The sequence below is a fragment of the Coloeus monedula genome (assembly GCF_965178545.1).
Source record: "Coloeus monedula genome assembly, chromosome: 3".
NCBI classification, from domain to species: Eukaryota; Metazoa; Chordata; class Aves; order Passeriformes; family Corvidae; genus Coloeus; species Coloeus monedula.
In genome coordinates, this window is record NC_138783.1 from 30,755,769 (window position 1) to 30,827,857 (window position 72,089).

At 41.9% G+C, this 72,089-nt stretch overlaps 2 protein-coding genes across 2 annotated transcripts; both read right to left on the minus strand.

Moving 5' to 3' along the window:
- Window positions 1–459: 459 nt before the first annotated feature.
- Window positions 460–29,598, minus strand: LOC309570782 (ovostatin-like; the record flags this gene model as incomplete). The annotated part of the gene is made up of 35 exons (XM_082277795.1): window positions 460–512; window positions 1,287–1,389; window positions 2,167–2,238; window positions 4,676–4,766; window positions 4,962–5,086; window positions 5,226–5,441; window positions 6,533–6,753; window positions 7,300–7,465; window positions 8,739–8,813; window positions 9,289–9,445; window positions 10,334–10,415; window positions 10,901–11,077; window positions 12,060–12,143; window positions 12,458–12,509; window positions 13,147–13,268; window positions 14,100–14,226; window positions 14,440–14,668; window positions 15,348–15,438; window positions 16,504–16,624; window positions 17,213–17,383; window positions 17,991–18,134; window positions 18,504–18,649; window positions 19,697–19,754; window positions 19,964–20,188; window positions 20,934–21,092; window positions 21,971–22,080; window positions 22,289–22,409; window positions 23,040–23,157; window positions 23,824–23,908; window positions 24,577–24,745; window positions 25,490–25,510; window positions 25,988–26,040; window positions 26,981–27,137; window positions 27,793–27,976; window positions 29,534–29,598. 35 exons carry the CDS (start codon window positions 29,596–29,598, stop codon window positions 460–462), a joined length of 4,350 nt encoding a protein of 1,449 aa, XP_082133921.1.
- A 33,346-nt stretch (window positions 29,599–62,944) lies between these two features.
- Window positions 62,945–69,562, minus strand: LRRC32 (leucine rich repeat containing 32; the record flags this gene model as incomplete). Its single annotated transcript, XM_082278545.1, has 2 exons — window positions 62,945–64,876; window positions 69,476–69,562. 2 exons carry the CDS (start codon window positions 69,560–69,562, stop codon window positions 62,945–62,947), a joined length of 2,019 nt encoding a protein of 672 aa, XP_082134671.1.
- Window positions 69,563–72,089: the final 2,527 nt, after the last annotated feature.

Here is a 72,089-nt window from a genome sequence, read left to right on the forward strand (position 1 = left end):
TTCAGGATTTTCCTTCTGGGTAATGGAAAGACAAAACCAAGTAAAACCTACAGAAGCAGAAGGAGCACATTATTCTATGAGATTGGGATTTCTTAAGAGGAATCTATGGCCAAGAACACACATTTCAAGTGTTTACCTTTACACAAATCTCCCACTGGAATATGTCATAAGTTTCAAAACAAGATGGATGGTCAGAGTCAACAATTGCACAGTTGTCTCCCTTGTCAGGAAAAGCACTTTATCTGCAGTTTCTAATCCACATTGACACAAAGTTCTTTTTGAAGTGTGGGCCAGAATGGGTCATTCTGATCTATGGCAATATGGGGTTTGCTTATTCCTCATTATTCTACATGGTTTTCATTGTGCTCCCAGAAACAACCAAGTCTCTTATCCTTTTTGCTCTACAATTGGTCGCCTGGTACTCTCTGAATCATTACCTCTTCTGGCACACATCTGGTTTCATTTGGAAGGTGGGGAGCAGGGTGTGTTGTACTCTGAAAGGGCATATTCGTCTGGAAAGAAGAAAGGAAGAAGACATTTGTATGAGAGTAAGAAATCATTCTGACCCCTGTCTATCTGCACCTGTCACTAACACGCTATAAAACAGAAGACATTTGGTAAATTTTGTGGTAGACTCCCAATTGTCAAGGCCCCCAGTTGCAAGGGTGCATAGTCAGAGACCAGTGCACTCCTCTGGCTATGTTTGTCAGGACACATCATTGCTGTCACCATGCAAGATGTGGATCAGGTGGCAGAAAATGCACTCCAGGGTCAATTCTCTGACTGCTGCTGCTACTAATCTGTGAGGATGTTCCAGAAAGGTAGTCAGGCACTTAATTTTATAGTTTTGTTTACTTAAACTCCTCTTTTGTTAAGTGGGACTGTCATTCCTACTTAAGCATTTGAATTCCACTAAGGAAGGTCTTTTTGCTGCAGTCTACTATGGCAATATTAAGTAAAAAAATTAGATAATGCAGTTCAGGGAAGTCAGGAACACTGCTGCCTTTGAGTTATTGATTTTAACCATCATGACCAAACTGTGGAAAGAAAGTAGAACCACACTTCTTTTTGTATGTGCTTTGTAAGAAAGAAACTCCTCACATATCACTTTCTTAACTGCTTAATGTTGAAATGAAGCAAGAAATGAAAACACTGGAGGACAGGAACTGCCTGTGCTCTGCAAAACCTTTGCGGTCTAGTAATCAAAACCAGCAGAATTGCTAAGTGGGTCTCCCCTTGTCTCTCCTTTGATATCACAGGTTTTATTGACTGCTGGGATCACCTACCTGTTTCATAATAATCATATATATGTACAGGCACAGGTTTGATGTCTGAGACAGGCAGGCTTTGCTCCACACCAAAGGAGAAGCTGATTTCCTTCTGGGACACCTGGAAATGACACAACAAGAAAATGCATCAGAATTTTCGTAACTATGCCTGAGGCTAAGGCTGAGCAAATTAATTTCTGAATCAGACAGTGTGAAAATGTGCCATTCTACTGGTCCCTCCAGTTTGTAAACTTGATGTCAAATCAGATAATTGTTTAAAAGCTGTTGTTAAATACATTTTATTGCTAAAACTGTGTGCTCTTTTCTTTCTTCCTCTTCCTATTTCCATTGCCAATTATCCCAACCTAATTCCCTGCTAGTGTGGTTTTCAGCACATCAGCATTCATCCTGTAATTGAAAATTACTGTATTGAAAATAGTTTGTTTCCTTGCCTTTTCCCAGCTAAAATCACCTTCAGTACCCCTAAGAATCTCCTCCATACTTTTCTCTCTCTAATTACTTTGATCTCAATAGTCCCATTCTTCCCTGTGATTCTGATCCTCATTCCATACTCTTGCAGCCAAATATCTTGAACTACTTTCCTCCTTGCTCATCTTCCTCTGCTTTTCAAGCTTCCTCTGGAGTGAGAAGACTACAGATCGACCGATCTATCTATCTATCTATCTATCTATCTATCTATCTATCTATCTATCATCTCTCTCTCTCTCTCTCTCTCTCTATCTATCTATAACTATTTAATTTTGGATTCAGTGAAGTACCTTTACATCTTTAAGGCATGTGTATTGCTAATATGCCATTAATAAGATTTTTCTTTTATCTGGGAGCATGTTTTAAACTTCCAGTTTAATAAAACCGAAAGGAAACCTCCCAGACTTACCTTCTGAAGGTAGAAGAGTATGTGGTTGTTCTTGATGTCTACACGATCCACAACAGAATTCTCATACCGAAGCTTTAAACAAGGCAAAATACAGCAATGTTAGCCCGGGAGGCTTGTCAAGGAGACTTACAGATTCTGCAGCCAAACGCATTTAAAGCGGCTGTCGCGCTCCTTTTGTGCCACCCCGCCATCTAGTCGCCAAAAAAAGAAATGCAATTTGGGTGTTTTTATAACCTGATGCATCCAGACTAGTCACAGTGGTGAACAATTTTACCACTCGGCTTTGATACTTGTGACTTTTATCATCAACCTAAACATGCTCTCATTTCAAAGAAAATTTACAATTAATTTCTGCAGCTCAAGCTCATTTGCTAGTCCATTGTATGTTTCAAATAACAAAAGTTTAAAAACATTTAGAAAAGAATGTGAACAAAATTATTTTACTATCAAAACATACAAAGCTAAAATATTCCAAACTTTGAAAACCAGCTATTTTTCCCCCAAGTGTTTATGAAGAGGAGTAGGATGCCAAACAGAATAGCATCTCAATAGAAAAATCTTCCAAAGAGAATTTATTAATTTCATACAGTTCTAGCCAAAAAACAAACTCAGGCCTGAATGCTGAATGATTATAAGTGCACAAAGGTATGAGCAGACTCTACAAAGAATTTCATTCTTCTTTTATCTACTTGAAAATTCAGCTCATGGCTTGAAGCTAACTCATCTATAGTGAATCTAAATTGCATTAGGAACAGAAATGAGGTGCTTATCAGTGCTGTCCCAAGCATTTTCATCATCATAACCAAGTTTCTGGATAATAAAGGAGGAAGATCAATAGCCACTTTCTTTTGTTGTTTATGAAACTGTACTGGAGAGGAAGAAATAACCTTTGTCAAAGGGATAATAATGCAAAATGCCAATTAAAGCAATTAAACAATGGCGGAAGTATTTCTCACATGGATTCTGTATGCTGTGTGACTACAGACTCATACACACAAACACTAAGGAGCACAGGGAAACCCCAGCAATCTGAGCTGAGCCTCTAGAGCACTCTGACCTGGTTCCCATTGGGGCTCCCACAGGACAGCGGCCAGTCCATTGTCAGCAAGTGAGACCCACTAGGTGAGTCAACAGCAGAATATCCCCAGATCAGCTTGCAGACTGAAGGGGAATGCTGCCTACAGACCACAGGGCTGACTATGAGATGCTGGGACTCAAGAAACAGGTGTTTAGGGGAAGAACCAGGAGTAAAAAAGAGAGGGATAAAATCCAATTGGATGGAAAAAGGGTGGAAAATCAGATAAAAGAGGCCAGTTGCACATTAACAGGTTGGTGGTTAGCACATTTGTCTGCCCTGCACCTGGTCACCACAGCCTTTCCTGCCTTCTTATTAATCTCTGCTCCTGACAGTTTTCCAGGGTGAAAGGCTCTCTATTCTGTGTGAACGTGTGGGTGGGGAGTGACAGTCACTGAAGAGAGGATCAGAGATCACAGGGACCATGTGCCTGGAGTTCCAGCATCCTGAGACACCAGACTTCAGGGTTCTTGTTGGGGTATGTATGTCAGTGTGTGGTCACTAGTGATAAACTGGCCTAGCAGCCAGCTACTGAGTCAGGCATAAACCTGACCCGGGTATTGAAGACACCAGAGGATCCAAGACAGCTACCAAAGAGACCAGTATGTCCGAGCCTTTTTCTGGAGAAATCGTATGGTCTTGGAGGCGGACACTGGTCTGGCTATTGGTCTGGAGCAGCTGGTGGACACTCACTTGCCTATGTCTCTGTATGTGTCTGTGTGACATCACTGTGAGACCAGGGAACCCCAGCCCATCTGCTGCATGTCTAAGACAGCTTAGAGAGGTCCCACCACGCATACATGTGGGTGATGTGGACCTCAGTTCCAGGCACTGAAGTGGGGCTCAGGCCTTGAGCAGGCACATGTCCATATGCCACCAACTCAACAGAAGAAGGGTTCAGGGGCAGCTACTGGGCAGACTGAGTGCCTGAGGTCAGCTACCATAAGGACCCACATTGTGTATTTGCATGTATATATGTGCATGTGTATATTTATGTATTTATTTATTTACCTTTTCCACAAAGTAGATTTTAAGCTGATCAGGCAGAAAAGGGAACAGGATAAGGCCATTTGTGCTATCTGTGTTTGTGGAAGTGCTGTCTTTCCTGTCTACTACTCTGTGTGGCCAGCATGTATATTATGGATATATGGATATATATGTGTAGTGTGCATGTCTGCTTATTGGGAATGCACACTGAACCTTGCTGTTGGTTGGACGTGGGGATACGAATTCTTAGCTCTCCTGGGCTACTGGATTTGGCAACTCCCAACAGATTTGTCTTCAACACATAAACAGCTACAAATTTGAAACACAGGGTATGTGAGAGAAGGACTTAGTAGTGCTCCCATGGGCTCAAATTTGCTAATCAGAGACTATTTTTATCAACTGCCTATGTTTTTAGGCTTTCTTATTCACATTGGTCCCATTTTTTACCTTTTTCAGGGAAGATTCTTCAGGAACAAAACCTGAGAGCATTTTCACATCAATAATAGCCATGTTGGAGACATTGCGGTTTCCTGCGTAACTAAAATGAGAAAAATTCTGTTAGTCTGTTTTGAAAATGAAAAGGAGAGCAGTGAATGACATTTTTAGCTCTCAATAATCCTGTTTTTTCTTCCTATAGCTTCAGGGAAGCTATTAACTGCATATACTTAGATGCTTTCTCAGATGCTTTATCAAACTGTGAATGCAAGGGGGTATGTCAGTGAAAGGAAGTTACCTGGCAGAGAGAACAAGGTCAAACTTTGGTGGATAGTTGCCTGTGCAAGACACATTTGCCATCCTTATGGACAGAGAAAATCCAGCAACTTTTTTTGGCAAATGGATGTTGTATCTCAGGGTGGTCTAAAAGAGAGAGAAAGTGTGAGATGGTCACAGACTTAAAGGGTTTTATGTCTCCAGCACGGCATGTGGAGAGGAATAAAGCATGGGGAGCCCCCTGCTGAGTTCCCAGAGGGTGGTGCTGAGTTCCCAGCTTACTTACCTGCAGATAGACACAGTCAGTGCCTTCCACCTCCACACTGTAACTCCCTGGAATGGTGGGTAAGGAAGCCTGCTGCAGTAAGAAGCGGTTCTCATCATTCACCTGGAAAATCTTACTGGGGGACTCCATGAAGTGGACTTTGACCATATTAAGACTTTTTTTGGAGAAGGTGAGGTATCCATACTGGGCTAAAGCTTGGAGAGCAACCACAGTGTCCTGAAAAGAATAACATGATCCAAATTAGATATCCAGGTGTAAGATGGTCGGTGAGATTAGCACAGCTCTTATTTCCCTGATGCTTTGTCAGTACTCATAAATGCAGGCGGGCTCTGCAAAGAGCCAAGGAGACAAGACACAAGTTCTTGTAGAACTCGTCCTGGTGGACAAAAAGCTGCCCCTGAGCCACAAGTGTGCTCTGGTGATCAGTAAGGCCATCTGTGGTGCATTAGGAAGGGCTTTGGCAGCAGGTTGAGGGAGTTGATCCTGCCCCTCTACTTAGCCCTAGGGAGGTGTATCTGGATTGTTGTGTCCAGTCTGGGCTCCTCAGTACACAAGAGACATGGAGCTCCTGGAGCATGTCCAGAGGAGAGTGACAAAAATGATTAAGGGACTGGATCATCTCTTACAAGGAAAGGCTGACAGAACTGGGCCTGTTCAGCCTTGAGAAGAGACAGCTGAGAGGGGATCTCACAAATATCTGAAGGGAGGGTGTCCAGAAGATGGATCCAGGCTATTCTTGGTGGCGCTGAGCAATAGGACATGAGGCAATGGGCAGAAACTGATGCACAGGAAGTTCCACCTGAATATGAGGAATAACTTCTTTGCTGTGCTGGTGACCGAGCACTGGAACAGATTGCCCATAGAGGTTGTGGAGTCTCCGTCACTGGAGATTTTTGAGAACTGTCTGGACACAGTCCTGTGCCATGTGCTCTGGGAAGACCCTGCTTGAGCAGGGAGGTTGGACCAGATGACCCGCTGTGGTCCCTTCCAGCCTGACCCATTCTGCATTCTGTAATTCTGGAGCAACAGATTTTAATTATCCCAGAAGACCTGAGATAATGTTGTATCAGCAGTGACTGCTGTCCATGGCTAACTTCAAGTTCAGGTAAATTCTCATTGCTTAAAACCAAATTGTGTGTGAAGCTATGAAGAGCATGGTGTGCCCTGAAAAGGCAACCAATGCAAGCACCAATTATCCAGTATTATTCAAATCCATATGCAGTCAGAAAGATTTGTCATACGCCAAGATTCAGCTTGCAGAATGGACTGCTCCCAGAAGCTTTCTTTTTCCCACACTCAATTGTTACCTGGCTGGAGGAAAAGCCTCCATATGGGTTCTGTTGTTTGATAAGCCAGTACACAATGCGGGAAACGTAAGATAAGTCTTCTGGAGTGAGTTTGGTTCTGCTGAGCAGAGCCAGGAGCACATAGCTGGTCATTTCAATCTCAGCAGAAGGGGCACGGGAATAGAAGTCAGAGAAACGTTCTGCTGGTGGCTTGTTTTCTCTCTGCCAGTGAAGAGAACCACCTGAAAACAGAAAAGTAGGGTGTAAAAAGCATGGGAAAAAAGTTTTTTCAGATCTTGGTGTCCCAGACTGGGTAAGTTTTACTTCCAGGATGGAAAAGAAAACAGGAAGAGATGGAAAGGGAATTAATGAAAGCAGCCTGTGTAAGTCAAAGAGGGATTGAAGCGAAGACAGTGTAGAAGGATGCTAAGGCAGTCACAAACAGGAGCACATGACATAGCCAAGGGAAGTGGGTTTGTTCAGCATGTAGACGAGAAAGCTAACTGGAAAATTAGGTACAATCTTCCAATACCTTGGACTGAGACATGCAGGGGACTTTCTCTCCACCTAAATTACTTCACAATTTCATAAATCAGACCACAGCTCAAATTTTTGTGAAGCCAGAAGAGACAGACACAAAAACTCCTAGAGATAAATTCAGCAGCATAGCAGGCACGAAATGAGAAGGGAGAACATGCATGACAAAACTGTCCATCAGAGCAGCTTACATGACACAACAGGCCATTCCATCAGCTGCACTGCCCGCACCATGGCCACGCTGCACTTACCAGCCCTGACACCTGCCCCGTCCAGCTTCTCAAGGAAGAACTGGCGTCTTTCCTCTCTGCCAGCTAAGCCATAGACATAGGCAAGGAGGGCCTGGTTATACAGGTTGTGGACCCCATTGCTAAATGCTGTCTCCAAACAGTTCATGCCACTTCGAATGACAGGATGCTGGTAATGCAAAACACAGTAAGGTGTCAGGTACATGGATTTGTGTCTCCACTTCTCTTTAAATACTTCCATCATCGCTTAAGCTGCAATCTCTGACTCTTCATGCTAGAAATATACATGATCCATGGCATGTTTAAGGGCCTACAGAGTGTATCCTGCAAAAAAATGCCCTTCCAGTCATGCTGCCTCCTTTCTGCATTTATTTAGAGGCATCATGGCCAGAATAACAGAGCACAGTTTCTTTTCCTGATTCATGTGATAACCTTATGCAAGTGAATCCTTTGTCCCTCAGTTGCTTTAGCAATAAAATGTGGGCCATTTTTACTGAACTATGTAAAGTGTGTTGAGACCTCATGAATAAACAGGCTCTCTCAAATGGACATTGCTCATTTGCTAGCTATAACTATCAAGGCAACTCTTCAGACCTTTTAGCCTTACCGACTATCTCTGTGAACTCTTCTTCATCTCAGATAACACCAGCACACTACGAACCATGTCTTGTCTCTGCAGCTTCACTTAAACAGGTTTTGGAATTTCATATGAAGGCATTGGAAACTAAATTCATGTTGCTGAATAACTATATGATTATGCATAATGTTTTCATCCTGGTGGTCTCATGTACCTTAATGATGGCCCATACCCCATGTCTGAGTGATGTGCAAAGAATCAGCACATCCAGCACAGATTTGCAACACTTCTCCTCCTCCCCATTATACAAAGAACAAAGTCAGCATAAAAACAAGGTCACAGGGATGTGCAGGAAATATATTAGAGAGAACAGAATTTGGCTCTCATTTCCCAATGCCTAGTACTACAACCAGCAGATCATAGTTTCCTTCCATTATTAAGATTTCCGTAGGGAAATGGAAACACAGCTTGGAACTAAAAGCACAAAGTGAGTTTGTAGACTGAAGATTTGGATAGCTTGAACTTTGTACTGGGCAAATTCAGAGAAAATTCCAAAGTGGACTCTGTATGGAGTGGCCAAATTCAGTCTGGATTTTGATCTACTTAGACTAACATTGTCTAAAAACAGGTGGATTCCTCAGGGATTTTTCAAGTGAATTCATAGGCACTGGATATGTAACTGATTTGTAACACTCATTAAATACTCGCAGGGGACTGCAGGGCTCTGAAAACTGCTGTCTACAATCAGCTACTGTCCTACAATCAGTATTCGAGTTCCTCACTGCAAAAGAACACTGATGTGAGGACTGTGACTTGTGCAGTTTGACAAATGGCTGACTAGGCTAACAGAGTACCAAATACCTACTGCAGCAGAGTGTCCAGCCTCCAGCAATGATGCCACAACATAGGCTGTGAGGGAGTATTCAGCTTCTTCTCCACCCTGATGAAAAACAAGCAAAGAACTGGTTAGGACGAATGTCCTAGAAAGAAACAACATATGAATTAATTCATAGTTCATATATCAGTTAGATTTGAGATCAGCAGTAATTTCTGTCTTCCCGTGTGCACAGGAACAAGAAAGATCAAGTTCACTGAGGATAAACCCAAAATAATTGACTGCATCTTCTTGACTTTTGTATGTGTGTAATAAAGCACACCATAGCCTGTGACTGAGCACACAATGCAGTGGTGGAAAATAAAACCTGAGACTTGTAACTCAGTAAGTTCTGCTTGTTTTCACCTCATCATCAAGAGCACACATAAGAATCATGCCCTGCTTGTATAGGAGAGACATGAGATAGCAGTACTAGAAAGAGTAAGGATATGGTGAAGAGTAAGCTTATGTCTGGCAGAAATTATCCAAATCAATCCAGATGGCAGGACTGGAAGTTTGTGGCTATACTTATCTCAGTTACCTTCAAGGCATTGTTGAAATGTGACCCAGCATTTTCAAAGCAGCCATCTGACTTCTGCTTGCTTGCCAGCCAGATCAACGTTTGAGACTGGACGTTGTCATCAATGTAGATGTAGCGTTTGGCTTGCTCCAGTGACTTGTACACAAAGGCAGTGAGCCTGCAGGTGCCCCAGAAACAGAAAGCAGGTATGGTGTGAACAAGACCAAGGAGATTTACCAGTGCATAGGATGTGCATAGAAAATGACGTAAAATGCACTTCATAATGTTTGAGGTTAAAGAAGAAGGTGTTTTCTAAGTTTTAAATAAGTAACATATGTAAAATCCTGATACTAAAAATTGACCTGCTATTTCTCCATTACTGTGCTGAAACCATTCTTTTAGAGCAGTAGTAAAGTATAGGCACAGCTTGATGATTGATGTTACCAATTTCTGGTCTTGATTAATTAAATTATGAAACAAACCAGGTTGGAAGGGATTCTTGGAATCTCCTGTTCAACCACCTGCTTAAACTAAGACCAAGTTAGAGCTATGTCAGGCTGCTCAGTATTTTGTCCAGTTGTGAAAATCTCTAGGGATAGAGATATCTACATCCTCTCTGGGCATTTGTCTCAGTGCTCCAGCCTTCTGCTGGGGAAGACTTTTATTCCTTCTACCCACTTGGAGTTGTTTCTGTAGCAACTTGAGTAAGGACAAACTCTTGTCCTTACTCTGTGAAGATCTGATAAGAGTTTGACTCTGTTTTTCCACAGTGTCCATCTAGGCAGCAGAGAGGTTTACCCAGGTCTCCCATTAGCTTCCTCTTCTACAGGCTAAACAAACCCAGATCCTTCAGTTTCCCCTTGAATATTATGTACTCCAGCTCCCAGCCATCATACCATCCTTCTGTTGCCCTCTTTCCAGTTATTAATCTCTCCTTTACTGGGGGATTCAAATTAATTGAACTGTATTCATTTAGTCTATTAAAAATAAGAATCACTGAATACTTGGATCATTTTTCAAAGCCTAAAGATCCTGTGCTGGGGAAATAGAAAGTGTCGTCACTTACCATACACTCCCTTCTCTATCTCGTAACCCAAAGGAGCTGTAGGATCCATCCCGGTGTTTGTATGACAGCTGTTTCTGGTAACCTGAAAGCACAATAAAGAAGACACGTTTTCTAATCACAGAAAAGGATTAGTTCTGCTGTTTGTTCAACTGAAGCAGTAAGACTTTTGGATTTAGTATCAAATAATGTATGTCCGGCAAATAATGCCAACCACTATGAATTCCAGCTGCTTTTACTCCTGGAAGAATGACATGCTGCTTTGAGGTGCTCTCATGGCCTGCTCCTGTGCAATAACTGGGGTGCTGGAATTTAGAGAGGAGTGCTTACTATGTAGAGCTGAAGAGTTCAATGCACACAATCACAATATTAGATCACAGAATCCCAGTTTAATCTGAGTTGGAAGGGACCCACAAAGACAATTGAGTCCAACTCTTAACCATGCACAGAATCCCAAAAATCACACCGTATGCCTGACAGCATTGCCCAAACACTTCTTAAACTCTGACAGGCTTGGTCCTGTGACCATTTCCCCGAGGAAGATGATGGAAGAGTCTGAAAACCTCTCACCTGTGGATAAATATCCAGTACCCCTGACTCTAATCTCTTCAGTCAGCTGCCCAGTCTTATTCAGATAATCCAGGGCATAGATGTTGGGTGTGAACAAGGCCATGTTCTGTTCTCCGCAGCCATAAGGCATGTGGAGGAGGTTATCTAAGTTCCGCAGGGCTGTACCCAAAATGTCTCCTGAAGAGTGAAAAATGTAAGAAGTCAGCTCAGTTCAGACATGTTTTTATTACATAGCATTATACATTGCTCTATACCATCTTATTATGAACCCAAGGGCAATGACTAATAAAGAGAAATCATAGTAACCAAAGACACATCGTAGAAGAAAAGTGATGAAATGGCCCCATTTTTCATTTCTTATCAGGATAATGGCCACCTGGGAGAAACTGAGAATTTGAGAGAACAAGATGAGCACCAATACTGGCTGGCATGGCTTCTGAGAAACAGCTATGAATCCTTGGAAGGGTTAGATTCCCCTGCCCTTTACAGCCTGCTTCCTGCTTCTGCATGTACATGTAAAAATGTTGTGTGGGGTCCGATGCTGATGGGCCACAGAGGCTGTAATTGCACAGCATCAGCACATCCCACACAGACATGGGCATGCAAACCAACGGTGTTTGGAAAACAATTTGAGTTCAGAACCTCAAAAAATTTTCACTGAAGAGAATCCTTGAGTCTTGATAATGACTTTCAGATCAGTAGAGCTGATTGGGACCTGAAACTTTTATTCTGTGGGAGCTTACTGACTTACCAATGTTTTTCATTATGTAAAATGATAAATTTGAAATTATGCAGTCAGCAAAGTCCTGAAGATTTCTTTCAAAAAAATTAAGATAATTTTTTTCAAAGAAGTCTGCTTTATGTTACTTTTCAGCAGAATTAGCTGTTTTACTCTACAGAGTTGGATATGCTAATGCAGTATAATCTGAAATGCAATATAAGTGGAAATTATTGGACTATCTTGTCCTCTCTTGCTATGAGAGAATTTTCAGCAACTTTTGCGTCTCACTGCCATTTTGCAAAGGAGAAAACTTACCTTCTAAAATCACGAAGAATTACTTCTTCAACTTAACATAAGGTTTGTATGCATATACATGATGGCAATTGGTGCAGCACAAGAGAAACACAATTTTGCATTTAGTCTAAGTACTAAACTTACCAATGACAGAAAAATAAGCTCTGGCTGATCCCTGCACTACGTTACTTGGCAAGCTGAGAGACACTTGTTCAGAAATCTTTTTGCCTGATGACAAAATATGAAAAACAGAATTGTTAAAATTATGGGGTTTTTTACAGAAGATTCTACTTCATAAGCATAACTACAGTGACTGCTACAGTCTTCAGTATGGGTAAAGAAAATGTTTCAGAGACTTGCCCAATGAGTCAAAGGTATCTGAAAATCCTGAATTTTAGCCTAGCACCCTGGCCCTGAAAATCTCTTTCCTCCCCTGGAAGGATCTCTGGTTTTGTAGGACAAGATCTACAACACAGTGAAGCAGTTCTACTTTACTCCCTGGAATGAATGAAGGAATGAATGAAGGAATGAGCTGGCCTTACCTTTTGCACAGATGAGGGAGCTCTGAGTCAACTCCTTTTTAATACCTTCAGGCTGTTTGATTGCAGTGAAGTGGTCAGGAAGAGAAAGAAAAGTGCAGAACATCACCATTAAACCATGACAATTTAGCAGTGTTAGTATGTGCTTATCCAGGCTGTGCACCTCTTGTACCCAGTCATATCCTAGCTCCACTAGAATATCTCTTGGTCCATGGCTCCCTCTCTTACCCAACATCCCATCCAGAGCAACTTCCTACTTAAAAAGCAGTTAAAAATTAGGTATTTCCAGCCTCTGAGATACTCTGTCCAATTAATCCAATGTAACTGTTGGTTTATGATGCTCAAGATAAACCCTTTTCCTTTTATGTCTTCCCTCCACCCTCCTCCCTAGTATTCGAGTCACAAGCTAAAGGTGCTTAAAAGTAAGGTATGGAATCTCCTCCCTCCTGGCAACATGGGCTGTCAGGACGTGTGCTCATGGTCCCATGAAGGAGACAGTGGGAGGAGGACAGTGGATGCCGTGACCACTGTGATTTTCACTCTTACTTTGATATGGAGAAGCCCACTGTACACAGGTACTGTAGTGCCTCCTCATTGTACTGCCCTCCCTCCCTCCTAACTGCTTCTAACCCACAGCTACAGGAATTCCAGTTTCCATCAGGCAGAAAGCACCTGCAGATTTCCTACCATACCTCAACAAGTAGGGTTTGAAACAAGGTGTCCCTGTAAATGGTCTTCTCTTCTGAAGATGTGCCATTTCCAGTACCTCTGGTGTTCAGTTTGGCCTCAGCAGTAATCACGAATTTCACCTCACCTGGAAAGCCACGCACCAGCCCAAGAAAAGGAAGTTATCCTCAATGTCTACATTTTGACTGCCTGTTCTAGGCTGATGAACTGCTGAGAAATGTATTTTCTCTAAAGACAGCTCAGTAAAACCAAATTTAATGAAGACTCCACATCTGTTCATTAGTGGAAAGGAGTGCTTGCCTGGGGCCCTGATATCAGGAATGAAATAAGGGTGATCCTGACCAAAAAATGGACATTCACTACCAGTTTCCCCATCTTTCTAGCCTTGTACTGAGTTTTCTCTGGCCTAGGGCAGAGTTGCAATAGTTTAATCATAGCTCTTCTGCCTTTATTCGTATTTTAACTTTTGGAGCACTTACACATGCAGGTAATTACAATTGCTTTTAAAAAAAGTGTGGACTTGAAGGCAGTGTGGATTAACACAGCTAGAAAACTGGGAAGGAGCAGTGTCCTTATTGCCCACTGAGGATCCAGTCCAAAATTATTAGCACATTTTATTCTCACTAAATACCTTTGGTTAGATACAAAAATGTCAGCTGAAAGATCATAGGCACATGAAATCCTGATCGTATTTCTTACATCTGGCAAATGAAGAAGAGTTCTTCCTAAAATGAGTAGGAAGTGGACTAACCAAAAACCAGAAGAGGTGAAACACCAGAACAATTCACTGGTCTTTCAGCTCATCTAAGGGAGTTTTAGCAGAGGTCCAATGCTAAGTTTGGAGCAATTAATGGAGTTGTAAGGAAATGCCTGCTTGTGGATTATTGATGCTGCCCTAACGGGTGGGAATAGAAAGATCAGACAGGGATATATCAAGGTGATAAAAAGACAAACTTACCAAGTTTTTGGGGGCTAACAGCCCAAATATAGGTTTTTCTTTCATTGGCACACACTGTTGCTGTGTTGCCCCCCGACGAAAGGATCTCTGCCTCATAGTCACTTGACTGTGCCAGTATGGCACTGATCTGAGACAAAGAAAGAAGGAGCAAGATTACAAATGGAGGAGAACGACCTTAAAGTCAGCATGCAGAGCAAGGGAGGCTGCTGCATTACTCAGTATTTACTGTGTTTTGCACAGCACAGTACCCATACCCTCTGCTGAGGTTCCTCCTTCAAGAGCAAAAAGATCTCTGGGAAACAAGCAAACCACATAGGAAGTGAAAGGGAACTTGATATACCTGGACACACTGGTTGAGGTAGTTGAAGACATTGGCTATTAAATTAAATTTTTCCCCTCGAGTGACAGAGTATGGCAGGGTGAGGTCCACAAAGAATGGTTGGAATGCTGTCAGTGAAACAGGTGAGGAGATGCCAAACCCGGCATCATCCTGCACACAGAAAGCGCTGGCTTTCCATTCTGTGATGCTGTCAGGAATGGTGTAAGAGACATCGACCTCTCCTCTGGAACTGAAGAGAATAAGAAACACAGAATGAGAAATGATCTTTGGAATTTTTCAAGACAAATTATAGAACAGTCTCTCGGCTTGAGTTAGAACTTCTGTTCTAACTTTTTATCTCATTTTCTACAAGATACCTTTCCATATTTAAAAAAAATGTTATAATGCTTGAAGTAAAGATAAAGGTGCTGGTTAATTACATGTTAAAAAGCACTCAAATACTCAACTTTTTGAATTTAGAGATACCAATTGTTGAAAAACCAGAATGTCCAAACATACAGATTAGAAGTAATAAATTTAGATTAATGTTCTAGAACAGCATCTGGAGGCATAGTTGAAATGGAAATATTCTCATTGCAGATGCTGTGATAGCCTGAAAGAAAAGAAAAATAAACTGAGTTTTTTGCTGCTGAATTAAAAATTGGATGAAAAATAACAAGCTCCTTCCCTCTCCTTAAAAAAAACCTTTCACTCTTAGCTCCTATTTATTTCTCCCCACCAGAAAGACAGGGAACAGAGCACAGCACATTTTTGTCTGCAACAGTCATTGATCAAGATGGGAAAAGTAGATCCATGTGTACAAAGCAAACATATGTTCCATGGTTCCTTCCCAGAGTCCATTTTAGCTAAACGAATCAACTCAAAAATCCACACAGGAAAAAAAAGTGAAGATAAACAAACATACTTACTCAGTGTTAACCAGCTCCCAAATCCAGGTCTCGGGGAAGAATTTCCGAACAGTGCTGACACCACCACTCCCACCAATAATCACTGACTCACCTACAAGTGGGGATATCGTTAAAGGATAATATTAGAGACATCATGTGAGAAGGATCTGAAGTTCTGTCACACATGCTTCACATCACCAATGAAACTAAATATCCCATTTGAGCATTTTTTAAATTTTTTTCCCTGCCGTATAATAGGGGAATTTCCAAGAGACATGGGGATGTGCAAAGAAACAATTCTTATCGATTCTCTTTTCCCATGGGAAAATACTGGAAAAATCAGCTATTTTACAAGACGTTTTACTTTGTTTCATACTGAAAGGTCTCATCATTCAGTTAGAAAAATGTGTTCTGCATCCTCTACAACAAGCTCTGCTTGATTTGTAAACGGGCAACAGTAGCCAGTATTGTCATCAAAGATTATAAATGGTTTACAATGACTTAGAATCATATAATTACAGAATCACTGAAAAAAAATCTAGGTTGGGAGCAACCCCTGTAGTTCTCTAGTCCAATCTTGAAGTAAGATTAACTTCAAAGTCAGATTAGGTTGCTTCTTGTGCAGCTCAGTTTTGAAAACCAGCAGTGATGGAAATTCCAAAACCTCCTGGAGAATCCTTTCTAGTGTACCACAATTCTCACAAGGAAGAACTTCCTCCTGATGTTGAATAACACTTTCCCTTGTTGCAACTTATAACTGCTACTTTCGCTCTTTTGCTGAGCAATCTGACTTGATAGAGAGATAATCGTAACTCTTGCTGATCTATAAAGGTTTAGGAGACTTTGTGCTAAGTGTGCTAAGTGCTGTTTGAACTCTTGACTCTTAAATATTTAATTGAATTATGATTTGATGAAAGGTTCTGACCTGAAAACCCAATATCAGTTTATGAAAGAAGCAGCATCACAGTATTCCCTGTCTTTTCTATTTGCACCTGCACCTAAGTGAGAGAAAATTGATTTTGCTGCAAGGACTGCCAGAAAGATTACAGGATGCCAGCTGGGACATATAGACCTATTCCCCCCAACCCCCCAATATACTTGCTGTTATTTTATACAGGCAACAGTTTTGAAGACCCCATAGACTGGGACTGGAGATACAGAGTGAACCTTCTTTTACCTGAGACCTTGAGATCGGCGTTGTAGTAGTGAGAAGGGTAATCTTCTGTATCTGATCTGTCTTCATTGCACAGAACTGGTTTCCGTAGCACAGAGTTGGTGAACACTTTCAGACCCATTTCCTAAATGTGAAAGAACCTATCAAGTCACTCAGGGCATTTACTAACTGCCATGCCACTGGTTATCATTCCTCATTTCTCCCTTCCTTCATCACATTCCATCACATCCCACTCTTTCAGCCCTGAATGTCTCAACTCTACCTGGCCAACCTCTGTGTATTCTTACGGAGCAGTGACATCTTGTGTTCTGCAAAGAGTAGTGATGATGAGTCTGATGTTGGCCTTATGTCTTAGGGCACAGGGCCAGTGGGCAGTGGAGTCCACTGTATTAGGAATTGAGTGACCTGCATCACAGGCACAGATCATTACAAGAAATGCCTGAAGTCATGAGCCAAGGCCGTGGTCCTGCCTAGGAAACATCTACTGCACCATGGGCACCACTCCAGTGATTTTCTAGCAGTGATTTTCAGACCTCCTAAGTAAGTGATGAGGACAAGAAGGCAGAAAGTGGGTGATCAGATGCTTTAGGCAGTTTCAGGCATCAGCTGCCTTCTTTCAGCAGTAAGAACCACCACTTGGGAAAGCTGAATGCTAATGTGCCTGAATTTTTCTGGAAGCCCTCCCACTTAGCCTCCCACAGAGACCACATACCCTGAAAATCCTGTAGACATCTCCATCACGACTGACATTCACAGGTTCAAAGTACAAGCCATCAGAAAAGATGGTTTTGGATGGGGTACACGCCTGTGGCCTGTCATCTTCCAGGTTGAGCCCATTGTAGTAATAGCCATATAAATCACCCCCACCAAGCTGGTAGTACACCTGGAGGTGAGAATGACTAGTGTAAGCACGAGGAGGGTCTCAGGCAGTTGCAAAATCACATATATTCAAAGCTTATGGTGGACCCTGAGCAATCCTGTAGACTTTGGTGGGCTTGCCTAGTGATGCCTACCTAGAGATGAATAAGCAATTTGGACTGGACTGGACTGTATCCTCCTCCTTCTGAGCTGCAATGGCTTTGTGGAGTGAACTTGAGCAGAAAGCATGGAGATGTACTCCTGAGTTTTCCCGAGAGGAGACCAGAGTTTTACAAGACACTAGCTGTCATCTACAGCTTTTGTTCTGGGCTCAAGGCCTACCTGTGCCATAAAAATGCATTTTTGATGTAATCACTCCACAGAGAGGAAATATGCTGTCAAAGATTTACATTAGGCATATTCTTGGGATACGTGTTACACTGCCATGCTTCCCAAAAGCAGTGTTGTGCTATCAATTTCTGTCTTTGAAGGATACAATTGCCTTAGACCTTCCTTTAACCACAGATGTCTGTTTCCAAAGGAAAAAATAAAAATACAGTCAGAAGCAGCATCACCAGCGGGAACTGTGCATTCCTAGCTGAAAAGAACACAGGACTGGGGATGTGACTTACACTCTCGCCAGATAACTCTTGCCCAGACTGAAGAAGGACGCTCTGAATTGCTCGCAGGGCACAGTAGGAGTTGGCGGCAGCGTCCAGGTGGAGTCCAACTTTAGAGCCCGGGAGACCCTGCTTCTCAGAGAACTTGAGCTGGACCTGGTGATTAACAAATCCAAGATGGAACTCAGGTGAATCAGATTGGCACACAGACCTAAATCTCACCTTTCCCTGACACTCGCTCTATTCCCTGTGGGACAAAGTCCCTACCGCTAGATGGCCCTTCTAGATCCGTTTCTAAAAAATCGCGTAATCCCCTAGCCACCCTTCTCTCCCTGCTGTGTGCAGAGTTTTGTCTGAGTCTGACCATATGTACCAATTCCAGGGACAGTTTCTCACGATCCCAGTCACATCTGCACCTTTTCCATCCCTAAATGCCACCCCAATTTAGGGCTCTTGATGAGGTAATTTCCTGACTTTTGCAGCAAACCCTGACATGTCCCTCAATAAGAAAGCAAAGGTTTTCACCTTATTTTTGAAGCATATATCACTGTGTATTCTGGAGCTGTCAGCCACTATCTCTCCATGAGGATGCACCGTGTAGACCAGCAGTCTGGCACTGGGGGCGAGCTTCTCAGTGACAGTCAGTGTGATGGAGAATGTACCTCTGGAAGCTGTGGAAGGAACATGGATCAGGGAAGGACAAGCCAGCAAAAGAGATAAGACAAACCTCAGCTTTGGTGGAAGGACCACATATTTATTCATAACCTATTAGCACCTTAGAAACCCAGGGAGCTGGATATTGGAAGATTCATCTCTCAGTGGCTGAGGAACAGCTCCCATCAGCAAGACAACAGACACAAAATGGAGGATGCTGAGACCAGAGTGCTTTGCAGAGAGCAGTCTAAGCTGGGAAGAAGTTGAACATAGAAATCTGTGCACAATTGTTATGAGAAGAGCACAAAGTTGCCTTTGGGTCTCAAAACTAGAAACTCCTACCTAAACCAGAGGAAATAGAGCAATATCCTGAGTTAAAAGAGAGCTCTCTTAATACTAAGAAATAGGGAATTCTTCTCTACATGGATGAAAAGTGCAAGCATATGGACAGGCAATTAAGCTTAAGACTAAAGATGGTAAATATGAAACAAGTCCTCTATGTGGATAGAGAATTACTTAAGCTACCTCCTGAAGTCTGCAAATAGACCAGATTGTGCAAGAAAAGTTTTTTTAACAACAAAAGGATGAAGATCAGGATCACTGTCATTTGTAGGTATTTGGAGACTTCTGAAGGAGCAATGAATTTCAAGAGTTGACTGCTAAATATCCCTGTAAAATGGGACACCTATTTTTCCAAACTTTAAAAAGTGTTATTATTCTAATTGGTGATGACTAGGATGTCACACAATAACTGTGAGACTATAAATACTCCTTGGCGTAATAAAATAATACAATAAAACAGATGAAGGTTGCATTTCGTGTGTTTGATCTCAACAAAGTATCTTTCTATTAACAAGATAAAATTGGTTTTTAATATGGGGGGTTAGCTAGATGCTGCAGCAAAAGAAAATGAATCTGTGAGTAGTAACAGGTCATGGGATTTACGAACTAGTACCTGATTTAGCCACAGTTCTCTGCTTTCATCACTTCTTGCAAAACTTACTATGCTCTGGTGCTCAGAAGGATGCTCTGAAGTACAAGTAGTAAGATGGTCTGGAACTTACCATCAGAGATGCTGACTTGCTTCTGGCCACTGAGAGTAATTTTTCCTTGTGTCATCACCTGGGCATAGAAACATCTCATGAAAGTGAGTCAAAAGCACCTTCTCCCTTCCACCACGAAATCATTGATTTTGAGTATTGTTCTGAGAAGCCTCGAAGGCCATCAGGTTGAGCCATGATCTGTAACCACTGTCTGATTGTTAGTTTTCTCCCTTATAGGGTGTCCAAGAGAAGGTGAACAAAAGATGTTTTAGGAATGAGGGCACTTACTACATAGTAGAAGTTTGTGTGTGTGGCATTGCTGTAGCCCTCTCTGTTCAGGACATAGTGAACATTGATCGTTTGCTGCTGGCCACAGATGAGATTCTCTGTCACTGGCTCAATTTTCAGAAAGCTATTGGTCCGTGAGTAGAAACGCTGGACAAGGAATGAGGCTTTGGGCTCGTTATGAATCCCCCAGATAAAGTCTTCACATTCTTCTGGTGCCTGTTGGACCTATGAAACAGAAAACCGTAGATGGGAAACCAACAGTGTGGAAAAAAAGAAAATGCAAAGCAGGTGAGAGGCAAAGGCATCTTTCCTGTAAAATATTCTGTTAAGGAGCTCATTTTGTGAGGCTGTAAAAGCCACAAGAAAGAACTGGTGTGAAAAATTTGTGCTTCATCAATGCAGAATGAGCAGCCTTCTGGATATGTTAAAGCATCCAGATGCCTGTGGTGTGTTGCAATAGTGGGGTTATTCCAGTTTCTTTCAGGCTTGGGACTAGTTGCATACACTGCTGGGACTTACTGTGAATTGGAATGTCATTGTTCTGAACTACACACTTTTTCTGAGCTCTTCCCATCCCACCAGAACAAAAGCATGACAGTACAAGAAGACCACGTGATGGTAACAGGCATGAGTTTGTGCCAGCAGAAATGCAGGGAAGCAGGCAGCAGCAGTGAAAGGTGCTGGCATGCACCAAGGCTAGATGGGGAGGGCAGTGCAGACTCTGAGGAAGGTAATCTAACACACAGAATAACGAGAAAGAAGATGAATGCAGAAAGAACTTCTGGGGGGAGGGAAAGGCAGAGAGGGACTAAAGATCACTACAACCCAAAACCACAGCTGGGGTGCAGTCTGCCTCTTCTCTGGTACTGCTGTTTTCTCATGAGTTTCAGAGTTTGCAGGTATTCCTTCTAAATCCTCTCTCCCATGAAGTATTCATTCATTAATTAGACTGTAGCCTGTGTTTACTTACTGTCAGCTTAAAACTGGGATCAAAGAAGTTGGATGTGTCAATGGAAAAAGCAGCAGTGCCATTTTTGTCGGTGGTGTATCTGGCCAGATGATCTCCATTGAGCTCCAGCAGGACAGAGCTGTTGGCAACAGGCTCACCATCTGCATTTGTCACAGTGATCTGAACACAACAAATACCCAAGGGATTTAGAAAAAAAACAAAGAACAACAACAAAAAAGGAAAGCTCTGTTTACTAGAGGATGCTCACTTAAACACTGAGGACAATTGCAGGGAGTAGAAATTGAGAATGAAATGTATTGAAGAGGCAAATGTTCCACAACATTTTGAGGGAGCAGGAGTTCTGTGACAGGAAAATGCCCATCAGTGGGGAATTCCCATCAGTGTATAATGGGAAATTCCCATCTGTGCAGAACAAACTATGTACCACAAAGGGAGGAGGAATGTTTATTGTAGAACATTGATTAGCACACCTAAAACAACCAGATGACTTCGTGGCCACAGGCAATCTGTGGAGCTCAGTAGCACCTCTCAGCTCCTACGCATCTGTGCACACCCACAGTCTCCACTTCGTGTCAGGATGATGCTGTACAGGTCATTGTCCTTTTTGTGCCTGTGTTTACCCAGCATGTGTAGGTTGCTAAGAAGTGGGAATGTGCTCCAATATCTATACTGCTTTAAGTGAACATCCCTGGGATTGTGTGATGCAATGCAGGGTGAATTCTACCTTTAGTTTAGGCACAACAGTTCCTGAAGTATTTTGTTGAAGACTCCTCTTCCCTACTCATATGACCTTCCACTTAGTCACTTTTTAGACGTCCTCTTACTATAGCAGAAAAGAGACCCTGACACTCCAGGTGTAATACAATTTTTTTTTTCTCTAGGAGTATCAAGAGAACTACACAGTCATTGTTATGCAGCATTATCATGGGAAGCTGACAGCTGCTCAGTCAGGGGACAGCCAGAAATGGGGCAATGCGAAGGTCATCATGCTGTACCTCAGGGAGTTTGGGTCTAAATGTATCCTCTCATGTACCTACCTCACCATGGTAAGGAATTCCCCTCTTGTAATAGGAATCCATATTCCTGAACAGCACTTGGTCATTTTCTCGGTTGACTGAAACGTAGTCATAGGCCTTCATCTGGATACCTGTGAGACACACCCAGTACAAAGGAGAGGAAACAGAAGTCAGACACGGGCAGAAAGCTGTTCCTTTTGATAAGCTGTATGGAGTGGTGATGCTCTGGAAGGAGAGCTACGCAATGAAAACCATGACTGCTGCTTGTTTGCCACACAGATGGTGGAAGTTCCATGCATTAACTTTAACCAGCTACTCCCAACCTCCACTTGGTGTTACCTGTTCCATTTTCAGTGACGATGCTTTCTATGCTGAGGCTGGCATACACAATGGCATAGCTGCGGTAAAGCTGGAATTTTTTTATGGAGATGACAGTGTTGAGGCAGCCGTCCTTTCCCAGCTGAAAAAGCAGCACAAAGGGGAAAGCCCATTTTTCTCAGTGTTTGGAAAATTGCTCCTAAATCTGTATTAGTGTGTCCCTGAAGAGCTCCCCACCTACCTTACATTTATCACTCCCGAGCTCCCATCCCAGATGACTGTTTCAATATCATTTACTCTAGCACCTGGAAGCTTCTCTCCTTGTCCTCTCTAGTCTTCATTATGCTCATGCTCCTTCTTAAACCCATTTTATGTGATGCCTGTGCTTTGTAACCACAGCACATTGAGTCTGAGCTAGTGAACGAATTAATCATTCATTTAACATTAAGTGTCCTCAAAGACTCCCAGTAGAGGTCTGCTGATTAGATTTGGCAAGAATGCAGCCCCAGTGTTATAGAAATGATTGCATATTTACAGTTTCATAGGTTTCCCTTCTTCCTACTGATTCTTTCTGAGGAAAAAATCAAAGTCGTTCAGTGAGGTCACTGGTAAAAGCTACGTTCATGGTCTTTCAGCGGTACCTGTGAGATAGTGAGAAAAACCACACCGCTGAGATTGCATCTCTGGTGTTCCCTTGGAAATTAATGAGGCCACCAAATACTGTGCTGCATGTAAAGCTGGCAGGGAAGAACAGACTTGTTATGTATCATACCAGTCCAGTAACAGCTTCACAGGTTTTTTTCCGGTTTTGTTCACACCGTGGACTGTAAAAGCGCTGCCGACACACATTGATTCGGGCATTCCCTTGTACTGGCTGGCCGTAAGTGTACCTAGGAGAGGAAGAAACACAAGAATTCAATCATGTGGATTTAACACGAAACCTGCAAAAGTTGCAGAACAATGCAGACTCTAAATCCCTCTGGAGTGCCCAGAGCACAGACGGAAGAGCAGCTGGGAATTACAATCCTTTAGTGCTAGGAGAATTCCCTTCTACTATTTTTAGGCTGTTTCTGCCATCTTGTTAAAAACCCCCTGGTTTATCATTGTCTTGGTGCAGTCATTCTTCTGAACTGGAAAGTGGTGCTGGACTCAGGATATCATTCCCTTCTGCTTTTTCTCATTAGTACCTCACACAAAGCAGAACATATTGCAGAAAGACCCTGTTCACCCTTTTAGCTCCTGGCACCCTGCACTTTGGCAGCATCACAGCAAGCAATTTGAATGATAGACTCTCCATTTCTGTAATAATAAAACGCAACAGCTAACAAGTATGAAGTGCTTGATTTGGACACACACAAACACTCCCCGTTTTAATTCTGCTATGTAGCAGGAGAAGAGTTATCCTATTTTATATCATGAAAGTCACAGCTGAAGGAAATGCTCTAAGCATTCAGAGTATTCTGAAGCAGCAGCAGGATCTCTGCTTCCCAGCACAGCACACTATCCAATGCCTATCCCATTTGTTGTGCACAATTGTGTTGTCTTCTGATACTTACGAAGCACAAACGTTCGCCCGCACTTCTTCATCAAAGAAAGAAATCCTCTTTGGCCCAGAGATTGTCACTTCAAATTTTGGCAGCACTGAGAACGTAGTGTGAATATGAATGATCAGCAATTGCATGCCATACACATGGGTGTGTGTGAGACAGTAAAAAAACAGTTGGCAAAGACATTTTGGCAAAAATTGGCAAAACAGTTTGGCAAAGACATCTCTCTCACAAGGGAGAGGAAATGAATCAAAGAAGAATCTAACTGTCTGTAGTATATTACAATAGAAAAAATACCCTTCAGTGGTAAGATGAGTAACTTCTTTAAAAATAAATAATAATCATAGTAATAAGTATAACAGTCACAGCAAAACCCATGATAAATCACTTTAATCTCTTTTCTTAAAGAAAAATGAGTAATCCCAATGTGTCAAACTAGTTAAGTCCTGGAGAACAAAAGTTATTACACAATTCAGTTGCAGTGAAGGAAAGGCAGCAGGTTAAGTGAAATAGTAAAATGAAATAGATCACTGACACTGCTTCTTTTCAACTTATCTTTTATCCCAGGTCACCAGCAATAATGACAACATAGCTGGGAAAGGCCTGTCTCTCATACACCAGTCCACCCAGCTCTCTCCACGTCTTTCTCTTCCAGGCATGAAGTCGAGAATTCAAAGAACTTAAACTCTGCACTAGGAGCTCTTATCTGACTTAGGCCAAGCCTCACTGCTACCACAGGGTATTTTATGAGCCTTTGCTTACCATATTCCTCCACTCTGAAGTACTGGTACTCTTTTTCACCTGACTTTGTCTCCACAGTGATTTGGTAGGACCCCAGAATAGGCTCTGGGATTAATGGAAAGGAGAGCTGGGCGATTCCATGCTTCGATGTTACCTCCAGCCACTGGAAGATACTGTTTTGCTCTGGATCCTGGAGAGTGGAAGAAAGAGATGTAGCAAAACCTTTACCACACCGTTTCTTGCCTTCTTTCAAGAGCTGTCTCCTGATACATTGGCTAAATGCCTCACAGGCTGAGTGCTTTGGAGCTGATGATGTGCTCTGACTTTCCATATCCACTTGTGGCTTAAGCAAACCTAAGTTTATGTTTAACTGGGAATTAGCTACACTGACAGATGGCCTCAGATCATTCAGAAACAGTTCCTGGCTGAGACACAGGTTGCGTATCTGTAACTCTTCTAGCATAAATCTTTTTGACTCAACTTTCTCTGTGAAACAGGAATATTATGCTGGCCTCTCTCAGAAAGTGCTTGGAGATGCAGTGATTTGAAATGTGGTACAAGATGATTCATTGTTAGCCTGTCCCTGTGAGAGCATGGCATTTCAGAAAGTCACTATTCTTCTGAGCTATGAATGAGAATGAGGCTATTTCACCACTTATTTCCTGTAGTCCTCCCAAAGTGAGACTGGACAGAGCACTCCTGTTTGAACTCTAATGAACAACAGAGCAGCAACCCCACGCCATTTCTGACTAACTTCTCCAGATCTGCTGATTTCTTCTTCTCTATTGCTTGATAGTGGATATTGCCACTGTTCAACCTCAAATCCATTGGCTTTAAATGGTGTGCTCTGGATGAGTCTCCCTCAGCTGTTGACCCTATGAGGAAGGATGAAGCATAGTCTTTCCAAAGGAAATTTTCATGTTGTATCGCTTACCTTAATGATGATTCTGGGATACTGCAGGAGGAGAAAAGGGAGAGAAAAAAAATTATCAAAACATCAATTAACTGACTGTGGAGGTTGATAAATACTAGAACATAAGGAAATCTGTGAACATCTTTTTCTGGATAGAGAAGACTGGGCCAAAGAAACAATTTGAAACTCGTCTCTGTAATTAAAGAGAAAATTTTAAGAGGATAACCTGTTTGTGAATTTATCTTTCCTGCAAAAATATCCAGTCTTCTTCTGCATATCTGGGACAGGAAAAGTGACTACAAAACCTGTGTGCTGTGAGAGGTTTCCAGAAGTGCTTTCAGAGCTTTTGCTTTCCATAAAGGCAGGGAAAAGATGGAGTGTGAAGCTAAGGAGTAACAGCAGTTCTCAAAAAATATCAGGAGGCTTATCCCAGGCCCTTCTTATTCAGTATCTAAGTGAGAGAGTCTCAGTGAAGAGGTACCTCAAGAGGGTACTTGAAAAGTTTTGAGTGTGACTCACCGTCTCCTGAACAGGTCTGAACTGGGTGTCCAAAGTGACCACACGAAACATCACTGAAAAAGAAACAGGACAAAAAAGGATTACAGAATCATCAAGGTTGGAAGAGACCTCCAGAACTGTCTAGTGTAGCCATCAACCTGGAACCACCATAATCACCCCCAAACCTTATCCCCAAGTGTCACATGCAGATGACTCTATCATTTATTTTATTAGCAGTGATAAATAATTTTCAGTACACAGCTTTGCCCAGGCTTTTTGGGAAAACTAAAGAGTGCCCAGAGAACATGAAAGGAATTGATTATCTTAACCAGTGAAAAAAAGAAAACCACAATAAATGTCAGTTGAAATATCTTCAATTCTGACCCACTTGGACTAAAGCAACCTCTGTAGTAAATGCAGTTTACTGCCTTCAATCCTTCTTGAAGGACTCCATTCTTTGGAGCATTTCCTAAAAAAACCCTGTTTATACAAACCATTTCAATGAAAAATTCATAGAGAAGGAAGAATTTGTCTTTCTTCTAAGTGTAAACTGTGCTGTGTAGAAGTATAATTATGCTAAAGAGATAGCTAACTCCACCACAGCTAGTACTGTCATTTAAATATTGTGATGGAATCAGCACTTTGAAATAGTTCAGCAGTTAAGGAGAAAGACTTGTTGACAGGAAATAAGGTGCTTGCTTCATTTTTATATTAATTTTAATAGCTCCAAACTCAACCTATTATTTTCTGTATTTTTACGGATACTTTTCATGTGACTGTCCTCAAGAAAACCTGACAGAACTAGACATCCTGAAAATGCAATTAACCCAGTACAAACACATGAACTCTACTACTTCGTTGTGATTTTGTGAATTGGTTTTATTTTTCACTAACTTTGATAGTCCCAAACTCGGATGAGATTTTTTTATTGCACAAGAGTAAGTTCCTGTCATCCTAGACCCACCCTTGCACTCAATTTCTCACTTCTCTAGCTGACTCAAACTCATCATCCACCTGTTTGCCCTGGTTTGTAGAGGGGTTTGTCCGTCTGGATGAAGACAGCACCATCCACATTCTGAATTGCCACTGATCTTCTCTCAGCTAAGTCAACTGTGGCGCCTTTAGCAGAGAAGGAAATGAATGCCAGAGGATCAGAAGCAGCAGGAGGAACCTGGAGAGGAACAAAACCCCAGAGGAAAAGTGGTAAATGAGACATGTTGAGGTTCCCTGAGGCCCAGGGTTTTTGACTAAGATACTGTCAGTTGAGTCACAAATAGCTTGTACAAAGTCATGAGAAGTCCCACCTTTGTCAGCTGGGTAATTTCTGGGAATTTCTGCTGTGGAAGTCCCATAATCTGTCACCAGACAATAAGATTTGAAGCTCTGCTCTGTCCTGCACATTTCACTGCTTACATGCAGGTTGCCACAGTCATATTCCCTTAATTCTGAAGTGTTTTCTCCTGCTGTATTCTGGAAGACCTCACCTTGGGACTCTCTGTCTTGTCTGTACAGATCTTACAGAGTCATAGGAAAGGGAATAACCCGTTTGGGTTCTCTTGCTTGATACTTAAACAGTCCCCTAAGGAGCATGCAACTGTGATGACAATCTAAAGCTTTTTTTTATTCACTCTGTGAGTGGAGATGGGAAGTCTTTCTCTAGCTCCCTTCTACCACCCATATGTCTTTTTTTCCTATTTTGTCAGCCTTTCCAACAGTTTATCTTATTTTAAACAATTTGTCTTCTTTCCGTCACTGACAAGGGGAGTTGCGATCAGAAGTATTTACAGCTACTACACCCTCTTAAGTAGTTTCGAAAGAGAAAATACCTTGAACTCGCTGCACTTGAAGAAGTCAGTCTCTGTCACGGGTTCCTCAAAGAGAGTCTTTTGGACACTCCCATATTCCAGGACAACGCTCACGGACAGCGGCTCGCTGAGGCTGTGTAACTGCACACAAGCAGCCTGTGGAGCGCCGCTCCGCACAACCGACGGGACCAGGAGCACATACTGGCTGAAAGGGGGCAAGACCAGATCAGACATTTCAGTCATGCAGCAAAGTCAGAGCAAACAGGAGAGGAAAAAACAACAGAAGTGCCACAGAAGTGAAGGAAGACATGATTCAAAGGTTGCTCAAACCAGTGGAAGGATTTCAGTTTCTTTCAATGAATTTAAAATAATAGGCTAAGAAAGTACGAATGTCAACATTTTAATCCCTCACAGTTCTTTCCGAGCTGAAATACTGGCATCATTCTATGCAGTGTCTTATCCAGCACGACACTGCGCCTCTCCATTCCAGGTATTTACACAGCTCCACTTACTGAAGTGGCTAATGCATTGTTGCATTTGTCCTCCCATGACATAGGCCTGTACTTAAACCTCTGCAGCCTCCCATAAGGAGAAGCAATATTTAGCTTCTTCTTGGGATCAATGACAAAAATACTAGTTAATGGTTGCAACAATTTTTAAATTTCTTTTTCTCTGGATGTCTCTCATATAAGAACTGATATAAGTCTATCCACTTAATGCACAAGAAATTATCTTGCTTTTCCATTTTGCTGAAAATTCCAGGGAATGTTCAGTATAATCTGCACACTCAATTCTGTTTCCATGCCTCTGGTTCCATGCTTCTCCCAATGTGGTTTCCTTTGTTTCTTTCTTCCACTGAACTTTTTTATTGATACTTTGGCTCTCTATAATTAAGGCAGCCTTCCTCTCCCAGATTCTTCCTCTGAAAAACTTTCCTTCATATTTGCTATGTTTGTCTAAAATTCTGTTGCTGTCCACCAGTTTGCTACCCAAACAAGTCTTCCCAAATAATGTATGACAGAAATAATTACTTGGTTTTGTAGCATAACAGGAATCACACAGTCTTTTCTTTCTAATCTGATCCTTTCCATTTTTTTTCTTCCCACAGTTTTGCCAGCTCATATTACCCTTATTTTTATTTTTGCTTGCCCAGTTCAGGCTGCATGAAATTCAAAGACCAAAATTAAAATTATTAAAATGAACAGTGTACAGGAGGAAGCTAACCTGTCTTTCACAGTGTTTTCCTTTAGGATTTTTGAGAAGGGAAGCTCTAATGTTGGTGTATTTTTTAAAACTGTGGCTGAAACCTACTGTTTGTATAAAGCCATGGACATGGACAATGCTAATATGAATACTAATTTTACTGGGTTTACCATTCAGCATGGTCCCTGGTCCCAGCCACTATCTGGCCTCTAGCACCTCCCCATACACCGTGCTCCTTCTGTGCTGCTGATGCATATCAATCCTAATTAGTGTTACTTGTTAGTCTAGTCCTGAGTCTCCTTCCCACTTTACCCATGCACATCCCACTTCGGCTACTCAAATTCCAGGTTTCTGTCATTTACACTAGATTTCACAGCAGTTTTACGATGGAGAGCACCATTCCAAACCATCCTTCAATATCATCTACTTCCAAGTTTACACATTTAAAGATCTAGGTCTCAAATATCCTGTTTATTGTATAAGAAACAAGAAGAAATAAGATGGTGGGAAATACAATAAAATATATTACCATAAAGACACAGAATTTGTGACCACTTACGTTTCAGAAGACACTATGGGAAACCAGTTCAAGGACAGAATACCGAGAAGAATCCCTGACCACATGTCTGTGCATGAAGAAACAGAGACTGATATCAAGCTGACAGCCTGTCCCGGGTTTTTAAGTTGGCTTGAAATGGTGCTCCTCCTCCACGCCTTCAATCACACTCTAACAAAAGATATCTACATAAAATTTGCATATGTTTAATTTCCTCTCTGCTGTCTGTTCTCACACTCTTTGAACGCCCAAACAACAGCTTTGGAAAGCTCTCATATTTCACATAGCTCTGTGAGGTATTGCAAGCCAAACCGGTTCCTGCCTGTCTGATTGTTTCATTGAAGGTTACCTCTTTGATTATCATGTCATTGCCTGAAGATTCCCTGATGTTTCAACTTGTTAGTATTTGCCACTGTTGAAGTGTTTCCTTATTCTGCATGTCACTCAACAGAAAAAACCATAACACAGTGCTATTGCATGTCTGCGTGGCAGCCAGGATGAATAAAATACAGCGTCAATACAAATTCAGCTATAGCTGCATTCAGAATGGCACAAAAGGAAACTCCTAATGGTAATCTGGATTTTTTACTGCAGATGCTGACATTCAGCAAGGAATGATGTTGGCCAGTAATCTAGCATTTTTTGCCAGTGGTCAGGACAAGTATATCTCTAGGAAAAGGAATCTGATAGCATTACTCCATTTGTTCACTCATCTGTCTGTCAGTCTGCTTTTTCCACCCCCTCATCCCTGCTCCCCCCATTAAATGACTTGTACGTCTGTTGGTGAATTTTAGTAAATCTGAGAAGAAGTTTCAGAATAATTAAGATATAGAATCACAGAATAATTCAGATAAGAAGGAACTTCCTGACATTATGTGGTTGAATCCCTCATTTTAAGTAGGGCTAACTTCAAAGAAGTCATGTTTTGAGTATCTGGAGGAGTGGAGGGTCCACATCATCTCTAGACATCTCCTCCCATGCTTAACCATCCATGCTGTGAACACTTTTTCTCCTTAAATCAGAATTTCCCATATTACAGCCTGTGTCCATTTTTCCGTGCCCTTCCATTGTGCACCTCCAGGAAGAATCTTTCTTCTCTATAATCCTGCTTTACCTTTTGGAAGACTGAAATTATGTCCCCATGCAGCCTTTTTTTCTCCAGGCTGAATTAAAAGAGACTGTTTCCTTCTGTAAGTTTGTCCCAGTCCCTGATCATCCCAGTGACCTTCCACTGGACTCCCTTCAGTCTGTCAATGCCTTCCTTGTACTGGATGCAGAACTTCATTGTGGTCTCACAACCACGGAATAGAGGGGAAGAATCAGTTTCCTTGATGTGTTGGTTAAACTCTTGGTAATATTACCAAGGAAACAAAATAATCTATAGTAAATGGAAATTGGATTCACACTCTTACATAGGAAATGGAAAAAAGAGCCAATCTGAAACAAAACGAGGTAGCCAAAAAACAGCAGTCTATAACTACAACCCCAGGGAAGAAACAGGCAATTTCCTTTCCAATTTGTCTTCTCAAGCAAACAGATGATGAATAAGAAGAGGAAGCTGAGTATACTCCAGGAGTAATTAGGAACATGAAAAAGAGCTGGGGGCACTAAAAAGGTGTTGAGCAATGCAGAGCGGGCCTGAAGTTATTTAGTGGTGAAGGGTATGAGGAGGAAATGAGGACTACTACAGTAATGTGGTGTAGAAATTGATGTGTGCCCGTTAAAAGCCAGACTCTATCAGTTTCAGCTTTCATGACAAAATACATTATTTCAACCCTGTAGCTAATGATTCAGCCACACTGAGGTTATTCTTTCCATCAGCATAGCTGATGTTTGAAAGTACATTACGTCTAACCAGCATACCAACTCATCTTTCCTAAAATCTTTCTGATGACCAAGCTGGGACACAAAGGAAACTGCCCAATGCTTTTCAAAGGATGCTTTGGAAATGCTGGAGCTATGGGAAGTATTATTCCCACTTTGCTGCTAGTGAGAAATATTACACAAAGCTTCCCGGAATGACGTGACCTTACAGTGACAATGCTGAGTGGCAGGTCTGTGCTATGCAAAGAGGACAGTCACACCGTGAAGGAAGATGCTTGCATTAGTTGAAATGAGGTAAGAAGACAGTTAAGAGTATGTCAAAGATATTTGCAGCTTTGGAGACCCTCAGACTCCATCTCTTACTCTAGACAGGTACTAAGTAACAGGCAAAAAGAATTAAGGAGGGGGGGAGGAAATAGCAAACAACCCCAGGGTGTAAATTGCTCCAGAAACACACCTTTAAGTGCAGTGTGCCTTTGGCAGGAAGGTAAGAGGGCTTTCTTGTTAACAACCAGACATGGAAAACAAAAAAATAAAGAGTTTGAAAACTGAAACCCTAGAAGACACTATGTTCAGAACAATTGAAAAGCACATGTTTCTCTGTAAAAAAAGCTATTGAATTCATTACTTCAGTGGAATTACTGATTCCAGAGGACCTCCTTGTATTGTAGCAATGTTGTGATAAGAACACATCAGTACCAATACAGGCATAATTCTTAAGATCCCACTGCAAGGAGGAAACTATTCTAGGTGTCTTTGGTAAGAGGGGAAACAGAAGACATTTTCAGCTGTATAATTAAGAAACTAGGAGCCAGAGAGGATAAATCTAGAAGCACAAAGATCAGGATTTAACATGGAGACATAGTGAACCTCACACTATGCAGCAGTTACAAGAAAGACACACAGAAAGTTCTTTGATACTGGAAATCTTAAACCAGTCTGTGGACATGCTTTGTATTGGCATAAGGAAAGATGTAACTGGATATCATGGTCTGGCTAGAAATTTAATGAAATGAGGAACAGTGTCAACTTCAAGACAAGCAATGCAAATACAGATGTATGCTTGGTTTTCAAAGTAGAATTGTGTCACATGTCTTTTGGACAGCAGAAAACCAACATGTCTTCAGCTCACTCAGTCCAGACTTCAGAAAGTTACTGCTTTAACTCTCTGTTATTAAGGAATTTTAGATGCACATACTTTTCCCCCCTTCCATTCTTTCTCTAGATGAGTCAAAGTGGTGATTGGAGTTGCATTGAAAATGTGTTTTTCACAAGTTAATTTTCTTTCAAATAAAGTTGAATCTGCCAATCCATTTTATCAGCCTAAGTGCACCTGCCTTCTTCTTCTCTTTCCTTTTGGGCACACATACAGGCCAGGGCAACGTGAAGTTTTTCAAAGCTGAACCCACTCACGTTCTGTGAGTATTTCAGTGTTTAGCATGTACACTGCTCTAACAACAGAGCATTCTGTGAGGCTGTGACTAGTCAGTTCCAGTACCCCAATTAGCTTGTGTAGATCATGTCAAATATCCCTACACTGCCCCAAAATTCCCAGCATATCTGTATGTGCAGGATCTAAGCACTAGATAGAGTCACAAATTAGAAAATAAATTTGTTGAGGAATATCTGTCTGGCAGGCAGAATGCTGCATAGTCTGAATGTGGAGCTGAGACATTCAAATTCTTGGTCAATATGGATTTAAGTCATGCCTGTTTTCCTTTTTGTCAGAGAAGCAGAAGGAAGTTCAGTAGAAATATGATCAGCTTTTAGCAGTGGAGCCTTGGATTTTCCAGAAGAGTGAGTAATATATAATTACCTGTTTCTGCTCTATGGCTTCACTTTATATTTGCATAACACTGCATAGCAAGGACTGTAAGTACTTTTTAAGTCATGACTTCACCTGAGATGACGTACAGACAATCCACCACACCCCACACACACTACAATACCTGTTTTATTGTCTGATTTCTTTACGTGAAAGAGGTGGATATGGGATCAGAGCCCCAGCTTCCATTTCACTGAGGCAAACACCCTCACAACGGTCCCAGGCTGTTTACTGGCCTGTGAATTTCTCAGGAAACTATAATCTGATATATGCTTTCCCACAGCACATTTATCAAATGCACTGTGATGAAACATCTTGTTTTAAAAAGCCAACATATCTCTGAATAGTGCTGTGCATGTCTTAAAGTTTACATACTTTGGATAAATTTGCCCACACAGCCTTCTATTTTTCCAAGGCATATCCTTTTCCTGCAAGCTTTTAGGTTTGCAAGTGAAAGTGTTTCTCAGAATGTTTGCTGGCAAGAGGCCATAGTGTGGCTGGTAGAGTATTCTGTATCATTTCATGTTGAATGGATGGAACATTTTTCTGATATTGCTCATTTTTTGTTGAAATAAAGATCGGGTAATGTTAAACATTGTAACAGTCTTCTATTGAGAAGAGCAAACCATAAATTATTCAGTACCTGAAAAGTCTTTGTTACAGGTAAACTGTTAGTAAATTAATGCTAAGCTTTCAACACCATCTTTACTGAACATGTTTTAGTTCTCCTTCTGAAAAATTAATATTGCAGTCTCATATGTCATGAAACACTTGAAATACCTACCATTTTTCTTTATCTGTAAAGTAAGGTAATGTATACAGACATCCTTGAAAAATGCCTGCTGTGTCTAAATTATGAAAATAGAAGGGTGTAAACATAGCAAGGCAGGCTAAAAAAAAGAAAGTTTAAAAAGAGCAGCAGAGACAATCAAAACCAGTCATCAGTCTTTCTTCAGAAACAACAGAAATAGGAAGCCTGCTAGAGAATCCACAGGGCCATGTAATGAAAAGAATAGATGAGGTCAAGCAGAATGCAGGAACAATGCAAACAACCAGTATTGTTACGTATTGGTTTCGTTAATCTAATTATTATTAAATATTACTGTATTTAAATGAACAACTTGATATTAAAAAATCATTTATCATAAAGTACCCAACAATCTATGAAGAAGGCAATTTTTATGTAGTAATTATGTTGATGACATTCTGAATTAGCTCAAAATCTTGAAAAGAAATGACATCTTGAGGAAACTCTAAGATTCGGTTGTTACAGACCTTTGCCATAAGAAACCACAAACATGCATTTCATTTGATCACAAAGGACAAAAATGTGTGACAGTGAGCCTTTTAAAGAGTAAAAAGAACTTTTACTTCAGTAGAAAAGCTTTCCTGTCTTCACTGTTTTCTTTGTTCCCTTATTCATATTGTTCTGCTCTTTGAGTCAACATGGGCAGACTGACTCACCAGGCTCTACGGCACTCAGACAGTAATGGAGTTAAAATAAAGAAACCTATTTGAGAGCTATCTTTTTTTAAATGTTGTCATTTCAAATTTTGGATTCTGATACAAAGAAAATGAATCAGTTCATTCCAGATTCAGGTTCTGAATGACCTCCCACTCCTTGTGGTTAAAGGACCTCATCTGGGTTTTACATCTTTCTGTTTTTTAAAGAGAGCCCCTCCCATTTCATGGAATCCTCTGGTTTTACACTTTCAGAAACATCCAAACTCTATGAGTCAAAGCAAGAGTTTGCAGTCTCAGGAAACTGAGATCGATACCCCAAAAACATTGCTGGTTTTACTTCTCTGAGTCGACCCAGTTCTAGGCCTCTCAGTTCAGGAAGGACATTGAGGTGCTGAAGCATGCCCAGAGAAGGGCAGTGGAGCTGGTGACGGGTCTACAGGGTCAGTCCTATGAGGAGTGGCTGACAGAGGTGGGGTTGTTTAGCCTGGAGCAAAGGAGGCTCACAGGAGACCTCCTCACTCTCTACAGCTGCCTGAGAGAAGGTTGTAGCCGGGTGAGGATTGGTATCTTCTTCCAGGCAACCAGCAATGGGATGAGAGAAAATGAGTCGTTAAAAAACCCAGTATTCAGGGACAAAACTCTCTAACTAATTAAAGTTAGAAAGTGGCATGTTTATTATGCCGGCGGGCAGTCGCCTCCTAGAGACGTGCCAGCTGCTTACACAGTTATTTGCCCTCTATTTATTTCACCAAGTGGTACATATGAATCATGTACATATCTCCAGCACCTCCCATTCCTGCTTCCTATTAAAATGAAGTCACTGGTCCTTTGCACGTGCACAATTCTTTTCTTTATTTAGGTCAGTGGTCTTGATTTGAGTCAGTGGTCTTGAAAGATGAAGTCAGGGATCTCTTCATCTCCATGAACTTTCTACCTTCTATTCTGGGCAAGCCTCAGCAAGCCTTCTAGAGACGGTCCATACTTCCTGCCTGTATTTGATCATGCAATCTAGGTGCTAGCTATAATTCTATCAGCTTCTTTTGTCTTTATGACAGTTCATTTACTATAAGCAAAGTTTCAGACAGGTACATAATAGTGAATAGTACTGTACGTCTTAACTAAATTTCTAATTCTTCATTAACTTATCTTTTAGTTCAATCAGTACAAATTGTTTCTAACTCCTAACTGAAGTTTAACTCTTCATAATCTTAACTCAGAAATGGCCCCAAGTTGTGCCAGGGGAGATTCAGGCTGAGCACCAGGAGGAATTTCTTCATGGGTTGCTAAACATTGGAATATACTGTCCAGGGAAGTGGTAGAGTCACCATCCCTGAAGGTGTTCCAGAAATGACTTGACGTGGCACTTTATGCCATGATCTAATTGACAAGGTAGTGGCCAGTCAGAGGTTGGACTTGATGATCTCAGAAGTGTTTTCCAGCCTTAATGATCCTATGATCCTTGCCAGTAGACATTTCACAAGATCTGCTCAGGCTGAGGCTACAGTTGGTCCACGAGCCAGGAAAGATCTGCTCACTCTAGAGCATCAGCTAGAATTGAGTCAGAGCAAAACCTATGGGCAACTCTTCCCCAGCTGCAGAGTCCAGAGATACAAAAAGACAAGGGGACTACCCCATGCAGGTAATCAGGCATCTTGATCATGGAACTTCAAGTTGCAAACACTACAAAGACCAGATCATTTCATGGATAACCCGAGACCTAGTTAACATGGTCTTACGTGCTGCCAGTTGTTCAGGAAAATTGGTAGTTCAAAGACAGAAGAGATCTTGTATAAAGTGTGGTGATCCCTCTTTGTATGTTAAGACCTCATTTTTTCAGTCTTTGGGACAATGCATAAGCAATGGCTCCAAGACAGGCGTTGCAACTCCAAGATTTCCATTTAGTACAAAGCATTTTTCAGGGATGTTATTTTATCTAACAAAGGCTTCTGGCTTTCTTCTGGTGATGTGAAACAACCGACACATGCAGTTTCAAGTCACATGCGCCTCCTGTGCTTCCCACTGTAATTCTGCAAGGGGCAGCACTTGATTGAACTAATCTGCAGGCAACAGAACGCTGGAAAAGGCTTTTAAGAGGGACTCTTCAGACGGCACAAATAAGTCTTTTGTATTCCTCCTCATTTTTCTGAAGAGCCAGTCATTCTTCCAGTGACCAGAGACTGAAGACTCTACAGATCAAATCACTTTTTCCAACCAGTAAGATCATGCTGCAGGTCATTCCCTTAAGGACCTTGCATTTTCTAGGGGAATCATTTTTGGTGGTACAAAGCCCTGACAGCTGTTGATGCCATTTGGGTTCATGGAAGTGCTCGATGTCTGTAGATCTGTGTGGTGGCCCTGCATTTATGTCTATCTGTGGGGTTTGTGTGCATGTGCCAACTAGGAATAACAACCTCAGCCTCACTACTTGTTGCACCAGGAATTTCACCTCTGTTGGCTGACAAATTCTGCCCTCCTTAACACTCTTCTGCACTGTGTCCTTTATAAGACGTTTAAGGACTCAAGTACAAGAAGAGGGCTCTGTCTTCTATCTGTTTAGGGAAGACATTTCAATAGAAGGGATGTTGAAGGCAGAGCTTAAAGGCAATTAACATTATTTGTAGACTACTTCTGTGTAAACTCATTATTCTGGCCTGTTCCTAGGAGGAAAAATAAGAAGAAGCACCAGTGTCCCCGTCTCTCTCTATTCGCTGGTGCAAATCTTAGAAATTTTTAAGCACTCTAGCTACTGAGTTCCTAAAAATAAGGCCACGTGGCAAAAAAAACCAAAACCAACAACTTCCATAAACTAACAAAGAAATGCTTTGATACATAATTTGTGTTCAGTGTTCCTAGAGATCCTCACATGCAACTGCATGAATGAACATAGGGAGTCCTTACACTGAAGACCAAGTCTCTGGAGACAGCATATTACTACCCAGGAGCTTTACTGTTTTGTAGCCAAGAAACAAGTCCAACATGTGCAGCAACAGGTGGAATAAGAGAATAGGTCTAGCTGTGGCCCAAACCTGCATTTTATTGTATGAATCTTTACTTTCAGTAAAAGTGCCTTTAATTGTATAAACAAGACCAATTCCCTTCACTTAGACTAGTAATTGCTCTAATTTTCTGTGTGCCTGAATCTGAAAGGAACAAATGATCTGTCTCTCAAAGCAGTGAATACAGTTCAATCAATGCTAAAAGCAAATGCTTTGAGACACTGATGCTTAAAGAATATTTGAATATCCCAGGAAGTGGACTATTGTCACCTTCCAGTCTACAACCAATCTTCCTGGGTACTGGTGCTGCAGTACAAGGAATGTATTTCTCCACACTCCTGTCAATGCCAGATGTATATTCATTAAAATCCTGGATTACGCTGTTGTTTTGCAGCCTCCAACCCTTGTTCAGGCTCCATAAGAACTAATAAAAATAGCAGTTCCTGCATGAATACAAGAACGAGTCTAGCTACATAGCTCAGGACTCTCCTGCACAGGTGGGAATGAGGTCCTCCAACCACAGACCAAAGCAGAGCTGGTTTGGAGGTGATTCTGCTGCAAAGTCTTCGCCTGGCCTAGTGAACCATGCTAGCAAGGTGTGCAGGAATAGTATCAGCTCAGGATTATAGTCTCGGGATGACTACCCAGTAATTAATGAGCAATCATGCACAGCTCTTGAAATGTCCCCAGCCATCCTGGGGCTGTCAGGAATCAGGAATCGGGAGTGGTGGCCATGGGTGTGGCAAAAATGCACAGACAAGCAAAGAGAAACTGAATGCATGCAGAACTGCCAAGGCCAAAAGCTGCTGTGAGGCCTCAATTTCCCTTGGCATCCCCATCCAAAGCCACAAAAGCAGGATTCTGTCTCTGCTCTAACACCTAACCATGGTGGTGACCACAGCTAGCAAGAAAAAGGCCAGCTGCCAGCTAAGGCTCACATAAAAGTGGTCAGCCCTGAGGGCTATTGCTATTGAGAACTATTTTCAGTCCCACCCAAACCAGAGCTCTGTCTTTAACACCTGTGATCACTATCAGCCTGTTGAAAGGCTACAAAGTCAAGATGAAGAACCTAAATGCACCATGACACTCTGCAGCTGTCCCCAAGTACTGATCCAAAATTGAAAATATCTGGCAAGTGCTCCCACAGAAAGATGCCAGAAAGGTCCTACTGGCTTTCACCTTTCCCCCTGTAGCTTTTCAGCAGCAGCACCAACACTGCAGGCTATATGCTTGCCTAGCCAGCTAAGTGTACAGTCACACTCCCAGAGTTTAACAGAGATAGAGCTCCAAAACTGAAAATGCCTGGCGACTGCTCCAACACAAAAGGTGCCAGAACAAAAAGCTGTTCCTGGCCTTATCCTTCCCCATGTAGCCTTTCAACAGTGCATCCAGACAGGAATATGAACTTGCCTAGGCAGCTAAATGCACCACCACAGTAAAATAAGCTGAGATACTCAGAACACCTGATGATGACTCCAAAACAATAGGTGACAGAGCAGAAAGGTGTTGTTGGCCTTTACCTTCTTGCTGTAGCCTATTCTTTCCCTGTGCATCCTACACATTGCAGCACTGGCACTGGGGCTAGGCACTTGCCCTCCCAATTTAAGTGTACAATCACATTTTTTTCACTGTTTCAAATGGCTCGTGGTACTGGATGTGTTCACCGGGGATCTTAGCCTGTGCTGGTAGTGCAGTTTACCAAAAATTATAGCAGTTTACAGGCTGCAATAGGAGAATGAAGGCCAGCAAGAGTTTTCTGTCCTGGCACTTTTCTGTTGGAGCAACCCACGAATGTTTACTGTTTTCAAGCTTAGTTGCTGGCTATTGAAAAAACAGGATTGCACTTTTAAGTGAGAAGGAAAGCACATAGCCTCACTGTTTCTGATCTAGTTTACAGCCTGCGTGAGGAAAGAAAAAGTATGCAACAGCTTTGTGGCCTGGCACCTTTTCTTTGGGAATAGACTCTGGACATTTTCAATTTTGGAGCTAGAATCTGACGCGAGTAAATAATGGTATGTACATTTAGGTGGGAAGGAGAACACATAGGGCCAGAGTTTGTGGAGCAGTTTATAGGCTGCGATGGGAAAGTGAAGCTCTGCACTGCGTTCTGCCTGGGTGTTTTCTGCGGGAGCAACGCGTGATGTGTTCAGTTTTGGAGCTGCCCTTGGGGTCCATGCGGGAACATCACGGTGTTTAGAGTTTGTTAGGTGAGTGCCTTGCCCCATCTGGTGGTTATGTCGAGCGGCGCCGAGGGAAAGAGAAAAGCCCGCAACAGCTTTCCATCCTGCTGCAGTTCGTGGGGCTGCGCTGCAGTTCCTGAACACAGTAACAGCGGAGGCACCAGGGACACCAAGAACGCCTGCCAAAGCCAGGGTTTCCATTCTCACTCAAGAAGCTACTATACCTGCTAGGACAGTACAGGTACTGTACAAGATCTTCCAGTGTCTTCCAGTACCTAAAAGGGACTTTCAAGAAGGCTGAAGAGAGACTTTTCACAAGGGCAAATACTGATGGGACAAGCGGAAGTGGTCTTAAGCTGAAGGAGGGTACGTTCAGATTACATTACATTCCCCACCTGCCCTAAACCTTCTCACTGAACCTTTTTGGGAAATTCTGCCAAAATCTGGGGTAAGTTCAGAGATGAACGAGATAATACTCATTTTCCCATTTCAGTTCCTGTAGTACATAATCATAGAATCAGAATCACAGGATGGTTTGGGTTGAAAGGGACCCTAAAGATGGTCTAGTTCCAATACCTTGCCTTTGGTAGGCATGCCACCCACTAGACTAGATTGCTTGAACCCCCATCTGACCTGGCCTTAAACATTTCCAGGGATAAAACAGACACAGCTTCTCTCAGAGACACATGCCAGTGCCTCACCACCCTCATAGGAAAGAATTTATTGCTGATACCTAATCTAAACCTTCTCTCTGTCAGTCTGAAGCTGATGCCCCTTGTTCTGTCACTCCATGTCCTTGTCAAAAACCCCATGCCAAGACTCTTGGAGCCCCCTTAGGTACTCAAAGGGTCTCTAAGGTCTCCCTGGAGCTTTCTCTTCTCCAGGCTGAACAACCCCAACTCTCTCAGCCTGTCTCTATAGCAGAGGTACTCCAGCCCTCTGATCATCTTCATGCCCTCCTCCAGCAGGTCCATGTCCTTCTCATGATGGGGGCACCAGAACTGAACAGATCAGTTTTATGTGATTCTTAGAGTATCACATCTTCTTGTGCAGTTCAGAACAAGGTAAGTCCTTCCCAAGATCTATGATGAGTGTTTTGGAGGAACTTCTCTTTTCAAATCTCCTGTCCTTTGCAAAGATTTTTTTTGTACAGATATGAGATTGATCCTATCACAGACTGGTGTGCTCCCTGACGGTGCCAAGAGCTATTTTTTTGTTTCCTCTCTCTGACTGCACCTCTGTGTTTCTAACAAACGAGCTATTATAATTCACACGGGTTTATTCAGCACGTTGTCAGACCTGAGTGCTGTCAGGCTTGTTTATTTTTTTATGTCTCTCAGGCCTTTTGTAGGAAGGCACAAAGAGCCTCACTTTCAGCACGTACACCTCTCGTATCAACAAAGTGCTGAGTAACACTGTCGTCCTTCCTCTGGCTGATGGCTTGTTAAATAAATCTCATGTCTTCCTCTTGTTTCTGAAGAATTGGTTTAACTTCCATAGACGAGGAAGACCCAGACAAGCTGACACATTTCTATAATACGTCCAGTGCTAAAATATGTTAATTTGCACGGCATTTCTTAAATTTGGGTAAGCAGAGAATCAACAAAAAGTGATTTGTAAAGAAAAAGTTTTCTATATAGCCTTTAAAAATTTTTCCTGCTAGTCAAGTGTTTACTCTGTTTGAGTAAATTCTTCTGAGGAATTTCAGTAATCGCTTTAGCTGTGCAAATCTTTTGAGTGTTGCCCTTTCTTGAAATAGGCAGTGCTGAGAAAAAATAAAGATTTATTTTTTCAACGGGTCTGCAGGGCCTTTCCTGAGGCTTACAGCCAGATTTGTGCAGCTCCTTGATCTAAAGTGGAAACACACTCCTCATCCCTGCACAAGTCCTCCCATCACTTGCAGTGGTGACCTTTGAAAAGTGAGTTTGAAGAAGGACAGTTTGGAGGTTTGGCAGCACATCTCTGCTGACCTTTACCGAAATGCTTCTTGCTGTCGAGCTGTCATCACTGTGCATGTTCCTGCTCTCAGCGTACCTCAACTGCGCTGGGAGATGCTTGTGCTTAAATCTCTCCTCCACCACTCGTGTCAAAGTGGAGTTGTGCTCTTGCACATTAAGAACATGCACAAACCAAGTACCAGAGCTCAGCTGACAAGCTGTAACTTCTTAACCACCCACTTGAATATATGTAGCTGTTTGCCTAAGGGCTTTCATTTAGGTTTTGACCCCCTGTGCTTGTGGAGGTATTCATGCACTTATTTAACTTTGTGTACACAAGTGTCTGGTGTCAATTAGCCCACTCTGATAAATGAAGTGTAGAATATATGTAAATGTTTGCAGGAAGAAGCTTAGATCCTGTTTATATCTTTCATATCTGTAAAGGAAAATAATCTATTGCCTCGTAAATCAGTCTCTATGAAAAACTCGTCGCATCATTTTACTATTGTGCAACAATATTGCTGTTGCTGTGGCAAGAGGACACAGTCTGAGGGCTTGAACCAGCCAGTCCTCAGTAGAATTCATTCCACAACATTTAAAACTGGGTCAAAAATGTCCAGAGTGAGGAAAAAGTTTCCTAAGTTGAGACACTGGGGAAAACTTCAGTGCCATTCATATTAAAACTTAGCAATGCCAGAATTTTACCGCTGCATTTGGTTTTGAGCTTGCTAGAAAAATATATGTCAAGTTGCAAACATGTTGTGTAAAATTAATATGTCATCATACGTAGAAATGAGGTGGAATAGGGGTTAGATTTCTTCTTGAACTGTGTTGAAATGCTCTTCCTAGAAATGTCTGGGATTTGTAACCCAAGAGGTACCATGAACCCGAAACTGTGGTCACTCATTTTCTGCTGGGTCTGACGTGGTCCATCCCTGCTCCTTTTGCAGTGGCCCATTTAGCATAATGTTGTGAAGAACAGAGAGAGAAGTAGTTTGCTGTATTAATCCCTGATCTGGCATTTTGGTGAGTGGGTCAGGGTTATAATTCCTTTTCCATACACATAGGAAGAAATCTTTGCCTTCTCCAAAGACTAATTCTATGAATTGCTTAGACTTTTATGTGCTGCACTTGTTTATCCATTCAACTTCATTGTAACAATATGGTAGAAGGGGATCATCAATTGATTTTTAAATTCATTCTACCTTAAAATTCAAATAAAGTTGCTTTCATCCCACTAGTTTATTAGCTACTGTCTGTCAAAGCCAGATCACAACTATTCTCACTGCTATGAATTTCCATTTTGACGGAGGGCATACATGGAATTCTCTCCTGGGGCAGCTTGAAGAAGCCCTTATGTGATTTATAGTCACATAAGATTCTGAAGAATGTGTAATCTTCAGTTCTACATTATCATCCTGCCCTCACACCTTCCACCTACTCAGTGCTAATCATCTTCTTGCTAAAACATCTGGTCTCTAGACACCCAGAAATTGTACTGAAATATAAACTGTGAGGTTGCTCTTCAACCTCTCACATTATCACTCAATAACAGATATCAGAGAGACTTTACGTTGAGTAAATATTGTATGCATTGCAATGGCTTTGGAAATCTTTGTCCTTTGCTAGGAAGTAGAAGATACCCAGCTGCAATATCAAAACTGTAAATATTTGAGACTAAATTGCACAAGATGTGCTTTCTATTTGAACCATAATGTTGGGATTTGCCAGATTAAATACAAAAGTATTTGATGGTGATGTTTGTGTCTGAGCTCACTTTTTTTTTGCTATTGGAGAGAAAGAGGCACTTTTAGAGACTGTTTGTAGAGGACTCTGATCCAGCAATTGATCTTTATTCCATACAATATAGAGGTGGAGGCTGGGAAGATCTGGAAGAGGTTACCTGAGCCTCCATTCAGTCTCCTAGGCTGAATCAAGCGCTCCTGGACCTTCCTTTGAAAAAGTATGTCTGAGCTGTTACTAATAAAAGGGTGCTGTGTTGTCTTCAGTAGAAAAGACATGCACAGATGGCTTCAAAAACTGATGATTATTTGTATCTAACACTTCATTTCAGCTTCTGTAAAGTTATGTACCTGCTTGAAGTTGTTCTACTATTGGCCATGGAGAGAGAAAAGAATCTCTGAAGATCATCCTTTCTGCCCCAAAATATGTAAAATCATTTCTTGGTGATGTGACTCCTCTGGAGGTACCTCTGTCTCTCTGTTGGTTTTAGATCAACACCTCAAATTATCTGCCCAGCTTTAAGCATGAGGGAGTGAGATGGGGTTAATTTGAACATTATCAGGGCAGAACTCAAAGCCGGTATCTGAAAAAAGATTTTCATAAGATGATCCTGAAAATGATCAGATTCCAGACTTAATTTGTGATTGGTTAAAAAAAAAAAAAAAAAAAGAAAGAAAAAGAAAGTAGCCTCTACCAAAATAAAGACTTAAAACATGCTCCTGAACAATGTGAGCCCATGTACCTTAGGTGGAAGAGATTATCTGTATATAAGAAAAAATGCCTACCAGTGACAAGCTAAGATCAGATCTCCTTAAATGGCTAATTTGATCCAAAATTGACATAAAAAATCTTGCAAGGTAGAGACCAAATGGGAAGAGCTAAATGACCAGAAGATCACCAGTCTTCTCTCCCACCTGCTATTATTATTTTTCCATCAGAGCCTGATGGATAAAGTGCATCTTAAAAATTCAGCACTCCACTCTGATGGCAATAGGAAGAATTTTTCTGTTGTTTGCAGTGTACACCAGGATATTACCTTGACTCTCAGGATTGTAAATGCTGCTGTTATCATATCACAGCTTTAATGGGCACTTAAAGGCACTACTTGGGTAAGCTGAATTCTGTGTTTGAAATGCCCTTCTGAGTTCTGGTTATGTCACTAACTATGCAAAATGCATAAGAAAGTAAATATTGTGGAAAGGAATAAGAGGGCAACCATTGTGCAAATAAGGGAATTCCTTATGTGTCTAGAACAGGATTTCAGATGACTGATTGTTAAGCATTACATTATTATGCAATTTCTATATATCATTTACAGTCTCCCTTTGTAATCTGCATATTTTTCTAATATAAGATTCCTTTGATGATAGTCCATTTTATTATGCTTGGTGATTTGTCTAATTACCAGAGTCAGTGCATCATTATTTTTGCTGTTATTACACTCATTAATGATCTGTGAAGATTTTTTCCTTTTGGATGTTTTCCCCAGCACAACACAACACATTGCTGTAATGGGAAGTATTGAGAACAAAACTAATTTTCCCAATAACTGTTTCCTGATTATTTCCCATTTTCTGGTGAAGCCCAGACACAAGTTTGTAGTCTCTCTTGGTGTCAGAAGGCTGTTTACATGTTCTGGAAATGCTGAGACCAAACACATTCTCCAATAGCAGTGGTGCAATGATTTATACTGGATCCTTTTAAGACTGACTCTTGGTGCTTTTCATGTGCTTAACCAGTTGTACTTGAGCTTAGGTGGGTCCCAGGTCTCCTTGATATCTCAAGCAACGATTTAGAAGTAAATGAGATACTTCAAGTATAAAATGGCGCATCTTGAGACTGGAATACCAAAACTAGAATGCAATAAATCTGAATTCATTCAGGAAAATATCTGCTAGGAGTCAAAACTGAGAACAAACATTCCCAAGCACAGACAATAAGAGAAAAGAGAAGAGATTATAAGGAACAATGAGTATGGATTTTACATTGTTGTCCTGGGTTGCAGTGTATTCTATTACCATCCCCATCAGCTGTTGAAATCAGGTGGGGCAGTGTTTCCTTGCCTCCTCCCCCCGGACCATCTTCTGTTAATGGCCCATCAATGCCATGCCACATGAGTCATTATCCCATTGTGAGATGCTCCACCCAGAGGGAGGAACCAAGCATTCCATCCTGGATATAACCTGAGATTCTGAACACCACAGACCCCCTTTCCACTGGATTCTCAGAGGACAGGAGCTACACAGGCACCACTGGACCCTCTGAGGAAGAGCAGACCGTTTTTCTACAGGATCACCTCTTCAGGAGGACTGCAGCCACCATTCTACCAGACTGCTACCACCACTCTGACTAACAGGGTGTCAGGTTGTAGCCTGACTCTGTCAGTTTAACCCAGTGTTATCCGCCTTTTTTTTCTTTCTCCCTCCTTTTATTTCCCTATTAAATTGTTATTCTGACTTGGTGTCTCCCACTAGTTTGTTTTCAAACTAGTACAATTGTTTGTAAGAAAACAAGTCCAAATACAATGTTTTGGATACGTCCTTTATGAAAGAAGCACAAACCAAGTTTGGAAGCACAGATCCACTCTCAGTTCAGTCTTTGAAATATGGATCAAAGTTGTCTGCTCCATGGAGGCGTCAGTCAGCTCTGCTCTGCTTATGTTTCTTGAAGGCATCGCTTTGTATCTCATTGGACTACTGCATAATTGTTTTCTGCTGTAAATTTTGAGTGACTTTTTTTACCCCTGAAAATGAAAGACATAAGTGGCATCTTACTAGCAAACCAATACTTCCCGGGTCTGGCTAAGGCTGTGTGTGCTGCTCTGAAGTGTGACTGCCTCTGTCTAGAATAGAGCTGGTGGAGCTGTGGTTGATAAAGATTAATCCCATCACACATATTGCTGGTTCAATTACCAAACTAGAAACTAAGCAGATAAGTTATATCAACTTGAAATGAAATTTTTAAGCCATTTTCTGTTGAGGTGGACAAATAAAACAGTTGGGTTGAACTGTACAATTTTATCTATTTAGATCAGAAATCAGCAGAAACCAAGGCAAGGATTATGTGCCATTCATGAAATGGAAGATTAGGAACAGGTCAATATCAGTCCCAGGGAAAAAGAATATCTCTGGGATAGAGAACAATGATTCAAATACCTCCAAGTCGCTCCAAAGTTTTGGATGTGTCCTCAGTGCTGAGTGCCATTTACTGCACTGAGCTGGATGGAGGACACAGGCGGCACCACAATCTCTTCCCCATCAGTTAACCATGGTTAAGAGGTTCATGGGTTAAGTGCCTCTGGAATTCAAGTACAGCTCCAAGGTTTAAATATTATTTGGGTGTCCTGGTTTTGCTTCCTAAGCCTCCTTCAGAGATCTCTTCCTCAAGATCATCCTTCTTCTTCTGCTGGTGTGCACAGCAGTCTGGGTTCATGCTTGGAGATGAGAGATGGGCATCAAGATGCTGTGTCTGACTTCCTGTGCCCTTCTTTGGCATGAGATCTGGATCCCTGGACCAGGCCATGACAGTACATCCATCAGTAACATCTGGAGAGCTGTCAAGTGAGTCATCATCAGTCATCAGTGATATCAGCAGCTTCATGCTGGTTTCCTACGGTTATTCATGCAAATTTTCATGCTGAAATTTGGCAGGACATGCAGCAGAGGTGCAGCCATGATTTCAAGGCAACCTGATGTGCTTTTTTAGAAAAAAAATAAGGTCTCTTCAACCATGTGTCTGTGCAGTGAGGCTCCTCAAGTCCACAAGCTGTGTGATCTAAGCTGCATTCTGCTCCCTCTTGTCCCATCTGAGTGGGATAATGCACAGTGACCTTTCCCTTGATTTTGCTGAATGACACATATGTGAAGCCACATAAGTGGTTCTGGGATCATGCTGGCACATTGGGTTGTCAGTGGAACTGAGGACTGAGGCTGTTATTTCTCCTCATCTCCATGGCAACCTCTCACAAACTGTTATTTTACCCATATGCAAATGCTTAACAAAGAGCATTTGCACTTCAGTGGTATAGGATGTTATGTTAAAAAACCTCCTATGCAATAAAATGCTGTTCCACCGTAAACTACACTCCACAGCTGGAGTTCAGGCTGATAAGCTTTTGAAATCTTTTAAAACTGTAATTTTCTATCTCAGGTGAAATGGGCTAAAAATATCTATCTGTTTCCCCTGGTTTCCATAACAGCTTGTCAACGCACTGGAGGAAAGGGATGTCATCCTGGTCAGATTGAAGAGGTGGACCTTTGTGAGCCTCATGAATTCAACAAGGCCAAGTGCAAGGTCCTGGGCCTGGATGGGGGCAATTCCGTAGCACAAACACAGGCTAGGTAGAAAATGGATTGGGAGCAGCCCTGAGGAGAAGGACTTGGTGGCACTGATGAACAAGAAGCATGACATGAGCCAGCAATATGCATTCACAGCACAGAAAGCCAAGCACATCCTGGTCTGCATCCAAAGGGAGGGGATTCTGCCCCTCTACTCTGCCCTCATGAGACCCCACCTGGAGAGCTGCATCCAGCTCTGGGGTTCCCAGCACAAGGATGTGGACATGCTGAAGCAAGTCCAGAGGAGGGCACGAAGATGTTCAGAGGGCTGGAGCACCTCTATTACAAAGATAGGCTCAGAAAGCTGGAATTGTTGAGCCTGGAGAAGGGAAGCCTCTGGGGAGACCTTAGAGCTCTTTCCAATGCCTAAAGGGGCTGCAAGAGAGCTGGAGAGGGACTTCTGAGAAAGGCATGGAGTGACAGGACAAGGGACAACGACTTAATATTGAAAGAGGGAAAGTTTAGATTAGAAATTAGGAAGAAATTCTTTCATTGTGAAGGTGGTGAGGGACTGGCACATGTCTCTCAAAGAAACTGTGTCTGGTCCATCTCTAGAAGTGTTTAAGGACAGGTTGGATGGGGCTTTGAACAACCTGGTCTAGTGGAATGTGTTGAAACTTTAAGGTCTTTAAGGTCTCTTTCAACCCAAAACATTCTATGATGTATTTTTGTGCCTTATCAGAGATCTTAAGTATTGTGTGTGTGCAAGCACTGTTCTTCCCCCTTCTGCAGCAATAGTGTTCTATTGTCTGGTTTTAATTTGTAGTTCCCTTTGAGCTTCTTTAGGTTCCTCAATGAGTTCTCAAATTTCCTGTCTTGGCAGTGGTGCCCTGGCTGGAGTCTTGCCACCCTCTGCCAACCAAAACCCTGCATGGCCCTTTTTTGGTTATGCCATCAGTTAACCTTATCATGAAAAGCAACCTCTCCAACAAACAGAACCTTTCAAACTCGGGATGTCAGGTAACTGCTAGTTGTAGGTATTGGTTTGTCATTAGGCTATTTACTTCTCTGATGTTAATAGTAGATTGCTGTTTATTTCTACTGGCCTGGCTAAAGCTGCCAGTTTTCAGAAACTGAAGGTCTGAAAACAGTACAAGCAGTGCAAACAATACAGGGAAACAAGAAATTGACTGTGACTCACAGCTTCTACATTCAGTTTCCACCTACACTGCTACAGTCAATTAACTCCTTCATGGCTCAGTTTCAATACTCTACAAGAGCCCAGTAGTGACCCAGGAGTGTGATGGTCTGGGCAACCTTAAAAGAAAGGGGCTTAGATACTCAGACACTGATAATTAATTTAAATACTGTAAATAAATGAAAAATGTTGATTAGCTGTTGATTTCTATTCTTACCTAGTGATGACAACTGCTTGCTCTCCTCCAGACCTCTGCCCTCCCAGCAATACAATTTGTGTGAACTGTGATTCAAGCCAGAATTTATGGGAAAAATTTACCAAGGCTATCTCTGCAGTGAGAGCCACCTGAATGGGTGAGCAAGGACACAGGAGAAGGGAAGCTATGCCAGAAGGAAGGGTGTTTAGTTTACCTTGCAATCACTGCAAATAAATGGGTAGAAAAAAAAATGGTGACAACAGAAAAAAAAATAAACAAAATGTCCTGTGCCCTCCGTCCACATGCACCCCAGTCTGCACTGCCTGGAACTTTTCAAGCAGAGGCTGAAGACCTAAAGCTATCCCAGGAAAAGAGAGTCTCCTACCTTACATGATCTTTGGCTGCACTCCAGCCAGTTTCTCATGCCCATTTGGGCATTTTCCAAGCCACCCCAATAGGGACAATCCTCCCACTGTGAGAAAAATGTAATATTTGGCTTGTTAAATTGACTATTACTTCTGCAGCTGATAATCAGGGAACTACTTATCTGTTAATCATCCCAGTCAGGATCAGGCAGCCAAATATTCTGCATGAGTTACATTGCTGAATCAGGCAAAAAACCCCTCCTCTGGGCTGCTCTATGGCCCCTTTTCACCCCTCCCAGCCTATCTTCCCTCTCCAGGACAGAGCAAAGGGCTTCGTTCTGCTCCCAGGGTCTGCTTAAACCTATCCCATCTATCTCTGTGCTTTGCTGGAGTCTAACCACGATATTGCAGAGACAACAAAAAGCCTGGTGAGGCCTGGGTCACTCTTTCTCACTGGGAAGGAATGGACTGCACCTAACACAGTCCTTAGGCTGCAAAACTAGTTCCATCCTTACTTGGCTTTTCATCCTCAGGCACCAAATATAGCTCTCTCCAGAGCATTGCTATCCTGCAAGTGCCACAGCTTTCTCCAGAGCCCCAAAAATGGGGCTGCTTGTGTTGACTAATCATGGGTGATATATAGCAAGTCCTTATCTCTCACATCCCAGGTGCCCATCAGCCCAGCTATCCTGGTTTTGTGATGTTAGCAGCAATCTGGGGACCATTTTGCAACCACGTATTGTGAGACGTTCTAGCACACTGTGCTGCCCTTACTGGGACAGCTTCCTTACACTGGATAAAAGCAGCACTGGCCATCAGAGATACTGTCTGGCTACTGAGTCATTGCTGCCAGCCCAAGGGGACCAAGTGGTTGGATAGCTAATTCCTAATTTAATAGAGTGCAGTGCCATAGGACAGCTTCATCACCTCCTGGCTCTTCTGCCTTTGACTTCACTTTGGGTTTCTCGATGTAGAGATTCTGTAGGGCAAGAGCTGACCCTGGCTGGGGCTGTGCCCATGACAGCTGTGAGCTTTCAGTTCCTTGGTGAAAGCTGTAAGCTCAGGCACATGAAGCCCTGCAGATCCCAAACAGAGCTGGCATAAGGCTGACCAGCTCAGCACCAGGGTAGAGCAGATATACAGCTTTCTGCACCCATCCGTGCAGGGTGCCGTCGGGGAGGTCAAAGGGAGCTGCTGGCAAGGGTTGTCCAATGCCTTTTCCCAGAAGCATTTTCCCCAGCACAAGATTTGTCTGGAGTGACCCTCCCCAAGGGGCTGTTTCCTTAATGGAGGAATGTACTCATAGCCTGATGAAATGTTGAGTTACAAAGACATGATTTATGACACATTTTGCTGCATGAAAGGAAAACAGTAGCATCAAGTAGGCGGGGTCTGGGGAGAGCATGATTTATTCCCTACAACTGTACCCAAAAGCATTCCTGAGAAGCAGCAAGTCTGCTGCTAAGCCCCTGGGTATGTTTTCACTGCTCCACCCCTCTCTCCTTCCCTCCATGGCAATGGGGAGCTGCACTTCAGCATTACATAGGTATTGCTAAACAATGGAAAGCTGCTTTCTCTCGCAGCATCCTAGGGTCCAGCTCTCTTCTGGCAGCAACATGTGTGCTTTCCCAACCTAATGGAGGGAGGAAGGCAACCAACCATCTGGACAGCAGAACAATACGGGGAAGCCTCATTCCACTGAGCTCTGGACAAGTAGCAGATTGTTGGTTTGGTTCCTAAACTGGAAGCCTCAAGTTTAGCTTCTACTCCAGGAGATCTCAAGAGATGAGGAATGGCTGTTAAAAGGAAACTCAGTAAAAGTGCGTTGAGATTGGTGCAGAGCCCCTGCCTTGTGCACAATTGCACCCTTGGCCAGTGCAAAATGCATTTTGTTGCAAATACAGTGTGTGAGCTACTAATGTACACTGCAGAGTGGGAACTGTGTGCAAGCTAGTATTTACTGCACATGGATGCTCCAAATGGAGTCACCTGGTGCAGTTTCTTTGTGTCCTTGGAAACACTTATTCAGTTCCTCCCCATGTGTGAGAGTAACCAGGTAGTGCTCCTCTCCAACCATTTTTGGTTGAGTTTGACTGGAAGCTTTTCAGACATGTTTTGATACACAGGACAGTCCTGATTCCTGCAGTCAGTGGGACTGTAATGTGGACAGGTTCTCACTTCAAGAATGCAAAAAAATTATTCTTCTTTCTCTACCTAGGTTCAAAGGGTGCACTGATTTATAAGTGAATTTTATGTAGGTTCTGATGAAAAATCCTCCTTAAAAGGAAGTTCACAGGTTTATAAGTAATCTTTGCTGCTTTGAAGTCCTTTACAAGTGCTATGGATAACACACTCTGCCACACGTTGGATGTAAAAATGCTTTCAGCTATGCTTGGTAATCCAGACCCCTACACTGTAGAAATCAACTGGGTCAGGAGACCATATTACAAAAGGGAAAAAAAACTCCCATGAAGATTTGACCTTCTACCTTTTCAGTAGGACTGTGGTGGTTATGCCTACACTATGAACAGTTAAGACCAGACACCATTTTCCCTTGGTCAGAAGTTTTTGAGAACAGCTGCATTTTTGACACAGTGCCAGCCCACAATTCATGTTTGCCTGCACCCTTTGCAGCACAGACTTGGTTGGTACTACGGTATTTTGACACATTGAACAGACTGTTCCATTTAGAGTAGATTTGTTTCTAGTCAAAAATATTATTTCCAAAAATGTAAATGTTCTAGAAATAATAAACAAGGAAGAGAGGTCTCACTCCTTGATGAAACATGGGTGCACAAATTCCCCTGACCTAATTTCCGGTACACTCAAATATGATACAGTTCAAAAGTTCAGCTTGGGTTTAAATTTTGTTGAGTTTATGTTCTGTTTGAGACAGATGGCCTGAAATAGACAGGAGGAGCCCAGTGAAGAGCAGAGGGAGAGGAGGTCACTGGTCAGGGTGGAGTTTACAGAACAGCTGGGGAAGAAAAAGCAAGAAATGCATTAAAAGAATGAATATTTTGTACAAAGCCTCACTTTTGATGGGGTTTTCACCTTGGTATCACCAGCTTTCACCTCGGTTGTCCTCTGAGCACAGTTCAAGAAGTTGCTGGATACATGGAACCTGATGAGCACCACCTGATGTCATCAGCTGTCCCATGCATGTTGTTGGTAAAACAAAAAGTGGGCACCAATGGCAGCAGGGCCTTCACTGGTGTGACTGAAGCTGTCCTGCCAAAGGGTTTCCCCCAGTCAGGAACCTGGATATGCTGGTTTAATTGTTCTGGGACAATTTTCATTCATGGAACAAGAAGGATTCAGGCACTCAGGCTGGTATGAAAACCATCCAAGGCAATTAGAGTTGTCATAGAAGTCCTGAATAATTTACATTTCAACATCTCTAAGTCCAAACTGATGGGAAAGCATCCACTCCTTTCCCCATGCAAAAAGCCTCTTCCAGGAGGAAGACTCTGCTGCATTCCCCAGGTTCAGGATTGACCCCAACATACATTTACATCTATGCCACCACTGAGACTGTTAAACTCCACCCAACATTTGACTTACATTTTCTGTATGTTTCTTCCTTCTTCCCCTCTGATTCAGAATTTCCCTTTCTGTTTATGCACTTTAATAGTCTCCCTTCCTCTGGGAATCAGCTCTCACAACCTTTTTGTAAAGGTCCCATTTTTCAAACCTTTCCCAGTTGCTCCTGGATCCTCTCTGAACTCTCTCAGAGTGTCTGGCTGGAAAAGTTTGCCAAGATTTTTAACCTTATTCTTGAGACCACGGTTCTTGAGGAGCAAACCTGGGAGCTCTGCAAAGCCAGACAGCACAAGGCAGATAGGAGCAGCTGTGACAGAGTTGTGTCCTAAGAAATTATCCCTAATCAGGATGTTAATGAATCTGCAGATGGTCTTAGCCTGTCCCATTTGTCAAGTAAAACATGAAAATGTTTTAAACTACTTCACAAGCGAGGAGAGGTGTAGAGAACTGTGAGGTCTTGGCTGGTGAACAGATTGGAACTTGACGTCATTCATTTACAGCTGAGACATCTTCAAACACTGTGCTGGTTTAACCAGAAAAATAATTTTCATGACTTCCCAATGAGGATAGCATGTTGTTGCAAATACAGTGTGTGAGCACTAACTTGTGGGATGTCTGAAACAGCACAGTGGAAGAGCAAGAGAGGTTTGGATGTTTTTGTAGGAAACTCACCTATGTGCTAGGCATGTCTTTTAGGCTTTATTAATTGAATAAAGCATTTTTTTTTATTACTGGAGGAGAAAAGAGAAGAAGATCTGCTCATTTTATTTAATCCAAATAAAGCAAGATCTTTCTTTGAGATAAGAGTTTATTCCCATAACAACTTTTGCACTAGACCAAAATCACAACGAGCAAGTTGTGAAAGAACTGGTAAGAAAAAAAACACCCTTTGGTCTACGAGATGCTGAAAGCATTGCTCCACAGACAGCAGTCAGCAATTTGTTGAAATGTGCATCAGCTGGGTACTCTGCTAGGAAACATCAGAGAATGCTTTGTGTGGGTGAATCAAGAGGCCTACTGAAAAGCAGTTGGAAGTACGTGCTGCAAACCAAATGCAGTGACACATTGTCTAGTGCACAAACATGTGATGTCATTGCACTTCTATTGCATCTACCGGAAAGCCTCCTCATGAGCAGTCTAAGGAAGCAGTAGGCTGGAAAAGTAAACAAAGAAGACAACATGACATTGGGTGTGCACAGGCAGAGAGCTGTGCAAAAGTTTCCTCGATGAAAGTTTATCCTGATTTCTAGTTTTGGTTACTTTTTAAGAGAATAAGCTGACATTAGACTTCAGAGATCAGGTTTAACATACCAACATGTTAAGGCAGACCACTTGGAGCCTCTGTTTTTCGAACTAATTCTGACTTCTTATCCAACAGTGAGCTTGACTGGATACCCACAAACAGGGGTTCAGTTGCCTTTCAGATACCCTGGGGTATGCTGATGTCATACTCCTTCATGGTGGCACCATCGTTTTATCCTTCCCCAGTGACTTAAATGCCTCAGTATCTGGGCTAGAGAGGGAGACACAACTGGTGGTTCACATCCATAGACCCTCCACACGAAACACCGTGACTGAAAGTTGTGGTGACTTTTCTTTCCCTTCTGTCATACAGCCTGGTGTTCAGAGCAGCGTGCAGAGTATGGCACACCGTGGCTCAGTGTTCCTGCCGAAGGGAATTGCTTTAAGTAGTACATCAAGAAATATGGGAGGATGCTACTTTCCAACAGTCTTACTCAGGCTCTTCCCCTCAGCTTCTGCAGTCCCAGTGGCCAATTTGTTGTGTTCACTTCTCCAGAGATTACTTAAATGCCATTTAAGGAGCATAGCATTCTATAAATAGAGACAAAAATGAGGATAAATTGATAGTGTTCCCCAAGGACTGCCAAGGAAGGCACCACTTGGGGAATAGAAAATACCCATCAGGGTAGGAAAGAGAATTGGTTTGGTCACCTAGGCGCGGAGTTATTGTGGCAGGTCTATTTCCAGCTGCACTTCGTTCAGAGCTTTTTCCAACAGTGATGCTTTGGCAACGTTTACCTGCTTAGGAGATGTGGTACAAGGATGCTCAACATGACAGCCCTGTTGGGGCTTGCACAGATATAAATGGTTCTGTGCTGTTTGTGGCATTTCTGAATGTGCCAATGAACAGACTGCGAAATTCATAGGTAATTTCAACATTAAACACAGTCCTCTGCAGACTTTAGGCACCAGATAGAAGAAACAGCAACTGTAGAAGGACAGTAAAGATGTATATTTTGGACTTCTGTATCTAGAGAGGCAATTAAAGCACCTGGAACCTCACCTGACTGGGCATCATTCCCTTCAAACAGGAAAGGAGCTCGACTAAGGTGTGATTGGTCCAGTTCAGCAATGCAATAACTAGCTTGATGTCTATTATGAAACACAAGGGGCAGATTAGAGGAAACATATGGCCTTGAATCACATATGTAAGGCAAGAAACATATGCTAAAGTCTGTTACAAGCAGCTTTTTCCAAGAGTAAACAACAATTAATGAAGCTGAAGGTTTGAAATTCCTCAATATATGACTCTTGCCAGAAGTTTTTGTAGCAACATTTTAAAGTGAAAGGCAATGGAGTCATAAAACTTGTAAATATTATAAAAAGCACAAATTACAGTGTAAGTACTCATGATGGAAAGAAGTTTTACAGCAAAAACCATTTTTAAACGAAAATCTTACCTGACTGATTTCTTCTGGAATTTCATAAGTTTACTACCATTATTTTATTTTATGCTCTTCCTGGGTCCCAGCACAATTGAAGTGTAACAATATGAAAACATTTACGTAGTTTCAAGAGCCTAGTATATTTTTTTTACTTTGTTTTGTTTTATTTTGCTTTGTTTTGTTTTAGTGATAGCTGGGAGGGATGTTATTTAGGATTAGCTGATTGAGACATTTCCTCATCTACTCTTGAACAAAGATAGTAAAAGCAAACAATGTTGCAATGATTATTTTATGATAGGAGAATGTGCTTGCTAGAGTAGGAGTATCTGAATTCAAACTGAAGCTCTGGCCTTACAAAGGACACATTTCCCAATCTCACATTTTTCAGAATTTTCATGGAAAATTTTGAAAATATTAATTTTGAGCCACAAAAAAATGAAAACAAACAAATAAACAAAAAAGAACGATGTGAACACAGACTTCAATAATCTGGCCAGCTCTGCCTATATGTGACATCACCAACCACTTCTGCTATCTCTCTGGACTCTTCTACAGTCAAACCCTTTTTACTGCATTGATACAGGGAGCAGATGCTGCTTGCAGGCTCTGTTGCTCCAAAGTTTCCCTGCTACTCTGTTCCTCGCCTAAGTCCATGACCCACATCTGTTTTGCAAAGATTTGGAGAATAACTAAAATTGAAGGAGCCTCTGCAAAACCCAGTCCAACTTCCTGATAAAAGCAGGGCCAACTTCACTGTCAGAGTTGGTTGTTCAGGGCTTTGCGCTGAGGAGTTCTGAATGTCTGCAAGGATTTTGCAGAGTTCAGACTCTTATTGTTAAGGATTTTTTTCCTTATGTTTAATGGGATCTTTTGCAGTTGCAACTTGTCCTTCAACTGAATCCTCCTGGGAGAAGCTGATGCTGTCTTCCTTGTAGCTGCCCATTCAGTCTCCTTCTCTGGAAATATTCTAGGTGAACCTGCTCTAGCAGAGGGGTTGGACTAAATGATCTGCAGAGGTCGCTTTCAGCCAGAACCATTCTGTGATTCTGTGATTTGTATTCCAAAATCCTGGTTTAGTTATCCTTACTCCTCTTCTGCTCTCCTCATGCCACACCTCCTACCCTGTTGTCTGTCCCAAACTTTCTTCTCTTTGTTGGGTTTCCTATCTGAAAATGAAATCCTCTTCTTCTCTGGTCTTGTCTCCAGCACCCTGGACTCCCTTCTCCCCTCCATTTTTTGGGAAAGTCTGGAACTCCTCTCTAGCCACTTCCCAGAATGTTTCTTCACAAAGTATACTGCTTATGAAATGGAAAATCATAGAATTACAGAATGCTTTGGACTGGAAGAGATATTAAAGATCATCTAGTTCCAATCCCCCTGACACAGGCAGGGATGCTACCCACTAGGTCAGATTGCTCAAAGTCCCATCCAACCTGGTTTTCATGGATGGGGCATCTACACCTTCTTGGCAACTTGTGCCAATGCCTCACCTCTCCACAGTAAAGAATTTCCTCCTCATGTCTAATCCAAATCTCACCTCTTTTAGCGTAAAACTGTTTCTTCATGTCCTGTTTGAATAGCCCATTTAAAAAGCTGCTCTCTTTTTTTTATAAAACCCCTTTAAGTACTGAAAGGCTACAATAAATTCTCCCATGTGTCTCCCAAACATGTGTCTTTGATGCAATGAGTGCTAGACATGGACAGGAGGAGGAAATCTGCGGAACTAGCTTGGCCCTGCAATGCAGCAGGACTGCCATGAACAATAGCTTGGGAGAAAAGTGACTCTCCCAGTGTTGCAGGACTGTTCCCTCATATTTGCCAAAATTTTCATTAGTATCACGTTGCATCAGCCTCCAAATATCTTTCCTTGTGAAAGAGTGTTGCACAGTCTGACAGACCCTCCTCAGAAAATTCTTCTGTCTCTTTTTCCTCCCATTTCAGCTTCATCCCATTTCTGTGTCTACTTTACACTTCTCTTTGCCACCCTGCATGAACTGATGTCTTCCTCTGTTTTCATGCATCACACACTTGTAAGCATGTTGTCTAACCTGTGTCTCCTCCTGCTCTGCACAGCTCAGCTCTGGCTACCTTTTTGCAAAGCTTTTCATATCTCTCTCTCTTTGATGCTCTTCAGTTTCCTGTTATACTTCTCTGTTACCCATCATGAAGACATGAATTGTACTAAAACTCTACTCTCCATTTCCCTTTCATCTTTCAGTTCTTCTGTCATCCTTCATTTCTGTTCCATTATTATCTGTCTCCTAAGCTCTCTTCTTACCTTTCTTCTACAAGAGATGGGGTGAAGCTTCGCTTATCTTCTCTAAACTCTTGGGGAGAGGTGGGTAAGTACCTACCACTGCCAGTTCCTCTAGAGTATTTTCACTTCTTCACTTCTCAGAGGGAATTACACCAACACTGTTTTCTCCTTTTCCCATCACTCACTCTGAGCACTTTGATGGCTCTAAACTCCTCTCATTCCTCATTCCTCTTTTTTCTTGGCAAAATATATTTGGACCCTCACCAATCCAGGACCTGTGGGACCAAAATCTGCCCTGGCTGCATAGTTGCAGACACTACACTTAATTTTTGTTCTTTTCTTATGACTATTATTCCTTTTCTCACTCAAACTTACCCACAACAATAGCTGAGGATGGGAGTGAATATGGAGGGATAGTTAACTTGGGTTAATATGGTCCTTGTGAGAAAAGATTACAGGGCAGAGGAAGTGTTGACAGCAGTTTTGCTGTTTTTCAGCTCTTCAGATGCTCCAAACAACTCTGGCAGAGCAGAAACTATCATTAGAAATCTCTAAGTGAAATAATTATATGTACATCTGGACGACCTCATTTTTTCCTGGGGCTTGTATAAGACATACCGCAGAGCCTTGGTTTTGAGAGGAAATGGACCCAGTTTTCTGGAAAATGTGACTTGTTTCAGGGTTGGCAAGACACAGGCTGCAAACTTAGGCATCTGAAATGAATCAGTGATCACTTTTGAAAATCTTGATCAAAATGTTTCACATGGACAGGCATGAAATAGGAATCCACAGGCAGCAGCACCACAGGCTGTTTGTTATTACAGATGATCATTTAGCACAGGCTGTTCTAATTTAGGTTAAACAAAGCTAATCCCGAAATGATCTATTTCTTGAGCTAGCCCGTGTGTGTCTTTGCCTTTGCACATGTGTGCACAAACAGAATATGTAACTGTTTATGGAAAATAATATGGCCAGAGGATACCTTGCTTGGTTTTCTTTCTCCTGGAGATACAGGGGATCCAAGTTGTTGTGTCAGTTTTTCTCTCCCCAGGAAAGTAAGAGGGTACTGAATGACATGGGGATTAGATAGGAATAGGAAAACAAATGCTTCGGGCTCCCAAAATATTAGGAGGCATTTACTGTGTTGTATACTAACCTACTGTGGCTAGTTTAGGACTGAGTAGGGTCCCTGTAGGGATGTCTGTAGCCAGAGACCCCAGTACTCTGTTAGGGCACTGTCTTCTCTTTGCTAGAAAAGAAGCCAATGCTTCTGGAAACTGAGACTTGATTTTCCACGGATGGCTAACATGAGTCATGACTTGATGAACTTTTAGGGCCTCTCTCTGTTTCTAGTTTTTCTAGTGTTTCTACTGTTTCCAGTACTTATATCTACCTGGTGCCAGGAATGTTTAGACTAGATGTTGTGAAGAAATTCCTTACACAGAGGGTGGTGAAACACTGGAACAGGTTGCCCCATCCCTGTGAAGTGTTCAAGACCAGGTTGGATGGGGCTCTGAGCAAGTGGAAGGTGTCCCTGTCCATGGCAGGAGGGCTGGAACTAGATGGTCTTTAAGGTCCCTGACCATTCTGCGATTCTAGGTTTCTACTGTCCTATACCATGCAAACACCTGCAGACAGGAAGGCATTTGTTGCATGAAGCAATTAAAGAAACCCCAAAACATTGCATTGGCTGCGTGAGTCCCAAATGCTTTATTACATATCCCAGAATCCAAGGATGATATTCCTGGCTTAGCAATATGAGCTTTCGTTGCATCAACAAAGTCTCTTGCAAAGACTTTATGAAAAAGCAGTGAATGAGGGCGTAAATTCTTGCTTGCAAAATTCCAGTCAAAACAGCCTGTATCATGCCTACTATCCTGGTGTCAGCTGGGACAGGGTTAATCTTCTTCTTCATAAAACCATGACACCAACCTATTAGGAAAATGGGGCTGACAGGTGGGAAGATGTGTAATGTGTGAGTAAGGTCCATGTTTGATACAGGATCAAGTACTTTGACATTTGGGCTTCTTGCAGACACAGTAACAGACGAGAGGTGAGAGCTGGGCCTGTCAGCTACACACCCCTATTTTGTGATGAATAATATAATGCAGGGCTCACAATTCTCCCTGTTTTTCCTCTCTGCTCTTTTATTCATGTTGTGTTTTTTTTTTTTCCCTCTTGCTCCTCACCCCATCCAGAATAACAGTTGGCTACTTAGAGGAGCAGGGTCATGTCACTTCTTGGTTGATTATGCTGTTAACAGAAAAATCCAAACAAGCCATGTTGCATTTTACTCCTGAGGCTTATTCTTGAGAAAAATTTCTGCTCCCAGGGAAGTCAATGGAAACCTAATTAGTCCCAGATGTTTAGTAATAACAAGCACTTCCTTTTGGGAGAGCCAAACAAAAGCAGTGTGAAAAGTATTAATTAAATGGGTTTGACTCTGTCATCAGGTTATTAACTAATTCCAGCCATGCTAGTCAAGTTAATACTGGCTCTGAGAAGGAGATTGCCATGCTTGACACAAAAGCCATAAATTCAGAGTGTGGCAAACTAACCTGTGTCTGGACACACAGCTCAGCTTGCCTTCACACCAAGGGAAAAGCTCAGTGACTTCAACATTGGACTTCCAGCTAGTTCCTGGGACTGTTGCTTGCACAATCTACTAGACTAGAGACTAGAGACTAAACACTAGACTTTATTTCCCTACTTGAATAAAGATTTGAGCCGATGATGGACTCACGCATGGGCTTTTGTAGGTCTTAGATCAGGCCCCATTGCTGCTGATGGTTTGTACAAATTTGTAGAATCATTTAATCACAGAATGGTTTGGGTTGGAAAGGACTTGGAAGATCATTTATTTCCAACCCCATTTCCATGGGCAGGGACACCTTCCGCTAGACCAGGTTGCTCAAAGCACCTTCTAACCTGGCCTTGGACACTTCCAGGGATGGGACATCCACAAGTTCTCTGAAGAACCTATTCCAAATTTTTGCCTACTTCTTCAGTAGATGTCCCTGGTCTCCAGTGGTTGCACTCTAAGAAAAGGAGCAGCTGTCCTGTCTTCAGGACTGAAGGTAGAGGTCTAAGGTGGAATCTGAACACCATAGAAAAATGGGAAAGCTTTTCTTTTCATATGTGGAGCGTTTCAAACTGGTGTTTTAATGTATTCACGACCCTGTGCTTTTTACAGAATCCAAAGATGGTTTTTATTTTACAAAATTCCACAGTGAAATCCACCAGCCAGTTTCTTTCATAGCTGCTTTTAAAAAAGAATTGTACACCTTTTTGTAGTGTGTTAATTTTTACATTCACTAGCTTGAAGAAACAGAAATGAAGCAGCAATTTGACTCGGAGTTATTTACCTGGACGGGTTTTGGTTTGACCTCTATTTCTCTTATATGCCTTAATGCACAGTTTCTGGCATTAACAGAAGACCTGATATAGTTCCTTTTGAAGCCATTGAACCCCCTCAGCAGGTCAGGCTCACACTCTTGGTGAGCTTTTCTTCACTTCAAAAGGGTGGATTTTCTGTCAGGGTACAGAACAAAGTATCTGTCAGTGTCAACTTTTAGCATGCTAGCCATGTTAAACCCGTCACAAAATGAGGATCTACATGACTTTTCTTACAGCCTATCCTCTAGACTATAATATCTTTTTAGGGTGACACAGTGAACACCTGATCTAAATAATGGCACAGGACTAGGTTCCCTGTGTATAATGATACAATGGTATCTTTCTGCAGTCTAACCTTCCATGACCTTTAAAAATAGATATATTATTCTTTTGCACTGAAATGCAACTGTATGCTGTGAATTTCCCACCATTCTCCTTAGAAACATAAGCATTTCAGTCCAATACTGGCTGGTTGAAATTCATTCTCCAAGATTTTTCTTTTGAAAAGTATTCACCCCAGAGATTAATTTCTTCACATTATATCCAGTTAAATAGTATTGCACATGAGAGGCAAATTTTTCCTCTTTTAGTTAAACTGTGGACCTGTGACCTTCTGAGCAGATCTGGGTAACATCAGCAGTTGTTTCATGCTTGAGATTTCTTTTACATCCCTCGTGGGTACCAAGTGCCAGAACTAATTGACCTCATCTACCTTTCATGTCTTGCCCCAGTGACTGGAGCAACAACCTAACACATAAAAGGAGGTATCCAAAGGGCGTCCTACCACATGCTCTTTGGTCTCCACAGTCAGCTGTGGATTTTCTAAATAGCAGTCAGGAGCACAGTGAACACTAATTATAATTTCCATTTGTGGTTTTTTTTGGTTTTAGGGTTTTTTTCTTGTTTTTTTTTTTTTTGTTGTTTGTTTGTTTGTTTGTTTGTTGTTTGGTTTTTTTTTTAAGCTAAATTCTCATTGTTTTGGAACTCAAGGGGTATTTCAACCAACTACACTGAGTGAAGGTTGTGTTTTGACCCACTCTGCTATATCTTTTTATGATTTCAGTTTAAGAAGGGTTAGGAGCTAACCAGCTAGGGAAAAGCAAAGCTCAGACCAAATCAAAGCATCTTGTGGAGGCACATAACTTTGGGAAGGGATTTCCTAATTGTTTGATGTCATCATCTGAGCTTAGTGAAAATTCTCGGGTCTCAAGACCTTAGAGCTGGTTTTCTTCTGAGCTGGTTTGAATTACACATCTCTCAAAACAACAGCATCACTTTACAGTGGCCTTTTCTAACACTGTGTAGTCTTTTAAGCAGATCTGCATGTGAATGAAGCAAGTACAAAATGGAGCAAATTCTCCTTCCAGTGCCTGCATCCCAGACCACTACAGTGGTGCAGTTCAGGGGCACTTCAAAACCATCTTAAAATCCACAATTAAAACTCAAAGATGAGAATTTTATCCTTCATTTCTGCACAGTGCCAGGTTAGCACCTGATTTCTTCAGTTTTCAAGGCATTTTGTGTTCCTATGCTTTAAACTGATGGCTAAAGTTTTGCCTGCGGAAGCAAAGAAATGAACCCACACCAATGATGAGCACAGATAAAACTAATACAAATGTTAATATAATGAGGAGGTTGATTTTCTTCAGATCCTCTTTTTCACAGTCTTCTGGTCTAATGTTCCCAATGTGCATTTCTTCCCGATACCCAAAGTTCTGAATGTACTGGCACGTTAAGTGCTCCACGTTGGGGATCTGGACATTCTTGTTATGGATGATTGATGAAAGCCAGATGTTTCCACAGCAGTTGAGTGGGTTCCCAGAGAGATACAAGTTTTTAAGTGAATTTTCTAATGCTAAAATATTGCTGTCCTCTAAGGTACTGAACCTATTGTTCCGTAGGTCTAGAACTTCTAGTGGAGAGTCACTACCCCACTTAGGCAGCCAGTTCAGCTGATTTTCAGAGAGATTTAAATGTTTAAGGTGACTAAAACAAGGCAAGTCAATATTTAACTCTATCAGGCTATTACCATGTAAATGCAAGTATTCCAGAGACTTTTCCAGTCCTGATAGTGCTTTAAGTTCTATTTTCAGTCCAGGATTCATGGAGAGATCCAAGACAACCAGAGGAGTCTTGTAGAAGGTGTGTCCTGGTAGGATGTTCAGCATGTTGTCAGCTAGGTACAAGTACTGAAGAGTAGGAGAATTGACAAATGACACACAGCCACTTCCCTCTGCAGCAAGTCTTTGCTTAGAGTACGTGTGGCAAAGGCTGATATTATTGCTCCGTAGATTAAGCAATCTGAGTCTAGGAAGACTAGAAAAGATGTCGAATTGCAGGGTCTGAAGGTTGTTGTTTTGAATATGAAACTCCTTCAAATTTGGCAAAGCACCAGCATCAAGGAGAAGGTTCTGCAAAGCATTGTAGCTCAAGTCAAGGACAGTTAGGGAGGTCAATGCACTGTCATACCTTACTGCAAACGCCTGAAGACAGTTTTTGCTGATATTAAGGGTCTGAAGGGACAACATTGACTCAAAGAACCCATCTGGAATGGATTTGATGTCATTATAACTTAAGTCCAAATATACAAGCTGGGACAAGTAAAGAGAGCTTATATTTCTACTTCGCTTCTGATCAAGAAGATGAAAAGAAGCATCTAGCCATTCGTTATCCCTGAAGTCCATTTTATTATAAGGGGATTCAGCAGTGAGTTGGATTAAATTATTTGATAAATTCAGAGTTACCAGCTTATTTACCTGAGGGAAGACTGGGAAGTGAAGCAATTTGTTTTCACTAAGATCCAGACATCTTAAGCTGTATTCGTCATCTGACTTTGTGATACGGAAAGTCTCAATGCTGTTCCTGCTAAGGTCAAGTATCTCCAACTGCTTGAGATTGAAATCAGAGATGCAAGTAATTGAATTTGTGGAGAGATTGAGTTTGGAAAGGTTCACTAGAGTCTCAAAAGCACCTTCTTCTATGTCCATTATGATATTTCTCTGAAGATCTATCTCCATAAGACTGGGAGATCCCTGAAACATCTTGTGTGATATCATTACAAGACTGTTGTCTGCCAAGGAAAGGTACCGCAGTGTTGGAGCTTGCTTAATGAAATACTCAGCCATCCCATTGTAGAGATTGTTGTGGGACAAGTCCATTATTTCCACCTTGGGTAAAAGGCCAATCCCCTCTGTCCCATTCTGAGCAAGCTCATATAGGTTATTATTGGCTAAATTTAATTCCAGCAAACTCGTCATGTGTGCAAATACTCCAGATGTGATGAAGCTTATCTGGTTGGAGCTTAAATCCAGACACTGGAGGGAAGTGTAAAATGATAATGGCATTTCAGGGATGCTTTGAATCAGATTTCCAGACAGATCTATTTTGTTTACATTGGGATGGAGCTCATGAGGGATTTGGTGGAGATCTTTGTTGTGGCAAAATGCCTGTGAGTTTGCCTGCCAGAAAAAGAGAGAAAAGGGGTCATCACATGACAAATGGAAAACATTTTTGCATGATATATAAGGAAAATAGCATTCAACATCCAGGCAGAACCTCCTCCTGAAACACTGATCACACTACTTTCTCTGACCACTCAGACAGCTAGAGCAACAGTTCTAACACTCATTTGCAGCTAACAGCACTCTTTTCATTTTAAAGACATCTCTGACTTACAACAGTAGAGTTTTATCTCTGTATGCTACCTACTAAATATTCTCCTTTTTGTACCTTTCTCCTGGACTCTTTTTAATAGTCTCAAGTGAAGGAGTTTTGCCCTTTTTCCATTGCAATCAAGCACCATTTATTAATTTTTCTTCTGATGTTTAGTTTTCTCACTTTCATCTCTGTATCAGATTTTTCAAACTCAGCTTGCAAGAGTAAGTGGTACTTGAAAATGTTTCACTCTGTTGGCAGTGTGGGTGCCAAAGCAAGGAGGTGGAAAAATATGTAAGGATCATATATTGTAAAACCTGTCTCTCCTTCATGGTCACACCCTCAGATATTTGATCATGTCTTCCTTTAGCCACAGCTTAGTTTAGTAATGCATCTTTATCCAAAATGGGTCGTTTAACAACTGAAACATTTCTGATGTAAATCTCCAAACTCTTCCTGCTTTTACTATCCATGTTTACATGTTTATCCTTTTCCTAAGGTAACAGTTCCCTTCTTCTTGCATGGGGAGAGCACCTTTTGAAACTGCTCCAACAAAAAAGTGAATCAACATGGAAAAGACAAATTCTGCAGTTCCAGCTCTTGAGAGACAAAAAAGCTTTGAGATGCAGTGAAGGTCATACTTTTTCAGGCCAGTTCTCAGCAGCAGGTAGAGAAAAAACCAAATGTCAAAATCAAATCCATCTTCCAGGTGCAAGTCTGTTTAATTGCAGCTAGGATTGAGTCTGTGTCGAGACCAAGATTTGGAGTGTGTGTTCATAAAGAAGATCAGGAACAGGAACATGAGCATCCTTGCATAAATATCAAGCTATATTTTGTTAATAAAGACAACATACAGCAGTGTGAGGAAGTGGAATGTGAAAGGCTTAGGCACCATTTAATTTACTGGAGGAAAACTCTTGTCATGAGTGTATTTGGGTGTCTGGGCCATATGATATTTGTAGAAAGATCAGAAAGGAAATAAATAAAGAAAAAATCTGTTGAATCTTAATTTTTGTGGAGAAGCAGAATCCAGATTCCATGACACAAAGCTTTTCAGATATTAAAGAAACATAAAAAGTAAAAAATATTAAAACCCATGTGTCTCATGTGAAATTTGAGGTGAATGAAGTGGCAGGTCTGTTTTGGAGAAGTGTGGCACTAGTCTTTCGTGAATCTCTTTTGCATCATCTAAATTTTGGAGACCACACAAAAATGTGTCATAGAAGTATAAGTGCTCATCCAAGCTCTAGATGTAGTCAGATTGCTCCACAGTCCTTCCTATAATACATCTTTCCCAAAGATCCCAAGTAAATTGACTAGTAAGACCTGAACACCATTTTCCCCCCCTCCAATTCACTTAAATCTCCCCCAGCTAAAAATATAAGGGAGAAAGAAAGAAATTTCCTGCCTTCTTCCTGACATTATTTTTTTCCTGCAAAGACATCGTAGAATTGCTCATTTTGAGCTAAAATATGCCTAAAGTTGGGCTTAGCTCCAAGTCATGAGAAGGAAGCCTTTTTTATTTGGTTTGTGGAAGAGGAGAAGCCAGAAGGATAAAAAAAATCCAGAGCGAAAAAGCAGCAGGTGCTTCACAGCCTAAGGCAGATGCCAGGTTTCTTCACACACTTTCAGCCAAATCTCAACAAGTGTAGAGCCCCCTCCACTCCTTCTGGCAGAAAGCATCTTAGGAAAGTCCTCATCTAACTCCTGTCCAAGCTAGCCAGCCAGTTTTCACTGAAGTCAGTGGGTGAGAGGTCAGTCCCCGATGACCATGTATCTTGCAGGATTTGGCCTTGAATCTGCATCCACAGGGGTAAAAGGGACAAATAAAATCTATACTTCCCACTGTCTGCCATTTGCTCCTATAACACTTCCCCTCCCATTTTTCTTTTTAAACTTTCATTCCTTTTCACTGACTATGTTGATCCTCACCATATTTCCTATCTTCTGCACCTTCTTTTCTCTCCTGAGGCTCAAACTGCATGCATTTCATCCTCATCAGTAGTAGGAAGAAAAGATGAAGCACATCTCAGTGGGATGGAGCAAACAGCATCTGTTAGGTGTATCTCCCCTCCTCCCACCTCTTAGCCCAATGGCTTGGTAGCCTGAAACTGGAAAAGATGGTTTTGCCAGTCTCATGTTCTGACTTCATCTTTTTTGCCAGTGCTGCTATCAGTTTATTTCAAGTCCATTGTCAAGAAGTACTGCAGGGTGAGGAGCACTTGGTCCCTTCAGTGTCTTGTCCTATTCATGTGCTGGCAAAAAAATGATCCAACAGCTCAAAACCTGAGCATTATTAAGATTCTGATTTCAGTTCTTCACTGCTCAGCACTGGGAGGAAGTTATCATCCATGTTCATGGGAGCCCTACAAAAAAAGCACCTGGATCCAAGCCTCCACTCATGTTCTTCTTTTTCAGCTCATGAACATTTGAAACAAAGATTTTGGGCTGGGGCCAATTGGCACTGACCTGCACTAGTGTGGTGTCCATGGCCATTCTTAGAAGAGCTGCCCAGGAGGAGTCTCAGCTACACAGCCAAACCTCAGCAATTTTCCCGGGCACCCCACTTCAGCTAACCTGTGATAACTGGTTGTGCACACGTTCTTGCACCACCTCAATGCAAGGTGAGACAGAATTTCCTAAAACTCTTTCCCTTCTGTAAATTATTTCAAAGCTTATCATTTGCCAGGCAACATGAATTAGCAGAAATATCTTTCTTTGGGAGGTAGAACATGATCTACTTGAAGCCTTGCCTGTTCTTGGTAAGCAGCATGAGTTAGAAAGAACCTCTCAACTTTTAAGCTGTACCTTGTTTTCTTGCAAATAAGTAGGTGTACCATAACTTGTATAATCAGTGCAGTTCACTCCTGTGTCAAGGGTCTGGCAGGGACTGCTTACTTCCTAAAACACATCTTAGGGCTCTAGTTCAATGACAGGAGTCATTGAACTCACCAGTGGTGAGTCAGAGATGGGCACAAGCTTCTGACTCATGCCTGCTCCAGGAGACTTGGGATGGAAGTGTTAATTTCTGAGTTTTAGAACTAAAGGTGTCACCACAGGGAAAATACCATGTTAAACAGTGAGGCTGTGATGAAAAATAGTAATGCAGGACTTCAGTGGACCCAGCAGCTAATCCAGTAGCTCCGTCTTTCTTTACACGGTGTTTGGATTTACATGCACCTTCCATTGGAGCAAACATCCAGTGATCAACATCGACATCTGCAATGCTGAGTTGTTAATTTATCTGAGAGGAGCATCCTAGCCCCTGACTGCAGTTTTTGGTCAGAGCTAAATTTATCTCCATTAGCTGCTTAGAGCCTTGAGTCATTGACTTGATGAAAGCAGCTTACAGCGGAGTGCTGAAAACAAGCAAGTGTTTACTTCTCAGCAGTCAGCCCAGTCTGTGACCCATCCAAAAAGTGGGATGGGAGAAATCTGCTTGGATTATTGTGTGTCTTGCCCAGCCTTTACTTGACTGTGATACATGGGACCCAAGCTTCATCAGTCTTCTCTCCAGCCAATGAGCTGAGCTACTCAGGCACCTTCCCAAGATCGTTCTATATAAACTAGGTTTTAATTTCTTTGGAATTCAGGAAGTGCAGCAACACAGCAGGGTGGGCAGGAATGGAATGAGTCCCATAAGGGAATTGTGTACAGCTAGCAAATATTTTTTTCCTATTTTGGAAATTCTTGAAGGTTTGTGCTGAGAAACTTCAATATTCAGGGAAAAAAATGCTATTTTTAAAAGCCTGTTACAGTCAGAAACACTTTGGTAGGGAAGAGAGAAAGTTCAGCTGTGAATAAAATTTATAATATTGTACCAGGTGTTTGCAAAAATCCAAGGAGAAAATTTTGTACTAGAGCAAGAGGCTTTGTCACATTTTTTTTCCTCCAGCAGAAGTCAGGTGCCACTTCCCTGGCAGCAATGCTGTGTCAGGGCAGAGGAGGTCAGTCTCCTTGCTATTACAAAAGTGCTGGTATAGATATATTTCACAGAAGATTCTTTATTTAAAGCACAAAGAACTTAGGCCTGATAGAAATGAGTTGATTTTAGGTCTAAGTCTGTTCTCTGTCTCAGTCCCAAAATCCCTCTACGGTCTTAGGGAAATCAGGTCAAATGTCTTTTACCAGCTCCCCTTTAGAAAAAAACAGATAATGACCCTTCTTCCCACCTCACCCCTCCTCCACCTCTTTAATATGCTGTCACTACAAAAAGGACATAGCCTGAGAACAGTCTTCTACCCATCCCATAACCCTGCAAATCCCATAACCTCTGCCACCACAGAAAGTCTGGTCCTGGGGTATTTCCCTTTTCAGGGACTATGGCTCTCACAGTGCCTGTAACCAGGGGGTCCCAGCCTCATTCCAGATCCCAAAGGGCCTGAGCAGAGATCCTGCCTTACCATTTCACAGGATGTTCCCTCTGTGGGGTGATAGTTAGAGGTTCCTGTGTTCACCACTGCCAGCAAGAAGACGACGTTCAGTTTCATGGCTCTGAAGGTAAAAGCAGTTATGGTCAGATTTCAAACGGAACATAGAAGTCAACACATGCAAAAGCTGGCACCAGATCATCATCTAATATGGAGATGGACACAAACAGGGCCATAAATTAACCCATCTCTGAGCTTACTATGCCTATGACCTACCTGTGTAGCTTTACATTCCTTTGAGGCTGGTGGGAAAAGGAAGATGCAAGGCATTTAATGGGTTTGTGTGGTTCCAGCTGCTGCCTAGATGATATCCAGGCCACCCAATGAAGTCCTGGGTTCATGCTGGGCAGTGTGTCTGGCATAATGTAGAAAGAGCCCTCAAATGGAAATGGTTTCTGTTTAGATCCAATGAATTAAGCTGAAGATATTAGCCACAACAGGACAGCAGGCTGATGGACATGCTTCTGTCATGCAGAAGATGATTTCAGATGGCTTGTGAGTTCAGGATTTTACTTTACTATTTTGTGCTGCCCTCTAGGGCTGAAGCAGCTGTCTAAATGCTGCTTTCCTCACTTCCTTCTGCTAATTAAGTACTGCTGCTGGAAAACTCACCTTTACACAGATTTCCCCATTGCTTTCTCACAGAGCCACAGGCCTGAACTGTTGCAATGCAGTTCCCCCATGGTTGAAATAATATGTCAAAGAGCTGGGCTCCTAACACCTCATTTGCTTTGCAATGCACCCTGAAATGAGAGGCATAAATCCCAGAATCATAAAATCACAGAATGGCTTGGGTTGGAAGGGACCTTAAAGACCCTCTGGCTCCAACACCTCTTCCACAGTTAGGGACACCTTCCTCCAGACCAGGTTGCTGGTCTAGCCATGAAAATGCTATGAAAAGATAACAAGGCAGGGCATGATTAGGTGCAATGGATAGAAAAATCTATGTTAATCTTTCAAGAACACAGTCTGTCAGTGAGATTATCACAACCCCAGATATGTTCCCCTTGACTGGGCTCTCGTCAGACCACTTTTGATCATCTTCCCTCAAGCACATTGTGTCTTGAGCTTCCCTTGGCCAGAGGTGGCTGCAGTGCTGATTTTGGCATGCTTCCTGGAGTCAAGCTCTCTATCTGCAACCCCCTTGGGGTGAGCAGGGAATTCATGATGAAGCTGGGGACTGCTGTGGTGTCCAGAGGTTTAAATTCCTTTTGGATGCTCTGTGTTTAGAGTTTGCCTTGTCAGCAGTGTGCAATAGCACTTGCAATGCACAGACACTTTCACAAGGAAAACCTCAAACATTTGAAGCCTCCATGAGAAAACAAATATTTTTTAAAAAAGGATAATTTGATTTAATTTAGAGATGGAGTACTAATATCATGCCTGTAAGGAAGAGCAACAAGTGACCAGGATGACTGCAGCTTCGCATTTTCTACACATGGATGTTCAGAGCACTTTGGGAAGTTTGGATTTGCAGGGATAAAAATAGCAGAGATTTTTTTGGTTGTGCTTTTTAAAAAGCCAGCTCAGTTCCTCAAGCTGTTTTACCAAGTGACCAAACAGTTGTGCCAGGTGAACTGTGAAGAAGAGCCTGGGCAGAAACAAATGCCAAAGCAGGAGGGGAGGGCATGCACTGATTCTGCTGCTCAGGACTTTGCTTCATTAAAATCACAGCCAAGGCAACTCTGCATACAAAAATAAGGACTCCTACATCTCCTGTGAACCCAACATGGCTTTTCTCCTGTCTTTTGAAGCTGTTGCCTTCCTCATTTCTCTCTCTGTCCTCTCTCCATTCTCACCTGTATCAGGTGTTTAGCCAACAACATTTCCCCACCAAAAATTAACATTTTCAATTAACTGGATATGTGGGGTTAGCCAAATCCCCTATTTATTCACCTTTTATTTTCTACTCCTCTCTCCAGGAAAGAAAAAGAAAATAAAATGACAATAGCATGAAATACACCAGCCTGGAGACTTGCTGAGTGAGGGGGTGCATGAAGGGACAGTAGGAGGTGGGAAAATGCAAACACTTATATCAGCAGAAAGTGACATTTGCAGATTAAACTATCTGACCATGAAAGCAAACTATCTCCCTGGAAAACAAAGTTCCTGGGGAAACTCAAATTCAGGAACTAAAACATAATAATTTCTCGTATTATCTTAGTGCAGCAAAAAGAGAGAAAAATAGACTTTTAATTCAGCAATTTGTTGAAGTTGACAGTGGAGAAAAGGGAAAAGGTCTATCTGGGAAAAGGTCTATTCAATTTATGTGATTCTACAGAAGAAAAAATGAGGTGAGGATAGTTATTTCTGATAGATCTGATTGCATGATACTGATACCCCCCCCCCTTTGAATCCATCCATCATTATATTAGTAAAAGGTGAAGCACTGATACAGTCACTGAAATGTAAATATCTGCTTTAAAAAGAGATTACTTCTGGTGAATTTCTATTATTGAAAATTAAAGGACTTCAGCATTTTAGAGTAATAAGTTGATTTTAAAGTTGAAATAATTACATCTTAGTAAAAAAACCCAATCAAACAAACAAAAACCCCCACAAAACATATCCACTGTTGTGGAAAACC